We start from the raw sequence: 72,089 nt of genomic DNA, 5'->3' as shown, positions 1-72,089 counted from the left end.
AGAGATGGAATAGTTGCTGGAGAAACCAGAGTGGTTGAGGGTGGTCTTTTTAAGGAGAGGGATATACTGGCACCAATTTTGAACGGGTTGACAGTATCTGAGGAAAGGGAAAAGTTGATGATGTCAGTGAGAATATGGCTGAGGTAGGTTAAGGAGTTAGGCTGAGTGGCTGGAGGAGCAGGTAATGAATCTTGTAGTGTAGAGGATGATGAAAGCAAGAAGGGAAATTAGGTGAGGCTGGAGTAGGCTTGAGGCCTGTAGCTTTGATGGGGAAATAACAGGGCAGAAATAGGTTGGAGCAAATGTAAAGTTTTTTTGAAGAGAAATAAAGCTACTCAAACTTAAAACAAAAATGAGGTGAAAGGAAACTTAGTGAGGGAGGAGTTTTGAGTTATCTTTGTCACTCAGGATGATTCTGGAGTAACAGGAATATTTATCAATAAAAGAAGAGAACCAATGTTGTTTGAGCTAATCAAGCCAGAAATGACAGTGGTAGGGAAACTTCTGGAAACTATAGTTTGGGACAAAAGCAATAATCACTTAGACAAGTGCGGGATAATCAAGGAAAGTCAACATGGATTCATTAAGGGAAAATCATGTCTAACTAACATGCTGGACTTTTTGAGGAGGTAACAGAGAAGATTGATAAGGACAACACTGTTGATATGGTGTATATGGATTTTCAAAAGGTATTTGATGCAGTGCCACTCAACGGACTTGTGTGCAAAGTTCTAGCTCATGGAATAAAAGGGAAAGTAGGCACTTGAATAAGAAATTGGCTGAGTGACAAGGAACAAAGAATGGTGGTTAATGGACGTTTTTCAGATTGGAGGAAGGTTTGTAGTGGAGTTAGGTTTGTAGTGGAGTTCCCCAGGGTCATTATTGGGACCCTTGCTCCTCCTGATATATATTAATGACCTAGATTGTGGTGTTGAGGGCATGATTTCAAAATTTGCAGATAATACGAAGATTGGAAACATTGTCAATTGTGATGAGGATAGTCTTGAGTTTTAAAAGGACATAGTCATATTGGTGGATTGGGCAGACAGGTGGCAGATGAAATTCAATGAAGAGAAGTATGAGGTGATACATTTGGGCCAGAGGAATATGGAGATGCATGATAAAATAAAGCGAGAAACTCTAAAGGAGGTGCAGAAACAGAGGGAACTCAGTATACATAAGTCATTGAAGATGGCAGGGCAGGTTGAGACAGCAGTTAATAAAGCATTTAGTAGTGGTATTAAATATATTATGGCACAGCTGATGGTAAATGCCGAGCTTCCCAAATCCCAAAGGGAAACTTGAAACAGCTGCCAAAATGGTTTTTGCAATTTGTATAGTATGAGGAGAGGTTCTGAAATCAGGAAATGATGTCTCTGACTGCTTGCCATGATTTTATAGTAAAGTAAATATTTATTTAAAAAAATAAAGCAAAAAAAACACAATTATACTTAAACACCAGAATGGCTTCACACAGTAAATGGTACTTTAAAACTGTCCCCAAGATCTTAACTACCCTCAGAGCTAACTTTCCCCTTTTCTGTTCAGCAACTATCCTTATTGATTTTAAAATCTACAGAATTCCAGTAATTGTTACGACACAGTGCCTTTTTTCCTTGGAGTGTCCTCTGAGGCTGACAGCAATTTGTTCTCCCAGTCTGTCTTCTGGGAGGTCTGACCAATTATCCTGCTGTTTTCTGGATGTTCTAAGCAGCTACCCCCTGACATAGGCTCCAGTATTTCCTTATTTGCATTCCTTGCCATTGATCTCTATATTGTCTCTTTAGACATGCTTTATTGCCAGACTTGATTACACTCTTTACTTTAGCTCTTAGGTTTTTTAAAAAAGTAAACCTACCCTATCTTTACCTTATTTACTTACACCTTTTACAACCAGCATATATCCCCCTTTGAACTAAAACAACTCAATTCAAAACTATTCCTGTTTATGCTTTATGTAAAACTCTGATTGATGTTCCTCTTGGTTCATTAACATATCAAAACACTTCTTACTGTTAGCTTTAAAATCTTGCAGTCACTCTAGCTCTTCCTCCATTTACCATATTTAAACCTCCAACAGCCTGCCTCCCAGTACATAAGAAATATGGTAGGATTATTAACAGAAGAAAAATATTACAATTTCTTGACAAGTACAAGAGTAAGGAGGTCATGTTGAACTTGTATAAGGCACTAGTTAGACCTCATCTGGAGTACTGCGTCCAGTTATGAGCATCATACTTGAGGAAGGATGTGAAGGCATTAGAGAGAGTACAGAGGAGATTCATGCGAATGATTTCCGGGATGAAGAACTGTCGCTGTGAGAATAGATTGGAAAGTTGGGACTGTTTTCATTGAAGAAAAGCAGACTGAGAGGAGACTTGATAGAAGTATTCAAGATCCTGAGGGGTTTGGGCAGGATAAATTGTCAGAAACAGTTCCTACTCAAGAGAGCATCAAGAACTAGAGGGCACAGATTCAAAACAATTGGCAAAAGGAGTAAAAGTGATGTGATAAATAATTTTTGCCCAGAGGGTGTTTGGAGTCTGGAACAAACTTCCTGTGAGGGTGGTGGAGGCAGGATTGATTGAGGTATTCAAAAGGAAATTGGATGGCTACTTGAAGAGAATGAATGCGGAAGGTTACAGGGATAAGGCAGAGGTGTGGGACCAGGTAGAATGCTCTTTCAGAGAGCCAGTACAGACTTTATGGGCCAAATGGCCTCCATCTGCAATGTAAAGATTTTGTGATACACCTCCATGTGGGCCTCAGTCAGCTTATTCCGCTAAGAATATGAGGTAACCACCAGGATCTCAACCCAAAGAATTTCAGGCCCCAGAAGTGAGAAATGCACTGGAATCAGGAGACAAAAAGAAGAGAATGAGAAAGAGATGGAGACAGAGAATACAGACCACTATTTTAGTAAGTGCATTAACCTATCTACTTTAATGGTTTAATGACTTTACATGAATATATACATTACCAATATCACACAGTGTAATTTCAACACAAATTGTCCCAGATTTGCACTAAGTGCAGTAGTGGGCAGGAAAAATTACATTTTACCCTCCGGTCACAATGGTGGCTTCTCATGCTGTATCGTCTCAATCCCACAGCTTTGATTATGCATTCCAGGGAAACACACTGTTTTGATGGCAGGTGGGCTCTCATTTGCCTGCCATGCCATCACCTTGCTGCTTCCTCATGCTGGGTAGCATATTAAAGTGCAAATGCGTGTTCACCTCTCTGTGCTTCCAGCCCAGGTCTGCTGCATGGAAGACATGGCTCGAAAGGCAAGAAGCCTGCAGCCCCCAGGTTTAATGACACATCCTTGAGTGCCTTTTGGATGTTGTGAAGGCCTGCTATGATGTCCTCTAACCGCACTCTGGCCACAGGATGGGCAGCAACATCACCGATCCGGCTTGGGAGGTGCTGACAGTGGTGGTCAGGGCCAACCCCCTGCAAAAGAGGACAGCTACTCAGTGCCACTAAAGGATGAATGATCTTCTCCGTTCTACCAGGGTAAGTCACTTTTCTCATCACTCTCAACTCACACACCCACAAATCCATCACACATCCACAGGGACCTCGCTCACTGCCAGTTCAAGGGACATCACCATTCATTCTTTCACAGACACTTTCATTGTCCTCATCCCGTCCAAGGGACCACTCACCACCCATACATGTCAGATACATTTCTCATCTGGACTGGTAGGTGCCCTGCTTATGCTCTCTCCATCTCTATTTATGCAGGATATGCTGGCAGACAACAAGAGGGAGAGGTCGCAGACTGGTGGAGAAATGCCTGAAGTCAAGGTCCTCACAGACTTTGAAAACAGCCATCCAGCTGGCTGGCGACAATCTGGGCTGTTACTGTGCTGATGGCAAGATTGGCAGTGTTGCCGGAGGTCATCGGTAATGGTTGTTGGCTTAGTACAAAGAGGAGAAGAGTCAATTCTCTCAAGTCTAAATTCGCTTTATTCATGTTGTTAGATTATATGTATATAGCTTATTTGTCTAGTTAGGTATAGACATGCAGTTTGAACCAGGTTATACAGTCTTATACCCAAACTAGGATCTAAACGCACACCCACTAGCTTTCTCTGACACTTCCTGAGTGGTCACAGAATATAAAAGCTAATACCCAAAAAGGAGAGCTGACGCTGGCCAGGCGTTCCATTCTCTCTCTCTTGCATCTCTATGTTGCTGACCTAGGTTCTTCCGCTTCTGTGATGGTTGGTCTCCGAAGTTCTCGCTGGCTCCACGCCTGAAATTCTTCATTCGTATTCCGAAATCTTATCTCTCCAAGCTGTGCTGTCTTTCTCTCGTTGGTTTAGGCCTGCTTGCCTTGTCTGTGGCAGCTTCTCATGGTAGCTGTGGACTTAGGTAGCATTACCTCGTTACTCCTTTATTAAATAAGGACTTGTGTCTTATCTCATTCCCCCTTGTTCTTCAAGAAACTCAGCTACTTCAAACCAGTTCCAGCCAGCTCAGGTCAGTGACTGGAATCAGGTTACTTCAGGTCAAAAGTTGCTTTTGCCTGTGTCAGCATTTCGGCTGCAGCCCCTGGCCAACATCTCTCCCCTTTTGATCCAAAGATACTTATCTTAGGATCATTATTCTCTCTTTCTGTGTACCACTCCTGAGGTTGTCATTGTCCCCCAATGGCATGTTAAATCCTTGATATCATATGGTTATACAAAAAATATAAAAGAGAAGTGTATATAAAATACTTTGCATAGTGTCCTTATACTGATAATCGCTTCTTCTGTTTCATTATAGTACTAACATTCAATCGGTACAAAGTTTCAATTTTCCACCTTCTAAATTGATATATGTTGAATATGGCAAGTATTAAAGCATAAATGATCATAACTACAGTAGCATGTGATAAAATCCTGACCCATGGATGTATTTGAACATTAGATCCCCAATTCTAAAACTTATCCCAGAACCTGGGGTCCTGTAGCAGTTCTTCTGGTTTAATAGCATGAGTTCTAATTATTTAAGTATGTTTAGTCCATTGATGAATTATCTCATTGGCTTCCTCCGCTATTTGCATCCAATCTGCAGTCAGGTGCGGAATGGGTGGTAGCTCGGTAGAAACATATTTCCGCAGATCTTGGTCTATATCGGTACATTGGACTGTGAGGTTCTCATTTATTACCATCCCCATTGGCTTAGGCAGAACTTGTCCACCGATAACCAGGTCTAAGGTCACATTGTTAATGGCCACATTGTGTCTTTCTAGACGGCACTGTTTCCATCCTTTGTTATAGTTCATAGTCATGTGGCTAAGTAATACATTTGTCCCTCAAGGGCATATTGTAAATAGGACTGGGTGGTAACAGGCAGAATGGACAATGAACAATTTTCATAAGTACTGACAATTGATGATGATCCAGCCAATCTTTCTAAAACACCTGCTATATCCTCCCCAATCAATATATCTCTGTTATGAGTCGCTACCCCAGTCAATATTCACATAGGTGTGGTCCCAGCGGAACATAATTTTACCTCAACCATTGCTCCCCGATGGTCGCTCAATAAATGGACCCACAAATTGACAAATGATTTTTTTTCCTTTGGGATTACCGACAATGTCACCTCTAGAACTTTGTTGCATGAAAACTGTACTCCCGTTCCCTCTGGTATACCCAAAGTCTTTCCCTCACACGTTAAACCATCCATTCCTGTATAAAGCAAATTTAAGTCCTCTCTTTTCCCTTTGTTGGTTCGGACTGTCTTATTCTGCAGTGCAAAATTGTTCCTGGTCTCGGGATATCCCTCCTCTGTAGACACTGCTTCAGGCACGTTCATTCGTTGTGACGGCTCTGAGGCAGGTTCAACTGCAGCTATGACGAAGGTCAATCCGATAGCAGCAAAATGCATTATCCCCTTCATTTTAGGCTGGACCTGTAATAAACAAGTGTAATTTCTATTCTCATTTACAGTTTCTTTTAAGTACTATTTTAAGTCCAGTCTCTCCATATACTGAGCCAGACTGTCCATATCCTGTCCCCAATTTGTTTCAGATTCTAACCGTCCATTTCTTCTAACCCACTTATTCCCCCTCTTTGTTTTATTTTTCTTTCGTTTTTTTTCCCTGGGTTCGCCTTTGCATGTGAATGGACAGTATCAAATTTGTTTTCAATCACCTCCTCTTTGATATGTAGCTGGTCCTGTTCTTGACCTCCCTGACCTTTGGAATTCGGAACATTAGCATCAAGCAGCACATGCCAATGGTGATTATCTTGTTTTTCTCCCACTAACTTCAGCTGATTAATGTGATACTAGCCACTCTTATTTGGTGTCGTTAATATCTTGTATACAGATGGGCTAGCTTTATCTACTATCTCATAGGGGCCAGCAAACTTTGGACTCAAGAATGAGGTGGGCTGGTGTATTCTAATCATTACTCTTTGTCCGGGTCTCAACTCTATCGGGCTAGCTTATGCGTCGAAATAAGCCTTGCTTTGCTGTTTCTTCTTTTCCTGTCGGTGAGCTGCTATGTAATTTGCTTATTTTACTGTTTCTACTAGCTGTTGTACCCATTTTTCTGATATAATGTGGTCTACCTCGGGTTCAGACAAATCCAAACCTACCAACCCCTCCATTCCCCTTGTGTCCCTTCCTGTCATGAGTCTATAAGGAGTGTAGCCTGTTGATGAAGCCACGGTATTCCTGATTATCATTAGCACGTAGGGCAGAATGGCCTGCCAGGTTGTCTTGTGCTGCTGCACCATTTTGGCTATCATGTTTTTCAATATCTGATTCTTTCTTTCCACAATTCCACTAGACTGTGGTCTATAGGGTATGTGGAATCTCTGTCTGACCCCAAAAAGGGTCATAACATCTTGCATTACTTGGGCTGTAAAATGTGTTCCCTGATCTGATTCTATGCTTCAGGGTAAACCCCAATGGGTAAACACCTTTTCTAATAGAATTTTCGCAGTAATTTTGGATGTGTTTGTTCTGTTTGGAAAAGCTTCCACCCATTTAGTGAAGGTATCCACTATTACTAGAATATACTTGTATCCTCCTGGAGCGGGGGGAAGGGGTCCTACATAGTCTATCTGTAAATTAGTCCAAGGCCCTTCTACTAGTTTAGTATGTCGGAGGGCCCCTTGCTTAAAATTTCTATCGGGATTGTGTTGTGCACAGATCAAACAATTCTTGACATAGTGTTCCACGTCACCTTTCATTCCAGGCCACCAGCACACCTCCTTTATCTGAGCCAGGGTGCTCTCCGTCCCTTTATGTCCCCATAAGTCATGGTACCAGTGGATAAATTTGGTTCCATTCCCCCCCCGGCACCACAAATTTTCCCTCACATAAAACCACTCTGTCTTGAATATAGACCCCCTCGTGCCTGTTGTATGTGTCTGACTCTGCTCCTTTTATTAGTTTTTTCAATTCTCCGTCTTTCTTTTGCTCCTCCGTTAAATCCATTACTTTGACCTGCTTCTCTCTCTGGCCCCCGATTTCCCCAATCGGTGGCTGCCATTCCTGTCCACTTACAGCATCTAGTTTGGCTAGTTCATCAGCTTTCCTGTTCACTTTGGGAGATAGTTTTGAATGAGCTTTCACTTTTGTGACCCCAAATCCTTTCCCCTGTGCTCCTTCAAAGATGTACCGTAATTGCGGGGCCGAAGGAAGGGGCCTTCCATCTGCTGAGACAAATCCTCTCGATTCCCATAGGGGCAAATGTTCTGTGAGGCTATTACAGACATACATGCTATCAGAATATATGACTGATCTAGGCGGAAAGTACTCTGGGTGGCCAACCACATATGCGACGGCTGCTAGTTCTGCTGCCTGTGCACTCATGGTTTTAGGTAATTTCAAAGCCGCACTATATCTTTCCTGTCTGTGTTCATCCTCCATTATATCCCACAGCCAGTTCTCCTTTCCCCATCCTGTACTGATGAAGAGCCATCCACAAAAATTTTAAAATCAGGTTCTTCCTTTCCTGTTTCCTTTGTTTTTCTGCTTTCAGACCCTGTCTTACTCCCTCTCTTTCCCTTTGATACAAATAGGCCCTTGGGGTCATTTGCTATCATCAATTGACACTCATGTTTTTCTCCCTGATAAACTAAGTTGTTTGCTAACAAATTAGTGGTTTTTACCCCCTTTATGGTTATATTTCTCCCTTGCAGCAACAATGTCCATCTAACGATTCTATTTTGGCTAACTGCACCATCTTTAATCCTTCCGTCTAACAGTAGCTGTACAGGGGTGTGTTCTGTTAATATTGTAAGTGGGTTTAGTCCCACTATATAGGTAAAATGCTGCACTGCGTAAAAGACAGCTAGCAAGTGTTTTTTGCATACCGTATACCCCTGCTCTACTGGCGAGAGCATACGTGAGCTACTGGTCATAATTTCCCACGTGTCTCCTGTAATCGAACTGCTGAAAGGGTGGTGGCTGTGGTAGCCACCTCCAATGAAAATGGCTCAGATGGATTTGGGGTCTTCAGAGCAGGCGCAGCAGCTAGTGCTTGCTTTACAGCAGTCATGGCCTGGGTGTGTTCTGTTTTCCACTCCCAGGCCTCATTCTTTTTTAATAATTCCATCAGCAAGGCCTCTTTTGTGGCGAATCCATCAATGTGGTCCCTGCAATTTCCCACCAAGCCTAAGAAGGACATTAACCCTTTTTCATCCTGCGGAACAGGGAGTCTGCCAACCGTCTCTATCCTTCGCTTGTCAATATCCCTCTTCCCCGGTGTCAGAATCATTCCCAAGTAAGTAACTTTTTGTTTCATGATCTGCGCTTTTTTAGGGTTAATCTTATAGTCATATAACAATTGCAGTAATTCACTTAGCAGTTGATAATGTTGCTTTTTGGTTTTAGTTTGTAGGAGTATGTCGTCTACATACTGCACTAGACATTCTGGCCTCGAGAATCCTTTTAACCCTTCCCTCAGCCGATGGTGAAATATGGACGGGGAATTGTGAAATCCCTGCGGCAGGGTGGTCCATGTATATTGCTGTCCTTGAAAAGTAAACACAAATTTATATTGATATTCTTTCTCCAGTGGAATAGACCAAAAACTGTTACTTATGTCCAAAACTGTAAGCCATTGCGCATCCTCATTTTGTTGAACCACTGTCTCTGGGCTTGTTGCTACAGTAGGGGCTATTAACGGGGTGATTTTATTTAGTTCTCTGTAGTCTATCGTTAGTTGCCAGCTACTGTCAGGTTTCCTCACTGGCCAAATAGGTGCGATGTTCGTAGAAGCTATTGGTCTTAATATCCCTTGCTGCTGCAGACTCTGTATCACCTTCCCTATCTCTTCTTCTGCTTGTTTTGGGAAACTGTACTGCTTTTGTGGTTTGGGGTCTCAACCTTGTATACACACACTCCCGGTCATTTCCTCACAATCATGTTTATGTTGGAGGAATGCTATTGAGTTTTGTATGATAATTTGTTGTACTTCACGGTCGGCACTCATTTCTCCTAGTTCTATCCACATTTCCATGATCATGCATATCCTATCCTGATATTCCCTCACTTGGGCGAGTGTGTAATTTATACTGCCTATGCCCAAAGGCATTTGCCAAATCATACAATTAACGGAGTCAAAGTAGAGTCCCGCTCTGGCTATATAGTCACTCCCTAATATATGTTTTTGGTCTCTGGGTAATTTGATAAGGACCACTGAATGCTCTTTCAATATGTCTCCCACACTGACTTCCAACAGTACACTCACATATCCCACTTGTGAATGCCCTGTGAATCCGCTTTGAATAATTTTATTTTGAATTTTCCAATCTACGTCATTGATCTGAGTGGTGGTAATGGTGGTTTGGGATTCCCCTGTGCCCCAAAGGAATGTAATAGGGTGGCCTCCAACCCTACCATTCACTTGGGGTCTCCCCGTGTCATCCCACCGCGTGTCACACATCCATAACGGAGAGGCCTGAAACCGTCATTGCAGTTCGGGGTACAACCCGGAACTCAGTGGTATTTCTATTATATCACACTGAGGACTTGGTCTATTCGGCCCTTCCACGGGTAGGCTCTGGTTTCCTACCCGACCTGTATTCTCTCGTCATGGGTTCAGGCAGCCCCTTGTGAAGTGTCCCTCTTGGCCAGTTATAGCATTTGGACCCCTCGACCTGAGTTCTCCCCGTTCCTGAGAAGTTTCCTCTTCCTCTACCCCTACATCTTCCCACTGTCTGATAAGCTGGAGGGGGTTCCCTCTGAGTAGGTCCCCTGCCTTCATTTCTCCAGGTTGTCACCTGATCTTTAACAGGCATTGCTCTGTCCCTGGATGCCTTGGGTAGTTTTGGTGTTTCTTTTCCCATAATCTAACCATCTTCCTAATTATCCAGGGCTCTGTATGTGTGTCATCAATGGGATCAAACTGATCTAATGCTTTCCTCAACTCCTCAGTGCCATGCGGCACTAGTGTTCTCAGCCATCGGTTCCTAATCTCCGGCTGTAAATTATCCCTATCTAGGCCTGTGCCGTAGACCCCTTGAAACACCGCCCGAATGTGAGCTGAAAATGCAGTGGAGTGTTCACCTTTTCTTTGATAGCATTTCATCAGCACCTCCACTGGGTCCCCTCTGTTATTGCCCTGGACAGATAATATCTGGTCCTTTAAGGCCTCATTTGTGCCTCTACCAAGTTTTTGTTCCTCCAGTAGGGTGGAGTGTATATGTGGGTGTAGGCACATTAGAATTAATTTTCTTTCCTCAGCATCGTCTAAGCCGTGTAACCCTCTCTGTTGACTGACCGCTAGGAACAACTCTCTAGGATCATCCCCGGGCGCACACGTCCCAATATCTTTCACAATATCCCTCAATTCGTGTACCCCAAGTGGGGTGGAATATGTAATATTCGGGCCAGCTTGCCCCTGGCCATCTTCCCTTGCTTGTGCCCTAGTGGTTACAAGGGGGGCCATTGGGGCAGACGGTTTTTCTGGCTCTGGAATATATGCCGGTGGTGGATCCTCTGGTGGAGGTTCCCCGTCACCGTTGCTGTATCTATCCACCCCGTCTGCTAAATCATCCCAATCTATATCTCCTTGACCGTTTTCTCCACCTCTTCTGGGTGCAAAAGCATACAGCATGCCCCTCTGTGCAGCAAGGTGATCTTGCAGCCTCACTATCAGTTTCTGTGATCACTGGTACTACTCCTCTTTTCCTGAGCTGCTCTGTGAATCACATTCATAGCAGTTTTTAAATCACTACATTGTTGTTTCCATCCCTCCACCTCAGCTTTAGCTGCTTGGGCTTCTCCCTCTCTCTTACTCTTTTCATTAGCCAATTTTTCACACTGTAACTGATATTGGTTCGTGTGCATCAAATCCGCACTTCTCTGTCCCTTTAAATCAGTTACCTTCTCACTAAAGCGGGCTATCTCCTCACGGAGTTTTTTATTCTCTTCCTCTAGTCTGTCTGTCTCCCTCCTAGCCTGCTGTCAGCATTCTATCTATTCCTCAAATAAACATCCAATCACCCGGATTTCTATACCTTTTTGAATTTCTTATCTGACATCTTTGTTTGCACAATTCTCCAAAGGACCTCCCCAGCGGGTTTTCCCTTTTTGCCAATGTGACCCACATACTCCCCGTATTGTGGCCACTTCCCTATTACGTATTTTTGGAGGAGTCCCTTCCAGTCAAAACAATCCAAGTCCCCAGGACTTGGAGATTCTCTTTGATTCGTCATCTTATGTTAACAGCTATGAATTAACCCAAACTCCTGTTCTCTGTGTACTTTGCCAACTCCCGCTGACTCAACGGGAGATTTATTCTCGAGCCCACCCAGGGATGCCAAATATGTTGCCGGAGGTCATCGGTAATGGTTGTTGGCTTAGTATAAAGAGGAGAAGAGTCAATTCTCTCTTAACTCTAAATTCGCTTTATTCACGTTGTTAGATCATATACGTCTGGTTAGATATAGACATGCAGTTTGAACCAGGTTATACAGTCTTATACCCAAACTAGGATCTAAACGCACACCCACTAGCTTTCTCTGACACTCCCTGTCACAGAATATAAATGCTAATACCCGAAAAAGAGAGCTGACGCTGGCCAGGCATTCCATTCTCTCTCTCTTGCGTCTCTACGAACCTAGTTGCTGACCTAGGTTCTTCCGCTTCTGTGATGGTTGGTCTCCAGAGTTCTCGCTGGCTCCACGCCTGAAATTCTTCATTCTTATTCCGAAATCTTATTTCTCTAAGCTGTGCTGTCTCTCTCCTGTTGGTTTAGGCCTGCTTGCCTTGTCTGTGGCATCTTCTCATTGGCTTTGTCCCAAGGACTTAGGTAGCATTATCTCGTTACTCATTTCCTAAATAAGGACTTGTGTCTTATCTCATCCCCTTTGTTCTTCAAGAAACTCAGCTACTTCAAACCAGTTCCAGCCAGCTCAGGTCAGTGACTGGAATCAGGTTACTTCAGGACAGAAGTTGCTTTTGCCTATGTCAGCAGTTCAGCTACAGCCCCTGGCCAACATCTGTGCTCTATCAAGTGAGGATCCAGCAATGCAACATCCATCAGGCAACCATGCTGTGAGTGATGTGTCCTGATTCAAAGGACACTGCCATGCATTAATTATCCTTGCTTTCGCAGGCACATGTGGGAAACAGCTGACGGAGTCCACAACCCAGGTCCTCCAATCAAGCCCCGAAGAAACCTCTGAAGAAGAATCTGAAGGCAACCTATGTACCAATGACATAAGTGAAACTAGGAGAGAGGTTCTGCAAAGTCAGTATGAGGGGCTAGGTACCAAATTAAGAAGCAGAACCTCAAAGGTAATAATCTCTGGATTATTATCTGAACCACAAGCAAATTGGCATAGGGCAAATAAGATCAGAGAGAGGATTGCGTCACTCAAAGGCTGGTCCGGGAGAAGTGGGTTCTGGTTTGTGGGGCACTGGCATCAGTACTGGGGAAAGTGGGGGCTGTACCGTTGGGATGGTTTACAGCTGAATCATGCTGGGAAAAGTGTTCTTGCAAATCGCATAACTAGGGAAGTAGAGACAGCTTTAACTAAACAAGAGGGGTGATGGATCAGGTTTGGGTAGAGGTAGCAATTCAAGGTGTACGGTCAAGACAGGAGAGCAAAATGGTAATATGAGAAATAAGGATCAGAGAATGGCAGGAAGGGACAGAGAGAAAAAACCTAAGAATACATCAACAGTCAAGACTAGATGTTACCAAGGTAACAAAAAGACAAAACTGAAGGCTCTCTATCTGATTGCATGTAGCGTTCATCACAAAATAAATGAATTGATGGCCCATATTGAAGTAAATAAATATGAACAGATAGCAATTACGGACAGGTGGCTGCAGGATGACAAAGAGTGGGTCCTTAATATTGAGGGGTACATGACATTCAAGAAGAATAGGAAGCTAGGTAAAGGTGCAGGGGTAGCACTGTTAATCAAACAAGGCATTGGTGCAATAGTTAGAGATGACCTTGGTTCAGGAGATCAGGATGTTGAATTGGTTTGGGTGGAGATGATGAATAGTAGGGGGAAAGGTCATTAATGGTCTTCAGGCCCCTTACAGTAGCCACAGTGTAGGACAAAGTATTCAGAGAAAATATTGTGCACTTGTGATAAAGGGACGGCAATATTGATGTGTGATTTTAATCTACACATAAACTGGAAAAATCAGATTGGCAGTAATAGCCTGGATGAGGAGTTCTTAGAATGCTTTCAAGATAGTTCCTTAGAGTAGCATGTTCTGGAACCAACCAGAGAGCAGGTTATATTAGACTTGGTGTTGTTTAACGTGACAGGATTAATTAATGCCCTCAGAGTAAAGGCACCCTTACGTAGCAGCGACCACAATATGATTGAATTTTACATCCAGTTTGAAAGGGTAAAGAGTGAGTCTAAGACTAGTATCTTAAACTTAAATAAGGGCAACTATGTGGGGATGAAAGTTGAGCTAGTTGATCTACTGGGAAACTAGGCTAGAGGATAAATCAATAGAGAAGCAGTGGCAGACTTTAAGGGGATATTTCAGAGTATTCAGAATGAGTACATTCCTACAATGATGAAACATTCTAAGGGAAGGACCCACCATCCATGGTTAACTAATGATGTTAAGGAAAGTATCAAACTTAAGGAAAAAGCATACAACTCTGCAAGGTTTGTTGGCAGGACAGATGATTGGACAGAATATAAAGAGCAGCAGAGAATGACTAAAAGGTTAATCAGGAAAAAGAACTTAAGGTATGAGAGGACGCTAGCTAGAATTGTAAAAAAGGATAGCAAGTGTTTCTGCAGGTATTTAAAAAGGAAAAGAGTAAAGTGAGTGTTGGTCCTCTAGAGAGTGACAGTGGGAAGTTAATAGTAGAAAATAAGGAAATGGTGGAAGAAATATACAAATAATTTGCTTCTGTGTTCACTATAGAGATTACAAAAAACATTCCAGTAATTGTTGCAAATCTGGAGGTGAACGGGAGAAAGGAACTTGGTGAAATTGAAATCACTAGCAAGTACTGAGAAAATTGATGGAGCTGCAGGCTGGCAAGTCTCCGGGACCCAATGGATTACAACCTCCGGTCTCAAAAGAGGTGGCTAATGAGGTCATTGATGCGCTGATGTTAATCTTCCAAAATTCATTAGATTCTGAAAAGGTTTGATCAGATTGGAAAGTAGTAAATATAACCCCTTTATTCAAGAAAGGAGGGAGGCAGAAAACAGGAAACCATAGGCAAACTATAGGCCAGTTAGCTTGACGTCTGTCATGGGAAAATTATTAGGATCGATTGTTAAGGAGGTTATAGCTGGGCACTTAAAAGAGGTCAAGGCAACAGGGAAGAGTCAGTATGGTTTTGTGAAAGGAAAACCATGTTTTGCCAATTTATTTGAATTTTTTGAAGGAGTACCATGCGCAGTGGAAAAAGGGGAGCCTGTGGTGGTACTGTACTTGGATTTCCAGAAGGCATTTGATAAGGTGTCACATCAAAGATTATTATGGAAAATGAAAGTGCATGGTATAGTGGGTAACATATTAACATGGATAGAAGATGGGCTGGCTGGCAGAAAGCAGACAGTATACATAAATGGATCCTTCTCGGATTGGCAGGATGTGATGAGTGGCATCCCAAAGGGTCTGTACTGGCCTCAAATTTTTACGATTTACATCAATGACTTAGATGAGGGGAGTGAAGGCATGGGCAGCTAAATTTGCAGATAATACAAAGATAGGTAGGAAAGTATGTTGTGAAGAGAACATGAGGAGTTTGCAGATGGATTGAATGAGTGAGCAAAGATCTGGCAAATGGAGTTTAATGTGGGAAAATGTGAAGTTGTTCACTTTGGCAGGAATGGAGAATGGCTGCATAATTCTGAGGTGGAGAGGGATCTAGGTGTTCTAGTACATGAGTCACAAAAAGTTAGTATGCAGGTACAGCAAGTAATTAAGAAGGCTAATGGAATGATCCTTTATATCGGGAAGGATTAAACATAAAAGTAAGGATGTTATGCTTCAGTTATACAGGGCGTTGGTGGGACCGCACCTCAAATACTGTGAACACTTTTGGTTTCCTTATTTAAGGAAGGATGTAAATGCATTGGAGGTGGTTCAAAGGGGGTTTACAAGATTGATACCTGGAATGAGTAGGTTGTCTTATGAGGAAAGGTTGGATAGACTGGGCTTGTTTCCACAGGAGTTTAGAAGAGTGAGGGATGATTTGATTGAAGTATACAAGATCCTGAATGGCCTTGACAAGGTGGATGTGGAAAGGATGTTTCCTCTTGTGGGTCAGTCCAGAACTAGGGGGCATTGATTTAAAATTAGGGGTCGCCCTTTTAGGACAGAGATAAGGAGAATTTTTTCCTCTCAGAGGGTTGTGCGACTTTGGAATTCTCTGCCTCAGAAGGTGGTGGAGGCAGTGTCATTGAGTATTTTTAAGGCAGAGGTAGAGAGATTCTTGTTAGGCAAGGGAATCAAAGGTTATCAAGGTTAGATGGGAATGTGAAATCGAAACACAAAAAGATCAGACATGATCTTATTGAATGGCGGAGCATGCTTGAGGGGCCGAATGGTCTACTGTTCCTATTTCTTTTATTCTTATATTAACTTAACTGAAAACCCATCACAGCGCTCACCCACACCCTCTACCAGCGCAGAGACCCACACCTTGATGGGATCTAGCTTTAGAGTAGCCTCGGGATCACATTCTGGTGAGCACATCGCACTTCCTGATCCAGGGCAGGTGGCAGCAAAGACTTCCCAGGTGTCCGGCACTCAGGGGGACTGGTGGAGAGCAGAAATTTGCTGAGTCCGAGTCAGGTGACGAGCCTCTGGACTCAGTCATGTCACAGTTGCTGGATCTGCAAAGGCAATCTTGGGAACATCAGGAAGGGATGCCCACTGCACTCCTCAGATTGGAGGGATCTGCCCATTTTCAGGCTGAGGTGATAGCGCTGACATACCAACGCAGCACGGTCAACACTGTTGGGATGGCAGCCACCATGGCGACCTTGGTCCAGGACTGCACTGCTGCACAGGCTGAACTATATCACTGATGCCATATTTAGCGTCCAATAGTGGGATGTGAAGGATGTGGGACAGCTCGATCTCACTCCAGCTTCCCCTTCTCCTCAAGGAGTTAGCCTTGGGCCCTTGGACACCCATAGGGAGGAGGATCAGCAGGTGCACACTTCAAGGCCATCCACTCAGGTGACTTGGGGAGACTCCAGCCCATCAGAATCTCCTCTTCCTGAGATCCCAGCAGCTCCAGCTCCACAGGCCAAGGAGGGTGCCACAACCACACAGCAGGACACTGAAGGCAGGCCGGGATCCTCCATGTCTTGGCCCTCCAGAGGATGCCTGCCAAGGTCATCACAGACAAGGCATCGCAGGCTGCCTCTACCTCCACTGTAGATATCCGGGGAACACCAAAACGTAGCAGCAAGGTTTGGAAAGGTAAAAAGATGTAGTTACACACTCACTTGTACATAATGTTTGCTATTGTAAATAAACTCGCAAGAATGTCTCCCTGCCTATGGCTCCTTGTTCTGATGAGCAGTGTTCATGTCACTCAGATGTGAAACTTCTCTGCACAAGGTAAAGGCAGGTGCCTCAGTCCAGGGCCTCTTCCCTATGCTTTGTGCAGCCTTCAGACCAAAGTGATGGACCTGCCTCACACTCACTGGACACATTACTGGTGCCTGCACCTCGATGGTACTTGTCATTGCTGCCAGAATGTCGTGGGCAGGTGTCATAGAGTTCTATCATTCTGTCCGTGTGCTCTCAACACCTTTAAGGTGGGGTTGGCCCCCACCTCTTCAGCATCTGTGACCAGATGTAATGTGAGGATCTATGGTGTCTCCTCACTGCATGTCATCATCATCCTCCACAAATGTAGCAGTTATGAAGGCCTCCTGAGTGCTCCTGCTTTGTCTGGCCAGTGCAAGGGCCTCACTGTCGTCATCATCACCTTCGACATCCTCCTTATCAGAGGAGACCTTCAGCTCCTCCATCTCCTGCTCAGCAGCTCCTCGCCCCATTGCAATTCCAGGTTGTGAAGGGCATAGCAGGCAACGATGAAGTGTTGCACCTCTGTGGACCGTATTGTAGGGCTCCACCAGGCTGGTCCAGGCATTGGAACCTCATTTTCAGCATCCTGATGGTTTTCTTCACCAAGTTGCAAGTTATACATTCACTCTGCTGCAGTCTGAGGCCGCCACACGGGCATCATCAGCCATGTCCTCTGCGGTTAGCCCTTGCCCCCGAGGAGCCTCTGTGGAGTCCGGAAGATGTCAGGGATCTGTGACTGACTGAGAATGTAGGAGTCATGGACACTTCCTGGGAACTATGCGCAGACCTGCAGGATGTGTTTGTGGTGAACCAGCTGAACATTCAATGAATGGAAGCCCTTGCGGTTGATATAGTTGACTGCTTGTTGTGACGGAGATCTGAGCGCCACATGAATGCAGTCGATGGCACACTGAACCTTGTGGGAAACCTGAAACCTGGACAAATCCCAGCACTTTTCCATCTTGGATTTCCTGGTCTTGGACGAAATGCACAAAGTTGTGTGCCCTTGCAAAGTTGGTGTCCGTGACCTCATGGATGGATTTGAGTGTGGAGGCTTGTGATATCCCACAGAGATCATCTGTGGAGCCCTGAAAGGAGCCACTGGTGTAAACACTAAGCGCCGCAGTCACTTTCACAGCCACGTGTAGTGGATACCCTCCATGTACCCATGGCTCCAAATCCTGCAGCAGCTGGCAGAAATGACCAATCAGTTCCCTAGACATGTGCAGTCTTCGGCAACTCTGGTTCTCAGTCATCTACAGGAATGATAGGTTCTGGGTCTAACTAGCACTGACTAGCACTGACCAGCGACAGCTCACTGTGGTTCTTTGGTGGTGTGTGTGGGAGCTGCAGCCGCCCTTCTTCCTGAGGATACTGCTCCTCCCTCTACGCAGCCAGGCACCTCCATCACTCTCTTCTCCATTGTTTTCATTCTCTGTAAGCTACAAGGCATACAACTAGTTCACCAGGATCCTTTCTCCTGGTATTCTCCTATTTCAGGATGAAAGAGAGTCGTGTGGGTTAGCTTGGGTGTCCTAAAAACCTCTCTTATGAATTCTTAATGCATCCCGGATTGTGCTGGCCACCACTTGGATGGCCAGAGTTTAGTGCACAGCCTGGCTGCCCAAAACTCCACCGTACTCTGCCCCGCTCCATCTGACCGACTGGTGGCAGCTTTGCCACTGGACTGCATGCTGTGCTCTCAGCTCAGGCACAGGCATTCTCCTAATCCACACTGCAAGGCTACAGTGTTAGCTTGAACCATGCGGGAGGCTGACCCAAACCGGGATGGTGATATTGCAAAGGGCTGTGAGCGCCTCCACCAATGACTACTCCATGGCCAGCTTTAGCAAGGAGATTGTACAATGTGCCGAGTTGTCCAACTCTTCTGCGGTTCACTAAAATGCAACATTAATTTGCAGCCTGTGCCTGAGACGTGAAATGCTCTGGAGCACTTGGTGGCACTTTCATGCTTCTGCATTGCTTGAGTGAGCAGATAAGCTAGAGGCCCATCTCCACACATGTCAATGTAGCTGCGTCTGAACTGTCTCAGCTGCAGAGGAATGGCCACTTTCTACACAGTTTCCCTAATGCGTGGCTGTTTCCCTCCCCCACGCCCCACATGTGCTTCAACCGCTGGGCAGCCCTTGCTCCCTCCCCAAGTCACTTCAACCACAGGGCAGCCCTTGGCAGCGCCCCCCCGAAAGTTGCCTTAACCGCAGGGCTGCCCTTGCCCCCTCCCCCAAAGTCATCTCAACTGCAGGGCAGCCTTTGACCTCCTCTCCAACCTTGAAATCCCACAGGTGACCCTCCTGAGTGCTGTACAACCTTACTGTGCACTCACCTCCGAGATCCCTTCGAAGTGCAGCCCACCAAGTGTGCACCTTATATATGCTGTTGTGAAACACATCTGGGTGTAATCACGCCGATGTGCTCGGATGATTCCAGCAGGCTAGCCTTACAATGATATGCAGATGTATTACATTGAGGTTCCCGACGTCCAATGGCAGGAAACACGGCCCGCCATTGACGGGCTGAGCGGACAATAGCAAACTCGTTTCACAATGTCACCAGAGGGGACAGAAATTTCTGTCCTTTGTCCTTCTGTCAATATGTCTTTCTTTTTCTCTGTGACAAATTTTCGTTTCTTGTTTAAATATTTGGCTTTTGTTGTTGACCATGAGCACTTTACCACTTCTTCTCTATAATTCTTGCTAAAAGTGCCTTCCCTTTCCTCTTTGAATAACTTCCCATTGTGCTTTTTTTTCCACCATTCTGCTGTTTGTGTGTATTTTGTATTCAGAGGTTTCATTTCTCTGGCCATGCACTGGTTAATTCAGGTACATAAAATACGTAACTGTGCTGGTGTAACGTTTTAACAGGTTAAACACTGTTGTAAAATATTGCACAGTTGAATTTTATGCAAATACCATAACAGTACACTCCAAAAGGAAGTTAAATCCAATCGTGTCTTCTTATGAATTGGTTTGCTGAGGTAGGTTAAGGGATTAATCAACGTCTTCCTGGCTATTCCACATATTTGTTAGCTGAATGTCAATTCATGTTCAGCACTTTTTAAAAATACTTGACAATAGTTACAACAATTATTATACCTTACAATATTACCATGTGTCCTACATATATTCTGAAATGTCAAATCTCATTTAAATAGATACTGATAATAGGCACACTCAAATTGCATCCAATATCAAAGATAAAATATTCAGCAGAGTTGTATTACACAATCATGAGTTTGAAAGCTAATGGTGCTACCTAAAAAAGTTGAAACGTTTATTGCAGAGATGACATTAAAATTATTTTTGCACAGAGATGAAAAAACAGGAATAACTTACATTTTTATGGCTCCTGGTTATCTCTTTAGGGACCCTAAAGCATTTCACATCCATATCTTTGGGGCACTTATTGTTGTTTTGTTACTTATTGAGTTTCTTTTGCCCTTACTCCAGTTATTCTGGTTTCCTCATCTTAATTAAAATCATAGGTACCATCTGGTAGCCTCATGAGTATCTTCATTGGCTCTGGTATCTAGTTATTTATGAACCAAAAGACGATCATTAGATTTCTTTAGCTCTTAGATCTATGTGGCGCTTACACAATCTTCTGTGACATATTTAGAAGTGACAAAGAAACACAATCAACAGGCCTTATTTTAAACAATACCAACCCCTAGAAATGAAGAAAAGTTAGCATTTACACAGTATCTTCTCACCTCAGGATGTGCCAATATGCTCTAGAACCAATTAAGTACTTTTGAAATGTAATCATTGTTGTAATGTAGGAAATGTGGTAGCCAATTTGCTCAAAGTAAGCTCCCACAAACAGCATTGAATAAATAAACAGATAAATCTGATGAGGGATAAATATTGATCAGGATATCAGGCTCAGCCACAAGAGAGCTAACAATAAACCACAACTGTCTGCTGGAAAGGATGGATGAAGAAAATAATAAAGCGATTTGCAATCTGATTTAGTCTCTTCATGGCAGATTCTGTATGTTTTGAACAGTCCAAACTAATTAAATGTCTCAGAACATAGCTGTTTGGATTTGGATAACTATCAGCTAAGTTCAAAATAATCTTCTTGGTTATTAGTGCAGACAACAGAAGGACTCACATAGTATTTGCGTTTCAATGTATGTCATTGGTTTCTACCCTAAATGTTACTGTTTGAAGATCAAACTGATTTATTGTTGCAACATTTGAATTGATTTAAGCTGGGCCATAATCCTTAATGCTGCGAATTTTTAATGTCTTATGAATTGTGACTGAATTAAGGAAGTACTATTAAACTAAAGTTCATCAAAATACTTCATATTGCTATGTTGGCAATCACAGCAATCTATCTGCACACAACAAGACCCCAGAAGTAACCAACGAATGATAAAATAGTTCACCCTTTTCAGGATGTTGTTTGAGGGAGGAATATTGACCAGGCCACCAGGAAACCAATAGAATCTTTTAGCATCCAACTGAACAGAGAGACAAAGGGTGGAATCATCTCAGATTTGCACTAAGTGCGGTAGCGGGCAGGTAAAATCATGTTTTGCCTGCTGACTGCAAAGGCGGCTTTTCATGCTGTATTGCCCCAAACCCACCACATTAATTATGCAATCCCAGGAAACACCCTGTTTCCATGACAGATAGACTGCCATTTACCAGCACCTCGCCGCTTCATCATGCCAGGCACCACATTAAAAGTACAGCCGCGCTCAGTGCTTCTATCCCAGGATTGCAGCAAAGAAGACATGGCCCTGAAGGGGACGAAGACCGCACCTTTTGGATGCCGTGGAGTTCCGCTGTGATGTCCTCTTCCCCCCCCCGCTGCCACCCCGGCCGCAAGAGGGGCAGCTACATTACCACTCCGGCTCGGTAGGTGATGGCAGTGGTGATCAGTGCCAGTGTTGCATAGAAAATATTGGCAATCCAATACAGATAGAGGATGAATGATCTCATCCATGCAGCCAGGGTATGGTAATCACCTCATCACACTAAACTCACATACTCAAGCCCATCACATATTCACTGGCATCGTGCTCACTGCCAGCTCAAGGGACATCACCACCCATTCTCACACACATACTCTCACATGTCCATCTGACCTCTGCAGACTCCCTCCTCAGCCCTCACCATCTTGGGGCCATTTGCACAGATCAAGGTGTGCCCCCCCACACACACCCCGGGCTACCCTTCTTCCCCAGTACAGCCCTCATCCTGCAGCCTCTTCCTTTGCCTGAGGCCACTTTTCTCCCTTTGCCAAGCAAGCCCTAGCCCTGCAGCTGTTGAAAAGCTACATCTGGCTGATCTGGTAGGTAGAGACCTGCTCGTAAGCCCCTAAAAGTGATATGATGCTGTCTGTGAAGCCTGGCACTGATGTCTGCGAGTGCTGACCGAGGCAAGGCAGGCAATTAAATCTTGAAGTTCCAGGTGATGTACAGCCCGCCAAGTGTACGCCTTATATATGCTTTTGTTAAACATGTCGGTGTATTTTCCCGCCAACGTGGGCAGACGATCCAGTGAGGGGGGATGATGAGTCTGGTGGGCTGGCCTTATAGTGATATGCTGATGTATTACAATGAGGTTCCAAATGTTCAATGGCAGGGAGTATGGCCTGTCATTAGTGGGAAGAGCAGACAGTCACAAACTGGTTTCACGATGTTGTGAAACTGATTTTTGGCCTTCTTGCCATATTGTCCGCTCATGCCACCGAACACGCCCAATAACGGTGGGCACAAAAAGTCCCAGCCAAAGTGCCAATTTAACATTTTATCTAAAGCACAGCATATCCAACAATGCAGCATTATTCGAGAGCCCTGTATTAATTGTAAGTAAAATCTTTCATACTGTTATGGGGATCATGTGGCTGCACAGATGAATCAGCCCTAAGCATGAGTAATCTTTGGGGTGGAGATTTTCTAGCCTTGGTCTTGGTTCAAGCATGTAGCTTCATCAGAAACCCTGGAAATAAAGTTTACTGTTTCTTGCAAGAAACCTGTCCAGTACCCCAAGTTTATTACAATTAGCAACAAGGATAAAAAGCTCCAAAGTTGCACTTCACCTCTTGGATGTGAGGATTTCGATTTTTAAGGAAAGAAAGGAAAGCTGACTCACCAGTCATGCCACTCTTTGCCAGAATTGACCTATGTGACTCATCCATCAAGGACTGGAGTCAGAACATAGACCGCCTAGGTTTCTACTTTGTGGCAAATGAAATAATGACGGAGGAGAAACAGAAAACAATCCTTGTAAGTGTCTGCGGAAGCAAGACGTATAACTAATCTATAGTCTGACGGCTCCGAAAGCGCCAAATTCCAGATCCTTTACCGAGCTTGTAGACCTCGTGAAGGCACATTTTCAGCCTAAACCATCGATGGTCATGCAAAGATTCAAGTCCAACCCAAGAGTGAGAGCCCCCAGTGAGTCGATTGCAACATACATCGCAAAGTTAAAACAATTAATGGAGCACTGTGACTTCGGTCATACTCTAAATGACATGATGATCATTTGGTTTGTGGAGTACACAACGACACCATTCAGCACTGTTTACTTGCAGAAGTTAATATAGACCTGAAGCATGCCATGGAGATAGCACTAGCAATGGAGAGAGCTGAGAGGGACTCACAGGCTTTGCAGAGTGTGCAACGTGGCACCATTCTTCAGTTAGATCAGGAACCTACTGCCAGGCGTGACGTGAAAGCCAGGGAGACAACAGCAAAGCAGGAAGTGGTCCCTACTGCTCGAAACTCAAAAGGAAATACTGGAAGCAGTTCAGTAATTCAGAAATTAAAGTATTACTAATGGGAGGATAATCATGTACTGGAAACCTGCAGATTTAAAGAGGCAGAATGTCACTGCTGTCACAAAAAAGGGTTTCTTATTAAACAGTACAGGGCAAGATCAAGACAGCCATTCAGACAGCAGGCCAAGTTGAATGAAGTGCACAATGTAAATGAACCAGAAGCTGCTGATACTGCTAACTATTCTCTATACAATCTAAAGTCCAGGAAAACTGAACCAATCATCGTTACCCTTCAAGTAAATGGAAAGCCTCTGATCATGGAGGTTGACACAGGAGCATCGACCACAGTGGTGGGAGAACATATATTTAAATACCTCATAGAAGGTACCCAGCCATTGAGTTTGGAGCAAACCACAGCTCGGCTAAAAACATATCCTGGAGGAGCAGTGCAGGTGAAAGACATCACCTCTATACCTGTATCCTACAGGCAGCAGACAGTCCAGCTGCCAGTAATTGTTGTAACAGGTAAAGGGCCTAGCTTTCTGGGTCATGACTTGTTGAAAGAAATTAAACTCAACTGGTCATAAAGTTTTCAAGTCAGAACAGGAGGAATTCTTGAGTTGTTAAAAAAGTATGACAGAGTATTCCAAGATGAGTTGGGAAAACTAAAAGGTCTGCAAGCTAAAATATATGTGGATTCTGAAGCAGCACCCTGATTCTTTAAGGCCAGACCTGTGCCTTACGCCCTAAAGGAGAAGGTGGCTGCAGAATTCTGCTGCTTGGGGAAGTTAGGAATAATCCTGCCAGCCCAATTTTCAGAATGGGCAGCACCCATTGACCCTGTGATGAAACAAAATCAAACCATTCATCATCTGCAGAGGTTACAAATTAACTGTGAACAAGGCTGCTAAATTAAACAAATATCCAATTCCAAGGATTGAAGATCTGTACTTTAAACTTGCACTAAACTGGACATGAGCCATGCATGTCAACAGCTAGAACTGGACAACACATCTAGAAGATAAGTGTAGTAACCTGAGATGTAATGTACCTTTAAGACAAATATTGTAATGTAAGGTCACATGATCTTATCGTCCAATAGCAGAGTAGCACGGGCTACCTCTATGTGAGAGAGTCCTGAGTTAGTCACTGATGAGTGAAGACAGAGTTTTTTGTTGTGAGCACACTAGTATAGTTGTAGAGTTAGTTTGTAAATAAACAGCATGTGTTTATTCTCTGGATGTTCTCTGTCTCTATACTGACTTGGTCACTCTGAACAAAGCATGCAACCTGGATCTTTTAGCCCCAGCAAACCAAGGGTACTGGACCCAACACCAACTGGATCCATGTCACCATAAACACACACAACAGTCTGTACCAAAAACACGGCGACCCTTTGGTGTGTCATCTACCTGTACGATTTTCCAAAGAACCATGGAAAGCCTACTACAAGGACTTCCTTGAGTTATAGTGTACCTGGATGACATCCTGATCACAGGATCAACTGAAACTGAACGTTTGGCCAGTCTAGAAGAGGTTCTGAAGAGATTTTTGGAAGCTGGCATACTTCTGAAAAAAAGGGAAGTGCACTTTCCAAGCAACTGAATTCACTTATTTGTTTTGCTTTATTTTATTCGTTCATGGGATGTGGGTAGGTGTCGCTGGCTAGGCCAGCATTTATTGCCCATCCCATCAAGTGGATGCCCCAGGGCTGCATCCATTAGAGGAGAAAGCCAGGGCGATCAAGGAAGCACTTGCTCCTACCAACGTGACGGAGCTCAAGTCTTTTTGGGCATGGTAAATTATTAGTCACTTCTTGCCTAATCTATCTACAGTATTAGCTCCTTTATTCTCATTATTGAAGAAGGACCACAGGAGGCCCTGGAAGGCACAGCAAGAGGAAACCTTCTTATAAGTCAAGAAGCTTTTACACACGTCAAGTCTGCTAGTGCACTATGACCCGTCAAAGGAATTAATACTCACTTGTGATACATCTCCCTACGGAGTGGGAGCAGTATTGTCACACAAGATGGAGGATGGAGCGGAAAGGCCAATAGGATATGTCTCCAGAAAATCTCTGTAGCCGAGAAAGGTTACTCATAAATTGAAAAAGAAGGCTTATCTGTCATATTTGGAATAAAGAAGTTCCATCAATATTTACATGGTCGACACTTCACCATAGTGTCAGATCACAAGCACTTTTGGGTTTGATTAATGAAGACAAGGCAATCCCACCGATAGCCTCTGCTAGAATTCAAAGGTGGGCTTCAATTTTGTCAGCATATGAGTACACTTTTATACACTCTACAGGTATGCATATAGCAAATGCAGACGCCCTCAGTCGGCTTCCTTTGCCGGGTAGCATTACACATACTCCAGTACCTCAAGAAGTTGTACTTGTGTTGAACTTCCTGGACTCCTCACCGGTCTGTGTGAAGCATAAAAAGAATTGGACAAACCAGGACCCCAATTTTATCAAGAGTCCAAGAACAGGCGTTGCAAGGATGGTCAAATGCACAAGTCTCTGAAGAACTAAAACCATTTAATGCTTGTAAATCTGAACTGTGTTGTCAAAAAGGGAAGAAAGAGTTGTCATCCCTTCGCAAGGAAGAGAATTACTGTTGACCGATCTTCATAGTGTGCATCGAGGCATTTTGAAAATTAAGGTACTCGCACAAAGTTATATCTAGGGTAGAATTTTCCTCCTGTTGGGGGGGGTTGTGTGGGGGCAGACATGGACCCGATCAGTGCCCCCGATTGGGTCCGTGCCATCATTTTTCGTGGGCGGGTCAATTAAGGCCTGCCCAGCGTATGTGTGCCCAGAAGCGCTATGCGCTTCCCGTGCAGGCGGTGGAGTGGTGGGGGGTGGGGCGGTGGGGGGGCGGGGTGGGTGTGGTGTCGAAGGGGGTAGGGGGAGAGTTCCCTGAGTCGGGACCTGCGCTCTTTCCCACCCGTGGATGAGGTTCCATGATAAATGCAAAGGCCACCTGGGCTCTTTGCCTGCCCGACAACATTAAGGTTGGACAGGCAGCTTTCTCAATAGGCTTAATTAGTTCATTAATGGCCTTAACAGGCCATTGACAGTTTGGCGGGTGCACAGCCGAATCAGCTGTGCACCCGCCGAACTGAAAATCTAAGTGACGTGCGGTGACGTTGGGATGCACGACCAATGTCACCTCACATCATTTTACGCCTTGGTGAGCCGGCCCCGCCCCACTTGCCGAGCCAAAGGTTCAACCCCTGGTGGCCAGATATAGACAGTGATATAGACAAAATGGCGAAACACTGTCTCCAGTGTCAGCAACAGCAGAAGTTGCCCGTTTCAGTTCCACTGCATCCGTGGGGGTGGCCTGGTTGACCCTGAGTTAGACTACATATAGGCTATATAGGTCTATTTCCAGGTATCATGCTTTTAGTGATCATCAACACGCATTCAAAGTGGATGGATATGTATGAAGTGAGATACCTACATCGTATTGAAAAGCTGCACCAATGTTTTATTGTACATGGCCTACCAGAAGTCATTGTTTTGGATAATGGTACTGCTTTCAGTAGTAAAGAATTCCAGAGATTCATGAACCTAAATGGGATTAAACATGTCAAAATGGCACCGTATCATCCCTCATCCAATGGGTAAGCAGAAAGAGCAGTACAAACCTTTATAACAGGCATGAAGAAACTATCCAAAGGAACGTTAGAAACACGATTTTCAAGATTTCTTTTCAACTATTGCACAATTCCTCGTGCAACTACTAGCTTCACACTGTCTGAATTGCTAATGAAATGCTGCCTTCATACAAGATTGAGCCTAATATTGCCTAACTTAGAGGGGAAGATGGAGAAGAACCAGAGTAATCAGAAAGTGAATCATGATGTTTCTAATCAAGATTGGAAATTTACATTGGGAGAGGTAGTTTTTGTGCAAAACTCTGCAGCTGGACCAAGATGGGTTCTTGGTACAATTGTCTCTGAAACAGGGCCTCTGTCATATCAAGTGGAAGTGGAAAATAGGATTGTTAGGAAACACGTGAATCATCTAAGAAGTAGTGAGACACTCCAACAGCCAGTTACTCCACCTAAAAGTGAAGTTGAACCTTTGATCTCTGAGGTGCTAGATTGACAAAGATTAGACATACTTGCTGTCTCTGTTGAAGAAAATAATTCTGAACTGCCATTGTCTAAGGTTGTCCCAGGTGCTGCAGTTCCTGGTCAAGTCGATCCAATAGAAGAATCTCAAGTTGTAGAGTTGCGTCGTTCTACCCAAATCAGAAAACTACCTCATAGGTTAAATCTATAATTGCATGAACTGCATATATTTTTATAAGATATGGGATAAGATATTTTGAAATAAGAGAGATAAAACAAAATTAAAGTGGTAGGAATGTAGTAATTGTAAGTAAAACCTTTCATACTGTTATAGGGATCATGTGACTTTACAGATGAATCAGCCCTAAGCATGGGTAATCTTAGGGGTCGAGTTTTTCTAGCCTTAGTCTTGGTACAAGCATGTAGCTTCATCAGGAGCTCTGTAAATAAAGTTTACTGTTTCTTACAAGAAACCTGTCCAGTACCCCAAGTTTATTACAGCCCCAAAAGTATGGGTCTGCTGTATTCTTGCTATGTTCATGTGCCTCACTATATGCTACATTCTTGAGGTCATGAACTGGTGTCAGCAATCACTTGGATAACCATGTCTTTCTTTGGAGCCAAACTGTCATTAAACATTTTCCTTTACAGATTGTTGGTACACAAGATTGTTTTAGAATAAAAGCAACTAAGCCATATTATTCTTCACCAGTGGTTATAGGCCACCAACACATTAAAGGTTTGTTTGGTTGCTAGATAAAAATATGAATAGGAAACCATGAGCATATTTCAGAGTCTCCAAACCAAGTTACTGAGTACTTGTGTTTTCCCAATGTACTCTCTCCCCATAAAGAAAAACTTGCATTTCTTTAGCACCTTTCACAAATTCAGGATAACCCTACGCGCTTTATAACCAATGAAGTGTTTCTGAAATATAGTCACTGTTGTAATGTAGGAAATGTGGTAGCCAATTTGCACACAGCAAGCTCACAGAAACAGCAATGTGATAATGACGAGATAATTTTTTTTTCAGTGATGTTGGTTGCAGGATAAATATTGATCAGGGTACCAGGGCTAATTGCATTGCTTTTCTTCAAAATAGTGCCATGGAATCTTTTACATCCACCTTAGAAAGTCATCAAGTATGTACAGAGGTACTGCTGGAATTTAACCCATTAAAACTGTGCATCTTATCAGCAAAGAGCAATAATAAGCTTCCTGCTATTTATGAAGGCATTCACTTACAGGGTTATCTGGAGACAAGGAAGAAGAATTCCAGCGTATGGTGACAGTTCTATCTCATAGTGTCAGCCATTAGTGTATATTTCTTGCTTTTTCAGCGGTGTGAGCAAAGATAACGGCATATCATGAGCAAGACCAAATCCAAGGCCTTAATGCATGATTAGGTTGGGCTTCCTACAGTGTAAAGATTAAACATCCCACATCCCCAAATTTTATTGCAATTGCATTGAAAAGCTCATTAAATTTGAAGAAAATTGAAAATGCAATTGGTGCTAATCATGCTTATCTGAAATTGGTCTAATAGCATTGGTGGAGTAAAGATTTTGAAATTTAGAAAAGTAGAATTTAACATCAAATGTATCCACCTTAACTGAAGATTTAGTGAAAGGTTTATAGCCTAGTGTTACTTGTGTTCATTCCATGATAGAAAATGTGAGCAAGTAGTAACAGTGTTGAAAATTCCTTTATCAGCTGAAGCACCATTTATAGCTAAGCAATAAATGGACTGTAAGATTACAAGCAGTCTAAGAATTAGTTAGTAATAAACTGAAATCTAGGCAATTACAAGTACAGTGTCTCAAAACCAGCAACCTCAGGAACGACCCCGTGCTGGTTTTCGGATCTTGCCAGTTTTTGGGTTGGGTGGTTCAGGTTGGTTCAAGGGTCACTTGGACCACTCGGAGCATTGGAGAAGACAAGCACGTGAAGCTGATAACTGGTTGGTATGCCAATGTGCCAGTGCAGCACCTAGCTGAATAAGTCGTTAAGTTATTTTTCACTTTTAATAATAATAAAAATTCATGCATGACAGCTTAAAAAGATGTCAGATTTTCAGACATAGCTGGTTTTCGGTTAAAAGATTTGAGACACATGTACCTGTTTCTCTTGCAAAGTTTCTTGGGGTGAAATTGATCTTTTGCATGAGCATAAAATGGATGATAGAAAATTCTACATGCTGTCCAATTTGTTTTCATTGAAGTTAAGGTCAATTTCAACACACACCTGACCCAGCACACCACCCCTCCCAGCCCTCCTCCTCCCATACATCACACCTCTGTAAAATGCCTTAGGACATTTTCTATACAAATACAACATAATTTCAACGGTGTTGGTGGCTCTGTCAACTGATCCTGACAACTGTTTTTTCTCCTTTCATAGGGGGTCCTTGATTATTTGTGTCCTCCCTTGAGAAAGAACTTCAACCAAGGAGAAAACAGGTACTTATTTTGGACTAGGTGCTAAGTGAGTGGATTACTTTAGCCAATGTATGAACATACATGCTGTGCAGATAACCACATTCAGAATACCATATAAATGTATAAAAGTAGAAGATTAGTTGCAGGAACTTATAGTCCAAATTTTCCAGCTGGGTGTTGTGTGGGCACAACATGGCAAGAAGACCAAAAATCGGTTTCATGCTGCCATGAAACCAGTTTGCGATCATCCGCTTCACCCGTTGATGGCAGGCTGTGTTTCCCGCTGCTGCACTTTGGGAATGTTATTTTAATACATTTGCATTTAATTATAAGCCCTGCTTGCTGGAATCATCCCCCCATCCTGGACCATCTGGGCGCTCACGCTGACGTGTTTCACAACTGTACATAAACGATGTGCACCTGGCAAGCTGCACTTCGCTCAGGACTTTGAGGTTTGTTTGCCCACGTGATTTTGGGCACACTTGTGGTGATCAGTACCAGCCTTCTCAGGCAGCATCCCCTCACTTTTAGGGGTGCTCACGGGCAGGTCTCTACCTACCTGACCAGCCATAAGGTGGGGGTAGCTTTCAATGGCTGCAGGGCTAGAGCTTGCTTGGGGAAGGGGGAGAATTGGCCTCAGGCAAGGGAAGAGGCTGTAGGCCGAAGGCTGTACTGGGGAAGGGGGTTATCCCAGGGGGGCACATGTTGATCTGTGCAATTGGCGTCAAGATGGTGAGGGTTGAGGAGGCAGCCTCCAGAGGAGATGAGGCCAGATGGAAATGTGAGGGTGTGTGTAAGAGAGTGAGTGGTGATGTCTCTTGAGCTGGCCGTGAGTGAGATGCCGGTGAATGTGTGAGTTTAGAGTGACAAGATGGTTGCCTTACCCTTGCGGGACTGATAAGATCATTCATCCATTTTCTGCACTGGATGGCCGACCTATTGTGTGCAGCATTGGCACTGGCCATTTCTGCTACCACCTCTCAAGCTGGAGTGGTGAGGCTTATAGGCCTCCAGTGGCCAGAGCGGGGGTAGAGGAAATCGCAGCGGGCCTCCACGGCGTCCAGAAAATGTCTCAGGGATGTGTCACTGAATCAGCACTCTTCTTGGCTTTTGAGGCCATGTCTTTATTGCAGCAATCCTGGACTGCAACCATTGAGAAGTGTGCATGTGGATGCAGTTTAAAAGTGGCGCCCTGTGTGACAAAGCGGTGAGGTAATGGTGTGGCAGGAAAATCGGAGGCTGAGTAAGGGTGCTTCCTGTGGCTGCATAATTAATGAGGCGGGCATAGGGGGATATGGTGCAAAAACCCGCCATTTCGGCCAGCAGGTAAAACGTTCTTCCTGCCTGCTACCGCACTGTGCAAATCTGGACAATTCCACCGATAATCTTTAACTCCTGAGTGTTAATCACATTTAAAATTCTAATATGTGATGTTACTATGAAAATATTTAATCTTACAAGCTGCATTTCCAGCATTGGCATTAAGTGACTTACTTAATCAACTACATAATCTATGGGTTTCATTTTAATCTAATTCTGCTAGCATTTAAGATTGAGATAAAATGATTCCAATTACTGCTGACAGTATTTGTCACCTTCATTGATTCATTTTAATATTTAACACAATGCTTGCATAGTGAATACTAATGAGGGCTATCTGTGAATTATTGGATGCTAAGTGTATATCAACCAGTTATGCAGAAGAATAATAAGGTGAATTTTACACTCCCACCCCAGGACCCCCACCGGTGTATTTGAGGGCGGATGGGTATGTAAAATAATAGGAGTGGCCAGCCCACCGCCTTCCTCCCATAATATGGTGGGCAGATAAGGCATCAGCTAGCCTGCCCTTAGGCCTATTAAGGCACTTGAGTTGCTTAGGCACATTCCAACATTTGGTCTGTCCTGTTCCCCATTTTATCACAGACCCTCCCTTCTGTTCTGTTCCTCCCCTTGTGCTAAAACTTCTCAAGAGTCGAACTTTTCCCAGCCTTGATGTAAGGTCACCGGCCTGAAACGTTCACTCTTAACGTACTGCCAGAGCTGCTGATTTATCCCCAGGCATTTTTCAGATTTCCAACTCCCGCAGTCTGTTGCTTTTGTGTTTAATTGTATGAATGGTAGCAGCCATTATACTGCCGCATGGCAAAGAGTTTATCTCTTCATTTCTCCTCCCCACCCCCAGCCAGACACAGGCGGATTCACTTGGACTGCCCTATATACCTGGGAGGGGTGGGGGGGAGCAGTTTTCAAGTCACAAATAGTTGGTAGCTGATTGGTGAAGGATTTTACCCAGATGGAGTGTGGTTTCAAGCGTCAGGGCAGGAGGCTCCCCCCGCCCCACCCATTGGTTGCCTCTATTGCCCCTGGGATGGGTAGGCTGCTGACGGAGATTGTTTTCAATTTTCTCTTCAACTGAAAAGGTGATTTAACTGTATGACACAGTGAGAGTGAGTATCTCTGAAGATCGACGGTGCGAGTCTCTGCGTGTCTTTAAACTGTGTGAGTCCTTTCTTGCTTCTCGGCCTTTTGGCTAAGATCAAGTATAGTCCTGAAGCGATGGCTATAACCAGTCAAGCCCCATACCATAGGGTATATAACACCATTCGGGTGACGGTGAAGGACAGCAAAGGAGGAGCACCCATGGATCGGGCCTTCTTCATTGAGCGGATCCTGTTGAAGGCATGTGGATTTGAAGTGGAGGAGATCTACTCCCTGCAAGACTTCCCCAGTGCTGGATTTTTCAATGTGATTTTCAAGCGTTTGGCAGCTTGTGTCAAGTTCCTGAAGGTGTTTGAGGAGAAGAGAGACCAGCCGGAGATGAAGATCCTGATGGTGGAGCCGCTCTTTGCTCTGCCATTGCAACGGGACCGTGTGGTGACGGTGCATCTCTACAACCCCTACGTCCCTGCTCCGTCATATTCACCTTCCTCGCCAGGTATGTCGACAAGGTTGGGAGCTGCACCAAGGTTAGAGATGCCTTCGGGTTTTGGACATGCAAACGCCAGGTCAAGATCATGCTCAAGAACGATGGTAAGGGAGCCATCTTCCACCCTCCTTCCAGCTTCTCTATCAGGGGAAATCATGGCTACCTTGTCTACGCTGGGCAGCCCAAACTTTGTCGCTCATGCGGCAAGTCTGGTCATGTGGCGGCCAACTGCAGCGCCGCCCTCTGCAAGAATTGCAAACAGGAAGGGCACCAGACAAAGGACTGCAAACAGACCAAGTGCTGCAACCTATGTGGCGAGGCAGGCCACCTCTACAGGACCTGCTCCAAACGCTGCCTCACTTATGCACAGGCAACCAAAGACAATGAGGAGGAAGCAGAGGAAATGCTTCTTGTCACTACTACCAAAGACCCTTGCAACCTTCCGACCATCAAGGCCCCCAGGGAGAACAACGGGACAAAGGAGGATACAGAGAGGGAGACAAGGTGGAGGAAAAGATTGAGGCAGCAGACAGCCAATCAACAGCACTGCCCCCTGAACCTCCCACTCCTCAGGAGAGCGAATCAATGCAGGAGGAAGCAGTGGAAAATCAGCAGAGTGAGTGGCAGCTGGTAAAGAGAGCCAAAAGGAAGAACGGGCTAAGAAGGGACCAAGCCACTTCCCAGACAAGTGGCAAGAGGCGTCTCCCATCAGACACGGATGACAAGGGCAGCTGCTCTTCGGACGAAGAAGTGCCAGGGCGGCACCTACAGAAGAAACGGCAAAGCTCTAGGGAGTTGGAGGACGAGGCATCCAAGCTCCAGAACATTGGAGACAATGAGGAGACCAGCGCACCCCAATTTTGCCCACAACCCAAAGAGGCCAGCGCATCCCAGCCCCAGGAATCTGGGAGCAGTGAAGTGCTCAGCGCACCCCAGCTCCGGGAAGCCGGGAGCAGCAACGGCTCAGAGGGGGAGAGAATCGGAGAGACTTCTCTAACAGAGGACATTTCAAATCCTGTTCTTTGCACGAACCCCCAGATGCCACCTGAGCGGAACATCTCCTATGAGGCGGTTCAGGACAGTTTCCTCAGCCCATCCAAAGTGAGGCAATTTGTGAACACTATGGGTAATGAACACTATGGGTGAACATATGAGCAGACCAAAGTTCTGGAACCCTCGAAGACAACAGGTTTGGTAAGAGACTTAATGCTTTAAAATGGGTGTAAAGATTGTATCCATAAATGTGTGTAGCATTAAATCTACTACGCGACATGTTGCAGCCTTGGACTACCTTGCCAAAGTCAAAGCTGACTTGTTGTTTCTGCAGGAGTGTGCGATACCGCACCTCAGCTCCTACAGGCAATGGTCACGATGGTGGTCCCATGGGCCATCTATCTGGTCGGGAGGAAATGACTCTCGTTCCTCTGGCCTGAGTATTCTGCTGCGGGGAGGCAACTTCACCGTCTCCCAGGTTAAGGAGGTAGCGGGCGGGCAGATGTAATGTACAAGAATGCTCCACTCCGGTTAATTAATGTGTACGCCCCGCCACGGCACAAAACAGCGAGGGGCTGGCAGTCTTTCAGCAGCTTCCACTGCTGCTGGCAACTCCAGGCCGGTCATTCTAAGCGGTGACTTCAACTGCATCATCGATGTGGCTGGACGATCTGGCAGGGCCGACAGCAGATTGGACGCTACGTCCAGATCCCTGATGGAAACAGTTAAGGATGCCAAGCTGCATGATGTCTTCAGCAACCCTGCAGACAGAGCGCAGCGTAGATACACCTGGTCATGGCCAGACGGGTTCATCCGTTCCAGGACAGACTTCCTGTTTGTGTCCCATGCTTTCACAGTCAGATCCACTGACGTCAAGCCGGTGTTCTTCTCTGACCACTGCCTCCTACTGGCTGACTGTCACTTAGAGGAAGACCAGAGGGTGGGCAGGGGATCATGGAAGCTAAACGTGCAACTGCTGACCCCAGAGAACATTGAGGAGCTCAAGAGGGACTACAAAGGTTGGAGAACCATGAAACCCCTCTTTGAGTCCCTGACACACTGGTGAGAAGCGATCAAGGGAAACATCAAGAGGCTTTTCATCCTCAAAGGCGCCCAGAAAGCTAGAAAGGAACAGAGGGGAATGTCCTGACTCCAGAAAAACATGCAGAACCTGCTGCGGCTGCAGTCAATGGGGGTCGATGTCAAGGAGGAACTCCAAGCGGTGAAGAGCCAGCAAGCCTCGCTCTTTGCCCCGGAGGCCTCCAAGATCATCTTCCGGTCCAGAGTCCGCTCTGTGGAACAGGATGAGACGTGCTCATGTTTCTTCTTCCAAAAGGTACACAGAGAGATCTCTGTGATCAGCAGCCTGAAGGAAGAAGATGGCTCAGTAAAGTCATCAACATTTTGAGGATCAGCAAATCCTTTTATGCCGGATTGTATGACGTGAAGCCCACAGACTGCACGGCCTCCCAGTCCTTCCTGTCCTCTATCATGGAGGTCTTAGACGACAGTACACGGAAGAGCCTGGACAAACCACTAACTCCTAACGAACTGACTAAGGCCCTTGAGTCCTTCGAGAAGAGTAAAACTCCCAAAAGCGACGGCTTGCTGGCGGAGTTGTATTCGGCTCTGTGGGGCTGGATCGGCCCAGACCTGCTAGAAGTATATGAGAGTATGTTTCTGGCCGGCAGCATGTCAGAATCCACGAGAAAAGGCATCATCACCCTCATTTACAAGCACAAGGGGGAAAGGGAGGAAATTAGAAACGATCCCAAGCAGTGGAGGCACTCAGGTCAAAGCCTCCCTGTACATGGACGATGTCGCTGTCTTCTGCTCAGATCCGCTGTCGGTGCGCAGACTGATCCACATCTGCGACCAGTTTGAACTGGCCTTGGGAGCCAAGGTAAATTGTGGGAAGAGCGAGGCCATGTTCTTTGGGAACTGGACTGACTGATTTTTTGTCCCCTTCACTGTCAGGGCTGACAGCCTGAAGGTGCTGGGGATATGGTTTGGAGGGACCGGGGCATGCGTTAGAAACTGGAAGGAGCAAGTGTCTATGGTGAAAAGAAAACTGGGCATGTGGGAGCGACACTCCCTCTCCATTGCGGGTAAGAACCTAGTCATCAGGTGTGAGGCACTCTCGCTGTTGCTGTACATGGTGCAGGTCTAGCCCATTCCAGACTCCTGCGCGATGACAATCACCTAAGCCATCTTTTGCTTTATCTGGATGTCGAAAATAGATCGTGTCTGCAGGGATGTGATGTACAAGCCTCTAGATAAAGGAGGAAAAAACATGCCTAACATCACCCTCATACTGATGGCCACCTTTGTGCGCGGCTGCATCAAGCTGTAGACCTCGGTACGCAAACACCAAGTGTCACCATGTGCTGAGGTTCTACCTGTCCCCGGTGTTGCGAAGGATGGGTCTGGCCATGCTGCTGCGGAACGCTCCAAGTAGTTGGACCATGCCATACCACCTGTCCCTCGTGGAAAAATTTATGCAGAGAAACACCTTTGACCACAAGTCCATCAGGCAGTGGTCGGCACGTAACGTCTTAGAGGCCCTGCAGGAAAAGGAGAGGGTGGATCCTGTGAGATGGTTCCCCGAGCAGACTGTCAAAGTCATTTGGCAGAATGCCTCATCACCAGAACTTTCCAACAAGCACCAAGATGTATCTTGGCTGGTGGTGAGAAAGGCCCTCCCCATCAGATCCTTCCAACACGCCAGGAGCCTCACCCCCTCCACACATTGCCCTCAAGGTGGCTGTGGTTGTTCACCTCCTTGTGGATTGTGCCTTTGCAAAGAAGGTCTGGAGAGAGATACAGTGGTTTCTGTCGAGGTTCATCCCGAGCAGTTCTGTGACACAGGACTCTGTGCTCTACGGGCTGCTCCCAGGGACACACACCGAGACAAACATCAACTGCAGCTGGAGGATCATCACCTCGGTGAAAGATGCTCTTTGGTCTGCCTGAAACTTGTTGATCTTCCAGTGCAAAGAGTTGTCCCCGATCGAGTGTTGCAGACTGGCACATTCCAAGGTCCAGGACTACATGCTGAGGGATGCACTAAGGCTTTGGGCAGCCGCCGCAAAGGCGCAATGGGGAAAGGTCGCTGTCTAAGACCTTTCTGCCACAGTGCACCGAGGGGCTGGGAATTGTACAGAACCCTCGGACTGGACGGCTCACAATGAATGTATGCTTTGATTACTAATTGTATTATAATTGTATTGAAGCACCTCAGAGTGCAACATGATGTAAGCTAAACAATGTAACTTCATCTGAATAGGAACAGATGGAAACGTGTTTGTACTCGAAAGAGTTACATCTTTGTATCGGCCTAAATAGCCAAGTGGTTATTGTACTGGGTTTGTAACCCCAAGATCAAGAGTTCAAATCTCACAATGGCAAACTATGAAACAATGTAACTTTATCTGAATAGGAACAGATAGAAATGTGTTTGTACTTGAAAGTGTTACAGGGACACTGCTTGGCCTAAATAGCCAAGTGGTTATGGTACTGGGCTTGTAACCCCAAGATCATGATATAAGCTAACAACTTCAATACCATTGACCATATTGTAATATTCATTGATTGTATTGATGCACCTTGTGATACATGTATAAAAGTTGAATCTGATTGTACTTTTGTGATGGTGATTTTGAAATGTTTTGGAATGTTCTTCCAGATATTTTATGAATAAAGTATATTTTTCCAAACAAAACAAAACGCGCTTGAGTTGACAATTAAAGGCCGTTTAAGGGCCTCTTTCTGCTACAGTCACCATAATACAATGGTTGGGGGAAGGCAGAAGGAAAGTGGCTAGACACAACTTTCCCAACCTTCCCCTTTCCGTAAGAGGCGGGAAGGAAGTGAGGTACCCCCTTTGGGGGGGTCCCCTGTGCCCATTCGGGGCACACCCCCAAGATCATAGCCCCCTTTGTGCCCCCACCCCCACCAGCATCTCAATCCTGGCCCCCCCAACCCCCATCTTCCCCTCATGGTCCCTCCCTAACCAAAGACCCTGAACCACTCAGCTGCCAACCAATCAGATTAGCAGTCTCCTCTACATTGGGGAGACTAAACGCAGACTGGGTGACCACTTTGCGGAACACCTTTGCTCAGTCAGCAAGCATAACCCAAACCTTCCTGTCTCTTTGTCATTTCAACACATCACCTTTCTCTCATGCCCACATGTCTGTCCTTGGCCTGCTGCAATGTTCCAGTGAGGCTCAACACAAACTCGAGGAACAGCACCTCATCTTCCAATTAGGCACTTTACAGCCTTCCAGACTTAACATTTAGTTCAACAATTTCAGACCATGAACTCTCTTTTCTATCTTTACTCCATTGTAAATCCAATTTTTTATACAATTTTTAAAATATACTTTTTCTTCTAATTTATTATTTTTTCCCCCAAACCATCCTTCCCCCTCAATCGGGCTTTCTGTCACCTGTTCTTATATTTTGCCTTCACAGAGCGCTGACCTTTGTTCTGCTATTAACACATTCTGCTATCTTACCTTTATGTTACTATCAGCACCTTTAGGGTGGAATCATCCCAGATTTGCACTAAGTGCGGTAGCAGGTGGGGAAAAAGGACATGTTACCCGCTGCAATGGCAGATTTTCGAACTGTATGATCCCAGACTTGCCTCATAAATCATGCATTCCCAGTAAACATGCCGTTTTGCTGGCTGGTGGCTTCCGATTCACCTGCCACACTATCACCACACTGCTTCCTCATGCCGGGAGCCTTATTTAAATTGCAGCTGCATGTACACCACTCAATGTTTCCAGCCCAGGACTGCTGCACAGAAGTCATGGTCCCGAAAGGCAAGGTGGTGGCAGCGGTGGTCAGGGGTGAAATGCTCTGGAGCATTTGGTGGCACCTTCAGGGCTCTGTGTTTCTTGAGTGGGCAGATAAGCTAGAGGCCCAACTCCATGCACATCAATGTGGCTGCACTTGAACTGTCTCAGCTATGGAGGAATGGTCACGTTATACAAGGTTTCCCTAATGTGTGGCTGCTTCCCTGCCTCCAGAAACCACCTTCTATCACCATATGTGCTCTGCAGTACGATCAGACCTGGCTGTCTTGCCTCCCCCACTCCCTAACTCACCTTACATCGTGCTGCCTTGCCCCCAAACTCACCCCAGATGCAGTACAGCCCTTGGCCCCCCTCAACTCACCTTACAGCGTGATGCCTTGGGCGCCCCCCCAACTCACCTCAGACGTAGTACAGCCGTTGCCCCCCCTCAACTTGCCTTACAGCACGTTGCCTTGCCCCCTCAACTCGCTTCAGACACAGTACAACCCTTGCCCCTCTCTACTTGCCTTACAGCATGCTTCCTTACCCCCCCCCCGCCCCAACTTGCCCCAACGGCAGTGCAGCCCTTGACCTGGCACTGCACCGTCAGCCAGCCGGGAAGAAGTCACTTGCCTATGCCCTCATCTGACTGCACGGCGCCTCAACCTCAAAGTTGAATGGGTGATCCTCACGAGCACTGTGCAATGTTAGTGAACACTTACCTACAAGCTGCCCTAAATGTGCAGCTTGAAAGGTGTACACCTTATAAATGCTGTTGTGAAACATGTCGGCGTGATTGCATGCTGACGTGCCCAGATGACCCAGCATGGGGTGATGGTTCAATGATTCTGGCAAGCAGGGCTTAAATGATATGCAGATGTATTAAAGTGAAGTTCCCAATATCCAACGGTGGGAAAGGCCATTGACGGGCGGAGTGTACGATCGCAAACTGGTTTCGCTGTGAAACCGATTTTTGGCCTTCCTGCCATATTGTTCGCTCACGCCTGCCATGATGCCCGATGCCAACAGGGACGGAAAATTCTGCCCTTAGTCTTTAACACTACCATTAACACTCCCTTTGTCCTGTGTCCATGACATCTTTGTCAAATTTCTACTTAGCTCCCACCTATCCCTGACCTTTTATTTTGCTCCACCTGCTCTACCCCGTCTTGAACAGTATAAAATCCATCACATTTCTATTTCTCTTTAGCTCTGAAGAAGAGCCATATGAACTTGAAACATTAACCCTGTTTCTGTTTCCACAGATGATGCCAGACCTGCTGAGCTTTTCCAGCATTTTCTGTTTTTATTTCAGATTAGCCGGCAGCTCTCACCAGTGGGTCTTCCTGTTCCTGAGGGTTGGAAATCCCAATCTCACTTTGTTAAGGCCACAGCACCAACCCCCCCACCCCCCCATGCCAAAATCGGTGTATTATCACTGTGGGGCAGCCCTTTTTAAGTTTGGTGAGCTGCCAACCGAGTTATTTAATGGGGGGATGAGCAATGAGCTATTCAACTACCCCCACTGCCCAGCCCCATGTAAATTTCGCTCCTGTATAAACTTACCAACCAGATGTGAATACCCTATATTCTAATGCACCTCTCACTACTAGCTATAATAAAGATAGTCAGCCATTGCACAACTACAAAAACACAACAAAATATTAAACTCAAATTGCAGAATGATGCTTTGCAAAAGGTGGCGAGAATTGCATAATACAATTTCCAAAATACTGAAAATCTGAATTAAACAGCTCAATAAACAGGAAATGAGGAGCTCAGCCACTTTTAGTTGCAATCCAGGATCTGTGCCAGAAAAATTTATACTTAAATGAGAGTTACATATAATATACAGCTCAGAAACAAGCCATTCAGCCCAACTAGTCTGTATTGATGTTTATACTACTTCTGAGTCACCTCCAATTTCATCTACCTCATTTTTTAACATGTCTTTCTATTCCTTTTTTGTTACCTAGTTTCCTTCTGAAAGCACCTGAGCTTTTTGCCTCAAACATTTCCTGGAGTATTGAGTCCCACAATTTAACCAAATTCTGAGTATAGGCATTTTTCTTTATTTTCCTATTAGATTTATAAAGTCCAATAAGATAATAATATATTTTGAATTGATGGCCCCTAGTTTTGGATTCTCTGTGAGTGGAAACATCAGCTCGAATCTTCCAATGAAGCAGCAGTAACTGTGGGATTGCTGCTCTGATATCCTGGCTTCTTCAGAAATGTGGAGCAGTCTTCCATTGAACTGCTTTCTCATAGGGCTCGATTGTTGTGGGGAAGAGAAGCTGCTTCAGCACTAGCTGGTAAGTGTTCACAAACACACTGAAAAGCTTTGAGACATATAAAGTGCTTTTCAATGTGTTAGTGAATGAGTGTATGAGTAAATGTGTGAATGTGTAGGTGTGTAAGGTAATAGGGTGGGTGAGGTAAATGGTTAGGATGGTAGCGGGGTAGGGTGGCAGGTGGTAGGTGCAGCTGGGTCAGGTGGCAAGTGGGTAGGATGGGAGCTGGGTTGTGTGGCAGCTGTGTATGGTGGTAGGTGGTAGGATGGAAACTGGGTAGGGTGGCAGGTGGGTGAGTTGGCAGGTGCAGGAGGTGGGTAGGTGGGCTGGTGGTAGTTGGATCGGTTTGGGAGGGGTTGTCATGTTGCAGGCTAGTAAGGTTGGGCCGGGGTAGTTGGGGGTCAGGGGGGTTGTCGGGAGGTTGGGGTTGGTCAGGTTAGGTCAGGAGGGAGCTGGGGAGGGTGGTCAGGTGAGGATGGGCGCTGGGCGCTTGCCAGGTTGGGTCAGGGGTGTCGGTAGGGCCGGGGATGTAGTGGAGTGATGGGGCTAGTCAGGTCAAATTGAGGGAGTCAGGGAATCAGGGTGTAGCCAAGTGGTCTGTGGGTGAGAAGGGGTTTCATTGGGTAGTCAGGGAGTCAGGGGGTTGTCAGGGGGTTGAGGGAGGATTCAAAGGGGTCAGATGTGTTGTTACCCAGGAGTTAGACTAGGATTTTTCTGTCTAGCATTTCCTGGGTAACTATCCACGTAAGTTGGAACTGTCTGAAGTCTTTGACTCTAACTCAAAGTTGGAGACTTTTCTGGAGGGTTCCAGCAAGCAGGGATATTGCCTAACAGGAGTTCAAACTTCCCATGCAATTCCCACGGAGTCAGTGCATCTGGACTTCTGCCTGTTCCTGAAGCACATCTTGGTGGGTATGTCCAGTCTCTGATTATCCAGAGACCAGAAGGTCTGGGCCATCTACTTTATCCAACCCTGTTCAACCCATTTATTACTTTAAAGACTTCTCTCAGCTCTTTACTTGTTGCAACAAAAATGTCAGCAACCTGTTCAATCTTTCTTGATAGCTGTAATCTCTTGATTCTGATGCCTTCCTTGTAAACCTTGTTTGTACTTTCTCCAGAGCTTCTGGGTTTTTTTATATATAGAGACCAGGGCTTGCACAGTACTCTAATGTAATCTGACTAGGACCGTATACAAGTTTAACATAACTTCACTACTTTGAATTCTATGCTCCTTGATATAAGGCCCAGTGCTTTGTTATCATCTTTGATTACTTTGCTGATCTGTGATGCTGCTTCTAATGATTTGTTCTCCCTATGTCCCTTGATTCTTTAACTTTTCTACCCCATTCAGTTCATTATTTATGCCACAAAAAGCAGCCGAGTAGATTCTTTCTCAGTGAATTGAGTTCCATTAAGAAGGAAACATAGAAACATAGAAAATAGGAGCAAGAGTAGATCATTCGGTCCTTCGAGCCTGCTCCACCATTCAATATGGTCATGGCTGACCCTCAATCTTACCACTGTGCTTCTGCTCTCAACCCATACCTCTTGCTGTCTTTAAAATCCAGAAATATATCTATTTCCTTCTTAAATATATTCAGCAACTTGGCCTCCAAAGTCTTCTGTGGTACAGAATTCCATAGGTTCACCACCCTCTTCTCAGTGGTTTACCCTGTATCCTGAGACTCTAACCCCTTGTTTTAGACACCCCAACCAGAGGAAATATCATCCCTGCATCCATTCTGTCCATCCCTGTCAGAATTTTATATGTTTCAATGTGATCCCCTCTCATTCTTCTAAACTCCAGTAAATATAAGCCTATTTGGCCTAGTCAGCCCAATCTCTTCTCAAATGACAATCCTGTCATCCCAGGAAGCAGTGAGATCAGAACATAGGAACATGAGAAATAGCAATAGACTATTCAGCACCTCAGTATACTTCATTATTTAATTAGATCATGGCTGATCCTGATCACACAGGTCTTTCACACTAGCATCTGGAGGCAATATCTACATTTGGTACCGCCATAAGATTTCTTGGGAGGACATTCCTTAGCGCTTCACAGCCAATGAATTTATTTTGAAATGTGGTCACTGATGTAATGATGGAAACACAGCAGTCACATTTGTGCACAACAAGGTCCCAAAAGTAGCATTGAGATAAATGACCAAAAGTCCTGTTTTAGTAATGTTGATTAATGGATAAAATTGCACAGGACACCAGGAAAAGCCCCTGCTCTTATTCAAATAGCACCATGGGATATTTTACATCCAACTGTGAGGATAGGCAGAGCCTGAGTTTAACAGCTCACCTGAATGACAGAAAGCCCATCCAACAGCACAGCACCCCTTCAGTAATTTACAGATGTATCAGCCTAGATTTATATACTTAGGTCTTTGGAGTTGGTCTTGAATCCATTCCCTTTTGCGATTACCACCACTGAGCCCAAGGCTTGACCAGTAGTACCTAGTACAAAGGAAGGTGGTTGTGGTCTTTGGAGGTAAATCATCTCAGCCCCAGGACAGTCCTAGACTCGACCATCTTCAGCTGCTTCATTAATGACCTTCCCTCCATCATAAGACCAGGATTGAGGATGTTCAGTGATGATTTTACAGTGTCTGCTTCCAAACACAACTTCTCAGGTACTGAAGCAGTCCGTGCCCATATGCAGCAAGGCCTGGACAGCAGTCAGATCTGGTCTAATAACTGGCAATTAGCTATCGCATCAAACAAATGCCAGGCAATCATCTCCAATAAGAGAGAATCTAATCATCTCCCCTTGATGTACGTTACCATTGCTGCATGCCCCCCTGCCATCAACATCCTGGGGATCATCATTGAGTGGGAAATTAATTGGACCAGCCATAGAAATACTGTGGCTACAAGAGCAAGTAAGGGGCTGAATATTCTGTGCTGAGTAACTCACCTCCTTTCCACCATAAGGGACAAGTCAGAAGTGTCATGGAATATTCTCTGCTTGTCTAGATGAGGGCAGCTCCAAAAACACTCAAAAAGTTTAACACCATCCAAGACAAAGCAAGGCAATTTGATTGGCACCCTATCTACCATAAACATTCACTCTCTCCAGCAAATGTATACCATAGCAAAAGTGTATCAGCTACAATATGCACTGCAGCAATTCACTGAAGCTTCTTCAGCAGCATTTCCCAAATTCATGATTGTTACTGCCTAGAAAAACAAGCACAGCAGGCTCATGGGAACACCACTATCCACAAGTTCCACTCCAAGTATCACGCCATCCTGACTCGGAAATGTATCACTGTTTCTTCACTGTCGCTGGGTCAAAATCCTGGAGCTTCTTTCCTAACTGTACTGTGGGACTACTCACATCACATGGACTCCAAAAACACTTTGTAACTTATGTGGTCATGTTAAATGTTGCTGTTGCTCCCTGATGAACGCAGGTACTGACGCAAATTTAAATGCTCACTTTTTAAAGAGCTTCCAATGCTATGTAACAGTGCCTAAGTTTCTCATGACTGGCCTTTAACAAGGACTTAAAAAAACAAACTCCAAAAGTACTTTGGTGCAATTGTTTGCCTGACAAGAGCTGAGAAGTCAGCGTGGATGACTGAGTGTGCTTTGAAAATCCAATTATTAAAATCATTGGCTGGAAATTAGGAGTACTGCGAATTGGCCACATTGAACTCTTCACCTGGCAAAATTCTGTGCCAGTTGTGCAACTCAATTTCTCACCTAAAATGGCTTCTTCCAATCTTTTGCCAAGATTCCTTAATGTACATCAGAGTTTAGGAATCCTTGGAGAGGCATTAAAAATGAAAATAGTCCATTAGTACTTTCCTTAAAAAGTTATAACACTTTTTACTCAATATATTTTATCGCTTAGTTTGCAAGGCTGGGAACATTGGACCCAGTGTTCTGTTCTGGCTTGGTTACTTAATGTGTCCTCAAGAACAGAAACTGTGACCTAAATGTATACCTGTTATTGTTATGTCAAAATTTTTTTAAAAATTCGATCTCAGCAGCCTATTGTGCATGGAGCTGAATAATCTGTCATCCTTATTCGTAGTAGCAAAAAAAAAAAATTAATTAACTAATCAATATCTATGTCAAATGGCCAGGTCATGAAGCTTTTTGTATAACAGCATTTTAGATTGCCTGCAAATTTCCTCTAAGGCATGTTGTTTGATGATTTACTCCAGGGTCTGTGCAGTCACATGATGGGGATCATGCAACAATCTGTAAGATTTCTACACAGAGCCTGAATATTTTAAACAAGTGTAATAAGAAACCCATTTTTCTTTTAAGAAATCGTAGGCAGGATTTTTCAGATGGCAGGGTTTCCCACCCCGTGACCTGAAGAGTTGGCGGAGAATGCATCCCCATGAATCACTGCAGCCCCATAGCTATTTAATGCTCCTAGGAGCATTAATTGTCTAGGTACAGGACTTTCACGCGTCACTTGGGCGGAAGACCTACCTCAGAAAGCTGTCGACCAACCTAATTGGCTGGCTGTTCTGTGCCCCAGCAATGCCAGCAGCAGCAGTGTCCAGGACTGGCACTGCAAGCAGCCCCCAGATTTTAAGTTCACGAGTCCAGGACGAGGTACCTGCAGGAGGTCTCATGGCACGGAGGGGATATGAGGCCTGGGGGCTGAGGATCTTGATGGAGAGGCCGGAGGTTAGGGAGCACCTACTGGGGGAAGACCTTGGAAGGTTGGGCCTAATATGGAAATAAGGTCCTGAGGGAGGCATCAACCCTTTCCCAAACAAGCCCTGAGCAGTGTAACATGCCAGGCTTCTCCTCTGCCTCTGAACTCCTCCCGCCAACCTCAAAATTGGTGTTGCTTAAATAAATGAAGCAATGCTTTTTTGGTGAGTTGGCAGTTTCAATAACACCGCATCTAAATAAGAAAGAAAGATATGCATTTATATAGCGCCTGGCATGACCTCAGGGCATCTCAAACGTGTAACAGCCAATGAAGTGCTTTTGAAGTGTAGTCACTGGTGAAATGTCCCGATGTCACTGCATGTCATTTAGATTGTCAGTTTGGCGGGCGGCACCCACTGAACTGTCAAAGGCCTGTTAAAAACTAATTAAAACAATTAAATGAGCTGCCCATCCAACTTTAAGGTGGCAGGCAGGCAAGGAGCCCAGGCAACCTTTGCATATTTCATGGAATCTCATCTATGGACAGGATGAGGTTTCATGAAGTGTTTAAAAAATCAGTAAAATTTTTTCCAAAATTTCATTATCATGTCCCAGCTTATAAAGGTTTAAAAATCCTTTATTTAAAAGCTTCACACTGAAACAAATCTCCCTGAGGCACAGATCTCTGCGCTCTTTTGCGCGCATGTACAAAAGAGCACAGGGAACCACTCAGGGAATTCCTTCCCCCCACTTGCACAGGGACCGCACAGCGCTCCCAAGCGAGCATCTCAATGGGTGAGCCTTAATTGGCCCGCCCATGTAAAATGGCGGCACGGACCCGATTCGGGGCGCCGAACGGGTTCGTACCCGCCCCCTCCTGCCTCCGCACAATCCCCCCGACAGGGGGAAATTTCTGGCGCATGAGTAATGGGAAGACAATCTGGTTTTCTAGTGACATTGCTTGCGGAATAATTATTGTCCAAGACATGCCCCCAAGTTAATCTTTGAAATTGTACTATGGGAGCTTTTACACAAACAGGGTCTTGGTTTATTTTAACATTTCAATCAAAAGGCATCATAGCACTTTCTCTACTGCACTGGGGCAACCTAGAAATTCTGCTCAAGTCTCTGAAGTGGGACTTGAAACCACAACCTTCTGACTCAGAGGCAGTAGTCCTACCAACTGAGCCATAGATGACACTATTGTGCTAAACTTGTCAGAATTTTAAGTTATGATTTTCATATTAAGAAAAAAATTAATTTATTTTGACATAATTTATTAATAATTTCTTAAGTTAGTTCTTAAACGTTTTGGGGTGAAAATTTCTGAAAGTCACTGGAGGGGCTTTGTACACAACAAGTGGCATATTGGAAAATGGGGTGTGCACTGTCTCAGCACATTTTATCTGACCAGTTTAAATAATAAGCAGTGTCAAGTTTTGGCATGTCACTGAGCCAGATTGTGTGAAGAAGATGGATATCAACAGAATTACAGGCTTGGATTTTCTTTTGGTATGTGCTGATATTTTCCACTCAGGTGTAAACAGTTTATATTTACCAAAATAAGGATGGATAAATGATGGTACGATTTTAATATTTAGTGCTAATTGACATATTAGCTGTATTAACATTGCTTAAAGAAGCACAAACCAAATTTATACAGCACCTTTAATATATAGAGTATCCCAAGGGGCTACATAGGTTGGCATGAGGAAACTAATGCCAAGCCAGGAAGGGGAGGTTAAGAGAAGTGGCCAGATGCTCTGGTTGAAGGGCTGGGTTTTGAGAAGGAGGAGTGGGAGATAGAGATGTAGAGGTAGAGAAATCTAGAAACTAGGTTGCTGAAGACCCTGCAGCCAATAGTGGAGTGAATGGATACACAAAAGAAACCCAGAATATTTTGGATGTATGATCGGGAATGTTTGCAGAGATAGGGTGAGGGAGTCTGCAGTAGGATCTAAAGATAATGGTTAGGGTGTTAAGTTTATTACACTGGGGGATGGGGAGGCATGTGTATGTCACCTGGAAAAGATATGAAGTGTGAGGAGAACATAGTACAGGACGTGGGGGGGGGGTGGGCAGAATTTTCCTGCCCGTTGGTATTGGGCATCATGGCAGGCATGAACAGACAATATAGCGGGAAGGCCAAAAATCGATTTCACGCCGTAGTGAAACTAGTTTGCGATACTCCGCTCCATCCATCAATGGCGGGTCACCTTTCCCGACGCCAGACATCGAGGCCTTCAATTAAATGCACCTGGGTATCATTGTAAGCTCTACTTGCCGGAGTCATTCCCCACATCAAATTTATCACCCACACAGCGGGAAAACACACTGGTGCAGAACATGTATAGACAAGTGTGATGTGCAGAAGTTGGGACTTACTGTCAGGACCTTGCTCACATTGTGGACATCCGAGGAACAGAAGATGTTGGAGCCCAACAGCAAATGGACCCTGGAGGAACATGTGCATTGCATGCAGGGTGGATCCTTGTGGACATGGCTCCGTCATGAAGCAGTTCACAGAAGGTGGAAAGTCACCATTGAGGGTCTGCTTCAGGATACCAGTGTCTTGGCCATGGTCTGCTACGGATAATCGTTGAGAGGGTGGAGAGATAGGTCCAGCTGTGAGTGGGAGAGGAAACTGTACCAGGGAGGGTTGGAGAGAAAGGTCTAGGCTTGACTGGGAGAGGAAGTTCTAACAGGACGAGGAAGGTGGGGGGTGGGGGTTGGGTGAAGGGTGGAGGGTAATAGTGAGGTTAGGAGAGGAGGGACAATGGTGTCAGAGGGTGCTGAGGCTGGGACTGAGGAGATGGAGTACGGGGAGAGGTGGGTGTGTAATGGGGGAGAATTTGGCAACTGGGAAGGTAGGTGTAAGGGGGGAGGAAGGTATGGAGCTCGGACAGAGAATGTGCTTCAGGTGGAGGAAGGAGCTCGAAGTGGGGTAGGATTCCAGGGTGATGAAGGAGTCTGTGTGGAGAAAAGCATTAGCGGGGGAAGCTGTCCAGGAGGAGGAAGGAGTCCAGGGGGATGAAGGAGTCTGCGGGGAAGAAGTAAGGGTGGAGGAAGTGGGGGGGATGTCCATGTAAATATGCAAGGGAGGGGTCTGTGGAATTGATGGCTGCCTCCTAGGGAGTGAAATGAGGGTGGCATGGTAGGAGGGAATGGTGAGAATGAGAGAGGGCAGAGTGAGTTGGTAGGTTGGGAGAGTGAGGATGCAATGGTAGCGTTAGAAGGGACAGCGAGAGTGGTTGGTGGGAACTTGGAGGCAAACATGGACCCAGGGGGTGGGAAGGAGGAGGTCAGGGAGGTCTTTGTGGATGGGGGTGGGATTCTCAGGAACATAGGGAACATACACGTTCACCTGGACATCACATAAAGAAAAGGGTTCTGGCTGGTAGGTGAGGGTGGGGAGGTGGAAGGTGATGCTGGGGGTCAACAGTGATGGGGGAAAGGACATGGGCGACTGGGGGTTGGGAAAGGACAGGGGGGCTAAAGACACACTTCACCAGTACCATCTTGCCAAATTAGAAGTGAAAGGAGCCTTGTGTTGGATGGCAATAGGTGCTGCATGGGAGTGCAGTCAGTCGGTGGGTGGAGGTGCAGGTCAGCTCAGATAGACAACTAAAAGAGAAACCCAGCAGGCAGCATTGAAAATGCTCAGAACATTGGGATGAGTGTGATGGAGGAAGGATCCGCTTACATGGGAGGGTGCATGCATGCGGCTCCATGAGGCCCTGCCCCATACACGTCCCTGCAGAATCACTCATGGGCCAGCAGTATGCAGCTGAACTGCTAGTGCGGGTTTGGGATGGTTGGAAGCAGGGGGAGGACTCGTGAAGCCTGTAACTCAAGCTGAAAGACACCATTACACATTATTCAATGGAAGTGAATATATTTTCAGATTATAACGTGGCAAAATGTGTTCACCTGTGCAACTACTTGTGATCAGATATTCTTAACTTTTCTAGGCCTCCCATCTTCTCCTAGGTACTGATATTTGCAGCAGGGGCGGAGACAGCCTGTGCAATGGTTGGCCCTGTTGCCTCTGATGACTTCAGCACAGGTCCTCTGGAGAGTCAAGGCCTTGAAGCTTGCTTTGGCTGTCCTCCTGTGGGCCAGCTACTCCCTCTATGGTGACAGAGGATGAGGCTGAGGGGGTCACAGACAAATGGGACTTGGAGAGAGAGGACAGCCTTTGAGATTCCTCAGTGGATGACCCCAGGGTGTCCAGCTGCCTCTCTGCCTTTCTTCGGGTGCTTGAGAGCCCCGGCCTGACTCCTTGAGGGGAAGGAGCACCTGGAGGGATGTCAAGGTGCCCCTTTTCCTTCTCACGTTGCCACTGCAGTAATTCACCCATGGTTCCCACGATGAAGTGCAAGTTTGCGTGCATCTCCGTGTTCTGCTGGACCAGAGTCCCTATGGCATTTGCCATCTTTCCCATAGAGACCTCCATATGCGCACATGTGGGCACCACTTCATCAGACAGCAGGCGCACGCACTCCTCTGTTTTGCGTGTAACTCTGTTCATGGCTTCCAACAGCTCTGTGTAATGTTCCCCTACCTTCTGCTGACTCTCCATGATGAGTTGGAAGGCCAAAACCAAAGGCTCCTCATCTGGCTTGGATATCACAAATGCCTCTTCACCAGCAGTCTTCTGAGTGCTGGGGAGCTCAGCTGAACCTGCTTCCTCCTGCTGTGGACACAAGTCCATGCGGTGACCACCAGATTGTGAACCTGAGTCTGTTCTAGATCTAGGTCCCACCGAGGTGCAGTGTCTCTGCACTGATATAGGGTGTGGGTAAGCACTGTGACAGGTCTGCTAGGCTGCTTATTTCCAGCTCTTCAATGGAGGAGATGTCCTCTTGGCTGGAGGTGAGGATGTGGATGGAGCCGAGGGACTGGCTGGCTGAGGGCGTCAGTCATTTGGCAGAGCTCCATGTGAACCAAAGTAGAGATAATTAGTGCATGGCAGCAGAGTCAAAATCAGGAGAGAGAGCAATCACAGATGCGTTGAGAGAGGGATGATATGGCGTAGGATCCTCACATGGGTGTTCACTGCCGAGCTCACTGTTGTCACAGGCACACTCCTCAAAGTGAGTGAGGGGCCTAATGTGGGCCACTCCACCCCCAGTTTGCGACCTCTCCCTGCTCCTGTGAGCCAGCTTCTCCTGCATGAAAATAGATGGAGAGAGTGTGAGCAGGGCACATGGCTCTGCACGGAATGTTTGTGTGGTGAGCGGAGCCATGGATGGATTAGGATGAGAGGATATGAGCCTGATGGAGATATGAGGGTGTGCGTGAGAGTTGGTGGTGTTGTCCCTTGACGTGTGAGAGTCCTGTAGATGTGTGATAGGTTTGTGAGTGTGTGGGTTGAGAATGTTGAGAAGAGTGAGTTCCCCACGCAGAATGGATGAGACCATTCATCTTCTTTCAGCACTGAGTGGCTGCTCTCTTTTGCAGGGCATTGGCGCTGACCACCGCTGCCACCGCCTCCCATGCATGATTGGTATCCTTGCTTGCTGGTCTTTGCCCAGAGCAGGGGTTGAGGCCATCACGGCAGGCCTCCACCACATCCAAAAGGCATTCCGGGGATGCATCACTGAATCGGGGGAACTGCAGTCTTCTTGCCTTTTGGGGCAATGTCTTCTGTGCAGCAGTCCTGGGCTGGAAGCACTGAGAAGTGTGTGCGTGGCTGCACTTTAAATAGGGTGCTTGATGTGACGAAGCGGTGAGATGACAGCATGGCAGCCAAATTGGAGGCTGTCTGCCAACGAAATGGCATGTTTCCTGGGAAATCATGATTAATGAGGCAGGATTAGGATGAGATGGTGCGAAAACCCGCCATTGCGGCCAGTGGGTAAAACTTCCTTTCTCCTGCCTGCACTTAGTGCAAATCTGGGATGATTCTGCCCAGAGTGTGCATGGCAAAGTTTTGTAGAAATTAAAGTTTTTGGAAGTTGGAGGTATGGAAGGCCAACAGTGAGAGCATTGGACTCACTACAAGTGATGATGGTATCTATAAGGGCTTCAGTGACAGAGAAGCTGAGGAATGGAGCCTGGCAAGGTTAAGCAAGTTCAAAATGTAGTCTATGAAAGTTAATGAAAAGTGAGAGGAAAGACAGCCTTTTTAAATGTTATGACATTGAAAAACTCACTCAGTTACTTAGCCCAGGAGAAAGGAAATATTTAACTGTGCGTCAGATCAGGAGTTAGTGAGCTAAATAAATAGATTGTGAAATATTGTTATAGTAATGAATAGTACAGACGAGTTTCTTTTCCAAAGGAAGCAAACTACATTTACCCACTGATGATCATAGTTGAAACTTGTGTAATATTGTGCCTTCTGACACAAGGCTTCAATGATGTACAGTAACCTTACTGGTATGGATAGCAACCAGTGATCATAGGCTCACAGTCTCACCAAGACAAGGTGTGAAACTGAATTTTAAAAAGTTTAGTCATTTGTGTGTTGGCATCAGAAAAATGAAGACTATGAAACTTGTAACAAATTGCTGTAAAAAGCCAAATCATTCGACAATTTTTTTTTAGGAATTCCTCCCCAGTCTGGCCCAGTTGGTCCAAAACTATGTTATTAATGCTTAATGCTGCCAGGCACTTAGGAATGGGCAACATGCATTGACTTGCCGGTGTTCCTCATATCTCAAAAACAAGGTTGTTAATGCAGCTGTTCACAATATAGTGCCAGACTTCTGTAAAGCATCCTATGGATGCATGGAAGTTATCACTGGCTATAAATTCAGTGCAGTGTTGACTATCCCTTCCTCTGACGGGGCAAATCTTCAACTTCACTCTCTGGGCACTGGATAATATGGCACAACTTGTTGATTGCATCGTAATGAAACAGAAAATGCTGGAAATGCACAGTAGGTCTGGCAGCATGTGTAGAGAGGGAAACAGTTAATGTTTTAGGTTAATGACCTTTCATCAGAACTGGAAAAAGTTAGAGATGGAACCGGTTATGAGCAAGTTCAGATGCAGGGAAAGGGGGAGGGGAAAGAACAAAAGGGGAGGTCTGTAATAGGATGGAAGGCAGAAGAGATTAAATGACAAAAGGGATGATGGTGCAAGATAAAAGGGGATAGTAATGGCACAAGTGAAAAAACAAAACAAAACAAAAATTTCAGGAAAAACTCAGCAGGCCTGACAGCAGCTGTGGAGAGAAAGACAGAGTTAACGTTTTGAGTCCATATGACTCTTCTTCAGAGCGAATAAACAAAAGATGGGTCTAGAGGAGGTATGAATAGGGAAAGCAGAATTATTAAGAGGAGGATAGTGTAGAACTCCAAAAGGACATAGACAGGTTGGTGGAATGGGTGGACAATTGACAGATGAAATTTAATGCAGAGAAGTGTGAAGTGATTCGTTTTAGCAGGAAGAACGCTGAGAGACAAAATAAAACAAAGGATGCAATTCTAAAGAAACAGAAGGACCTGGGTGCATATTTCCAAAAATAATTAAGGAGGCAGGACAGATTAAGAGCATGATTAATAAAGCATACAGCATCCTGGCTTTATCAAGAGGGACATAGAGTACAAAAGCAAGGAAGTTATGTTAATCCTGTATAAAACATTGGTTAGGCCTCAACTAGAGTATTGTGTCCATGTTCTGGGCATCACACTTTAGGAAGGATGTGAAGGCATTAGAAAGGGTGCAGAAAAGATTCACAAGGACGGTTCCAAGGGTGAGGAACTTCAGTTACATAGATAGAATGGAGAAGTTGAGATTGTTTTCCTTGGAGAAGAGAGGGTTGAGAGGAGATTCGATAGAGGTATTCAAAATCGTGAAAGGTTTGAACAGAATAGAGAGGCAGAAACTATTCCCATTGAGAACAAGAGGGTGCTGATTAAAGGTAATTGGCAAAAGAAAATGGCGACATGAGGAAAAACATTTTTACCCAGCAAATGGCTAGGATCTGGAATACACTGTGTTATGACCAGGTGAGGAGGAAGTTGGCTCCCCTTCTATTCAGCCCCCTCAGTTTGTCGCAACAAAGGTTTTAAAATTTCTTTTCCCCATAAATGCCTTTTCTGATTCAAATGTAGTTATTTGTTAATAGGGAGCCAATCAAAGCAGGTTTTCTTGAGTTAAAGAAAGAGTAAATTTATTATTTACTAAACCCGAGGTAAAATAATAAGGATGTGACCACACACACACATACACACACACACAAACACACACACGCAGCTATCAGAAGTAGGAAAGTTAGAGTCCAATAGAAAGTTAAAAGAATATATGATTAAGTCCTTTGCTTGTCTTTGAGGCATAGATTGCATTAATTTGAAGTTAACTGGTTTTCTGTAGAATTCTGGGGTTGACTTGGTTCAGGTCTGCATTTTGTAGAAGACACTTTTTAGCTTTAGAGAGAGAGAGAGAGATCTTTTCTGCTCTCTTCCAGCAGTATTTTCAGATGACAGTGATGTTTCTTTTTCCTCCTTCTCCTTCTGATTCTGCTTGGCAGAACCAGTTTTTAACTCCTGTCTGTATATTCCCAGAAAGGAATTTGATTGGCTAGCAGCTCTCCAGTCCCTGCAGTGACTAGAGCTGCAGTGGACTGAAAAGGAGCTTCAAGACGATGCCTGAGCCAAAGTCCTGGGGCTGGAGGACAAGGTAATTTTAAGGGGTCCTAGGGCATGGAAGGTAGGAAAGTCCTGGGAAGGCACAAAGGGGGCAATCTGGGTGTTGGGGGAGAAGCAGGGTAGGGGAGGGAGGTCCAGTGGCCACTGAATCTTAAGGGGGGAGGGGTGCCCACAATCAGAAGGGGGATTCTTATGGAGACACCCATCCTCCCACTTGAGATCTAAGCCCATACTTTCTAGGGCTTCCCCAATGCCAGGTAAATCCTCCTGCCAGCCTAAAAATTGAGCCTGAGTGGAAAACAGCCCTTAAGTGACCAAGTACCTCAACTAGGGCAAGGGTGGACCTGAGGCCTTGCCCACTCCAGTATAAAATCGCTGTGAGGTCAGGGCAGGCGGGAATCCAGAAGGAATCCCATTGCTTCAATTTCACACTCACCCCACCTATAAACGTGTCAGCAGGTGAGCATGAAATTCAGGCCCAGATGACTTGTGGCAGCCATTATTTGAACAATGTCTTGTTTTTGTTATAAACAGGCCTTCTTTAAAGAGTTCAATATGTCTGTGGTTAGCTGGTGAAGTTGTTGGTAGATCTCACTCAGTCACAATTTCCTGTTGTGATGACTACTGACTGAGAGTAAGGTGGAGGCCGGGTCGAGTGAGACTTTCAAACTGAGTTGGATCATTATTTGAAAAGGAAAATTTGCAGGGCTACAGGGAAAAAGGCAGAGGGCGGCAGTAGGTGAACTGCTCCTTCAAAGGGCCAGTTCAGACACAACAGGCCAAATTGCCTCCTCTGTGCTATAACCATTCTATGATTCTATGATCAACAGCTGCTGTCTGAAAAAATGGTGGTGGAGGCTATTATCTGAAACTGTTGAGCTCAATGCTAAGCCTGAAAGGCTGTATGGTGCCTATTTCAAAAGATGAGATGCTGTCTCTGGAGCTTATACTGAGATTCATTGGAACACAGTGTGAGTCCTCAGCTTCGTATTTTCAGCATTTTCTGTTTTTATTTCGGATTTCCAGCATGCACGGTATTTTGCCTCGGTGATTACATCCTTACTTAGCTTTGTGAAGTTCAAGTAGCTATGTTACGTCCAACTGCTGTGCCAGCTGGTTACCTAAGTACTGTTTCTACTGCAGTTTCTGTCATCTGCTCCTCTGCAATATAATAGCCTACAATTGACACCACACCAATGCCCTGCAGTTAAGAACATAGCAGTGTGGTAACCACAGTTCCGCAGCTTGACTTGGCGTGTGGAAACAGGTCCAACTAGAAGTAAATATTTATTTCATCTGTGCAATTCTTCCCATGATTCTCTCCCATTATCCTGCAAGAGTCTTCCAGCTATTAAAATTAATCTTCCTCCCCATTCTCTGCTTTTGGTGCCTTTTGGTGCTTTAGCCATCGGGAGGAAGGTGCATGATAATAAGAACAAAACTTTTAAAAAGAACAAGGAGTAAATTTGCATTAACATTTCTCACCACTTTATACACTCCTTTTTCTAATACTTTTGGATAGATTTTATGAAATAATTTCATAAAACAGGTGGACATATGGAAATTGAAGCAAGGAGGTCAGTGTGCTTCATAAGATTTTCCATCCATTTATTTACTGTATGAAGAACTCTACTGGGAGCTGAAATTCAGAAAATCTATCCATTCACTTCCTCAGGAATATCCCATTTCCATCAAACCAAAACATGAGGCTTATGATTGAGTGTTTCTATTCACTCTTTTGAAAACTTCACATTTTGTTTGATGTAGTAGTCAGCAACTTCATAATGATCAGCTTTGTTTGAATGCTTGCTAATAAGGCTGACACAAACAAATTGGCAGCTACTAGATGCATTCACCAAAGTGATCTCATCCCTAAATAATATGAGTAGAAATACAAGTTAGAACAGATCTAAGGGCTAACTGAACAAAAGCCATTATAGAACTATAAGTTCATTAATCGCTTCAGCTTATCTTTTCCTCATAACTTTCCCCTTTACACTTTAGAACTTGTTGCTCTTCTTTCCCCATTAATGCATTTTCCATCTGGTGGCCAAAATTGTACACAGTAGGCTGAATCTTGTGGATGCAACAGGGACTCGGCTGCTGGCTGGAGCGCCAGTGAGACCACTGCATCACCTCTTTTTGACAAGGCCCACCATATCTTGTGCCATTCAGGCACCTAACAGGCCCGGGAAGGCCTTCCTTGATTCAAGGGCCGAAGTTCTATCTGCCATGAACTGCCGGTCAGTCAGAGGCCGGCAGATCTTCTATGCTTAACAGTGCCACTGGAGAGGAGTGGCTACTGGTGGTACTACACCCACCCAAAGCCTTGGATCGAGGAGGGGCCCAGGAACAGGTGAGTGATGGCGGGGGATGGATGGTGGAGAGGTGTTGCAGGTCAGGGGCTGCAGCGAAGGGTGTTGAAGGCGTTCGATAGCAAGAGCAGGGTTTCAGCTAGCCCTGCCAGCAGCACTCCCCCCCACCCCACCCCCCCACCCCCCCACACCCCCCCCGATTCACGATGGTGGGTCCCTCAATCAGGCACTGAATGGCTTTAAACAAGGGATTCCCCCCACCACCCCCGGACCCTGTAAGCAAATACACCAAGGTTTGCTAATTGTGATCCCCTCATGGTAAGTCCCTACCTGCCGCTGTACCAGTAATGGCGGGATGAGGCCCTTTAAGCTTACTATTAATTGCCCACTTAAGGGTCTCAATTGGTGGCAGAACGGGAAGGCGTCCATGGGCCTTCCCACCATGGACTTAATCAAGGGATCCACCTGTCACTCTCCCGCTCAATTAAATGCCCGTACCACCAAACTTGCCATGGGGGTGGGCACACAATTCCAACCAGTGTGCCAAATGTGGTCCAATCTGTGATTACAAAGCCTCATCATAACCTCTGTAGGTTAAAACTCTGCAGTTCTGGCTATGTATCCCAAAATTCTATTTGTAGGAGGAACCTCCCACCAGCTCAATTTAAAAGGATCATGAGCTACTTAGAGGCTAGTTGTTAGCTGATTTTCTCTGCCTGTTGCTTTGTTTTATAAGTGTTTGATGCTTTGGATATTTACCTCAAGTGGCACAAATCTATAGGGAAAGGTGTAGCAGGTGCTGAAGGAGCCTTTGCTGAATTCAAATATTCCACACAAACGAGTTACTCTCAGACATTGGTGTACCAGTAGCCATTCACTTAGACTACACCGTGACTTTGTGAATGATCAGAGGTCATGCAGAGCTGGACAAGCTTCTGGGAGAGGGAGGAGGAGATGAAAAAGGACTCTTAGCAGGAGACCATATCTACCCATGGTGTTCAGGAAGTAATGCTCCTCCCTGAAGCTCAGTAAGGAATAATGTGTGAGACTGCTGGTCTTCAATAAGGGTGCTTTCACTGAAATCTGTCACCTACTGCAGCTACAACTGCAACCTCAGTGTAGGGCAAGGATTGAATTTTCTGTGGCTTAGAGGGTGGCCGTGGCAATGAACTTTTATGTAAAACAAAAACAAAAATAAAAATACCTGGAAGAACTCAGCAGGTCTGATAGCATGTATGGAGAGGAACACAGTTAATATTTCGAGTCTGTATGACTCTTCAACAGAACTAAGGAAAAATAGGAGAAGTGAAATATAAGCTGGTTTAAGGAGGGTTGGGACAGGTAGAGCTGGATAGAGCGCCAGTGATAGGTGGAAATTTCCAGAAGATGTCATAGACAAAAGGACAAAGAGGTGTTGACGGTGGTGATAGTAGCTAAGAAATGTGCTAAGCTGTGACATTAAGGGTTGAAAGCCGGACAAGCAAGGTACAGATAGCCCTAGTGGGGGTGGGGTGGGGGGAAGGGATCAAAATAGGCTAAAAGGTAGAGATAAAACAATGGATGGAAATACATTTAAAATAATGGAAATAGGTGGGAAAAGAAAAATCTATATAAATTATTGGAAAAAAGGGGGATCAGAAAGGGGGTGGGGATGGAGGAGAGAGTTCATGATCTAAAGTTGTTGAACTCAATATTCAGTCCGGAAGACTGTAAAGTGCCTAGTTGGAAGATCAGGTGCTGTTCCTCCAGTTTGCGTTGAGCTTCACTGGAACATTGCAGCAGGCCAAGGACGGACATGTGGGCATGAGAGCAGGGTGGAGTGTTGAAATGGCAAATGACAGGGAGGTCTGGATCATGCTTGCGGACAGACCGAAGGTGTTCTGCAAAGTGGTCACCCAGTCTGTGTTTGGTCTCTCCAATGTAGAGGAAACCGCATTGGGAGCAGCGAATGCAGTAGACTAAATTGAGGGAAGTGCAAGTGAAATGCTGCTTCACTTGAAAGGAGTGTTTGGGCCCTTGGACGGTGAGGAGGGGAGAAGTAAAGAGGTAGGTGTTGCATCTTCTGTGGTTGCATGGGAAAGTGCTGTGGGAGGGGGTTGAGGTGTAAGGGTGATGGAGGAGTGGACCAGGGTGTCCTGGAGGGAACGATCCCTGCGGAATGCCGCCAGGGGTGTGAAGGGAAGATGTGTTTGGTTGTGGAATCATGCTGGAGTTGGCGGAAATGGCGGAGGATGATCCTTTGAATGCGGAGGCTGGTGGGGTGATAAGTGAGGACAAAGGGGACCCTACCATGGTTCTGGGAGGGAGAGGAAGGCGTGAGGGCAGATGCGCGGGAGATGGGCCGGACACAGCTGAGGGTTGGAAAACCTCGGTTAAGGAAGAAGGAAGACATGTCAGAGGAACTGTTTTTGAAAGTGGCATCATCAGAACAGATGCGACGGAGGCAAAGGAACTGAGAGAATGGGATGGAGTCCTTACAGGAAGCGGGGTGTGAGGAGCTGTAGTCAAGATAGCTGTGGGAGTTGGTAGGCTTGTAATGAATATTGGTGGACAGTCAATCACCAGAAATTGAGACAGAGAGGTCAGGAAGGGAAGGGAAGTGTCAGAGATGAACCTTGTGAAAATGATGGAGGGGTGGAAATTGGAAGCAAAATTAATAAATTTTTTCCAGGTCCAGACGAGAGCATGAAGCAGCACCAAAGCAGTCATCGATATACCAGAGAAAGAGTTGTGGGAGGGGGCCAGAGTAGGACTGGAACAAGGAATGTTCCACGTACCCCATAAAGAGACAGGCATAACTGGGGCCCATGTGGGTACCCATAGCCACACCTTTTATTTGGAGAAAGTGAGAGGAGTTTAAGGAGAAATTGTTCAGTGAGAGAACAAATTCAGCCACATGGAGGAGCGTAGTGGTAGATGGGGATTGTTTGGGCCTCTGTTCAAGGAAGAAGCGGAGAGCCATCAGACCATCCCAGTGAGAGATGGAGGTGTAGATAGATTGGACGTCCGTGGTGAAGAGGAGACGACTGGGGCCAGGAACTGGAAATTGTTGATATGATGTCGGGTATCAGAGGAATCGCAGATGTAGGTGGGAAGGGACTGGACAAGGAGAGAGAGAATGGAGTCAAGATAGTAAGAAATGAGTTCCGTGAGGCAGGAACAGGCTGACACGAACGATCTACTGGGACAGTCCTGTTTGTGGATTTTGGGTAGGAGGTAGAAACTGAGGTTGGGAGACTATGAGGTTGGAGGCTGTGGAAGGAAGATCTCCAGAGGAGATAAGGTCAGTAACAGTCCTGGAAACAATGGCTTGATGTTCATTGGTGGGGTCATGGTCCAGAGGGAGGTAGGAGGAATTGTCTGCGAGTTGACGCTCAGCCTCTGCGAGGTAGCGGTCAGTGCGCCAGACAACAACAGCACCACCCTTGTCAGGGGTTTGATTACAATGTCAGGGTTGGACCTGAGAGAACGGAGTGCAGCAAGTTCAGAGAAAGACAGGTTAGAGTGGGTGGGAGGAGCAAAGAAATTGAGACGACTGATGTCACACCGACAGTTCTCAATGAAAAGATCAAGAGAAGGTAAGAATCCAGAGGGAGGGGTCCAGGTTAAGGGAGAATATTGGAGTAGGGAAAAAGGATCCGTTGAATGGGGAGAGGAGTCCTGCCCAAAAAAGTGAGCATAGAGATGAAGGCAGCGGAAGAAGAGTTCGGCATCGTGCCGAGCCCAAAATTCATTGAGATGAGGATGTAAGGGTATGAAATTGAATCCTTTGCTGAGCACTGAACATTCAGCATTAGAGAGAGGAAGGTCACCGGGTATGGTGAATACACGGCCAGGGCTGGGATTGGAAGATGGGATGGGGACAGAGGGACAGGCAGGGTTGGAGGGTCCTGGATGGGCGTTGGTGTCGATGAGTTGTATGAGCTTGTGTTCCTTTGCACCTGAACTTTTATGTGTTCAGCTCCTTTTGGGCTGAAGCTGGAGATATTTGCAATGCCTTGCAGTTTGTCGTCCACTGTTACATAAGGAAGGTCACTGAGTCTCTACTCAATAAGTTAACTACATTTAATTAGTAATACAAAAATACAATCAATAGACATGGAAAACAATTGCTATAAAAAGAGCTACAATAGATTTTGATGAATATACAACTATATGAAAAACAGTGTGATGCCAGAGAGAATCAGGCAGAGTGAGCACATGGTTCCACCAGGGTTGCAAGCTTCCCATGATAAAGAGTTAGGAAATCTCTTTAAGTCAGTTAAATGATTCCTCATGATTCAGGCTTCAGCATGTTGTCCAAATGCAAGTTTATTATTCAGACACAAGTAGTGTAATAACTGTTAAGTTTATACAATAGATTCATACAACCTGGTTTCCTGCAGACCCAAAGTGATCAAATTTGGCTTCTGTAGATGTTGGACTTCTGACTGTACTGTGAGTTCTCTGAGTTAAAAAAAAATGCTGTATCCTGATCTCTTTGTACCCTTTCTTTGTAAGCTGTATTACATAAAGCCCAGAATGTATATTGAAGTGAGTTCCTCAACATCCAGACTTAACTTAATGGCCATCTTAATGGATTAAATGTTAACCAGTTAATATTACAAAAGGTGCTGCACAATCTAGACAATGTCAGATAATTAGGTGACACTGCTTGGGTGCTTCCATTGTTTTGGCCAATAGCCTATACTCGCACATGTCTGCTATTGTTTCTACTCCCATTGTTCTGATTAATCTCCATGTTAACACAAATCCAAATGCTTTCTTTTCCCTTTTGTTCTTCCTACCTCCCCCCACCCCTTCTACCGAATTAAAAACTCACACATTTCTGCCTTTCTTCCATTCTGATGAAAGATCATTGACCCGAAACGTTAGCTCTATTTCTCTCCACAGATGCTGCCTAGCCTGCTGAGTATTTCCAGCAATTTTGTTTTTATTCCAAATTCTGATTAACTTTGATGGGCCCACCAATTTCACCACCAATTTCCTCCATTGACACAAACATAAATTGTTTACCCTTGGCAATGGACATTTGCTGCTGCACAGCATCACACACAGTGTACACATGAGGCCAGCCATGCTGCACATTGCAAGGCTAGGCTGTATGCTTTAAAGGAGCATCTCACTGGCCTTATCGTAGCATCATTAAAACTCTTATGGTACTGGATCCAGCTTCTCTGGTGCTGTCTTGACTCTTGGCAGATCTGGGAGTCTGTCTGGGCCCTAGCGGGGAACAGGACATTCCTGTGAGCTCTACCCCTAGTGCAGGAGGATCTCTAGGTCGTGTGTGGGGAACCGACAAGAAGCTCCTTCCTGGGACTCCAGGCTGCTCTGAGCGCGGCCATCCTGGAATAAAGTAAGAGGAGGCTCATGACTCAGCCTGTTTATGTTTGATACCTATCCTTGCCATGAAGTTCATGAGGTGTAAAGCTCCTGAGGAGACAGGTTGCCCTGTAGGTAGCATGGGAAGGAAAGGTATGGCTGGCAAAGGTATGGGTGGCCCAATCATAGGGTAGCTAGTGAAAGGGTGCAAATCATGTCCCAGGTCATGAATATTGAAAGGGCACAAGGAGCATGGAGGAGATTTTGTGGCTTCCTTGTGGTGCCTCTGGGGGTAGACCAGAAGTGGATGCTCAGTTTGCTGCATCCTCTGAGGGCGAAATGTTTCAAGATGGTTGCTGTTGATGTGAGAGGGTCTGAATTGGAGTGAGGGCTGTAGCAGGTGAAGTGTGATGCTGTGGTGACTTACAGAGCTTTGTGAGTTGCTGTATGATGTTTGCTCAAAAGTCAGAGACTAATAGGGGAAGTTGGCATAAAACAATGAACAAGTGAAGAGAATACAGTCAATGGACCAGCTCACATTGGGCTACAATGTATCAGCCAGCAAACAAATACAAAGGACTTACACTCCAAGGTCACAGGTCACCTCCAGCAGTGTGTCAGAGTGAGATCCGAGCTGATCTGTTTAGTACCCTTTCACGGGCAGAGGACAGGAGGAACCAACATCTGCCCAGGTCATGTTCTGACCCAGAATGCAAGCCCAAACTCAATCACAGCTCGCAATCTGCACCCAGAACCCACCTCCTGCCAAAATTGGCTAAAATGGCAGGCGACGTCAGACAGCATTCATGAGTGCAGTTTACAAGTCACAAAGTGGCCTGACTCGTATTTTGTGACCCAAAGATAAAAATTCAGCTGTTGTGTTTTTATCATTGCTGTCTTCTTGCTGTTCCTCCATGCCCTGCCCGGGTTGCAGTTCTTGATTACTTGAAAGGTGAAAGACACAATTGGTATGGTTGTGGTGTGTGGGGTGTTGGGGAAGGGAGGTGGTGGGTGGAAGTATGAGGTCCATGCTAACATCATCTGAATGAAGTTTGTAAGAGAGTGTAGAATGAAGGGGAAATGGGATGTGAGGAGGATTAGGTATGAGGATCTTCAATGGTTTCAGTCAATTGAAATTAAAGCCACGGCTTCAGCAATGGCTGTCCCAATAATGACCAGTGCTGTCTCCTCCATTAGGATCAAGCCACCCCTGTCCCTCTCCAGTTTAACTCCTGCTGCCTCCAGATATGCACTACCTTGTTCTGCTAAAGGGGGTGAAATGTGTCAGTGAGTGTGGTGCATTTTAGCTGTTGTGCCCTCCAGAGTTGAATAGCTGTTAGTGTGTGTAACATGTGAGATGTAGATATGTGGCTTGCAGCAGTGATAAGTTGTTGGCATGTGAGGGTGATACTTGAAGTATACGAATGTGAGGTATGAGTCTTGATTGTTAGAGATTGTCAGGAGGTAAGTGATGAGGGTGTGGTGAATTGAGCGCTGCCTAGGCTAGTGGTGCAGTTCATGTGATTTAAAGATGATCTAGACCACTCATATGAGGTCATTGAACTTGTAACATTGAATCCAGATCCATGGACTTGACTTCTGGCATTGACCCCCATGCTTATCTGCTCGCACTGCCTTTTCAGCGTGTGTCGTAAGAGCTTCCTGGCCCCTGATGTCCAGGACATCTCTCCTCTTTTCCACCTTCTCCAGTTAAGGCTTCCAGTGTAGCATCCAAAAACCTTGGACACCACGTTCTGCCAAGTTGTGCCATTCTTCAATGTTTCCCAGAACAGAACCACTTCCAACATGACCACCAGCATCTACTCCAGCCACAATACACCTCCCTTTTAAGAGGTGTGAGCTCACTTTAAGCAGAGTAGGCTAGGTATAAGTGGGGCTACCCTTCATGAACTTGGCCCCCTGTTGATGTATTCAGCCAATCAACAGTGTGGTTAGCACTGGTTGGATGCTAAAATCATTTAAGTGAGCAGGCAGCACGAAGCTGGCATGCTGTCTATATCCGTAATCAGTGGCCAAGAGGTAATCACATATCACGATGTCTGTGACCTCTTTTGGTGCTATTGAATTTAGTTCCCCTTCTCTTTACCTCTTGTACCTAACCTTGTACTTCTCCCAGGTGCTCAACCTGACTAGCAGAAGTGTATGAGATGGCCAGTTGCTGAACTCTGCTAAGCGTTGTTTGAGACTGAGGTGACTCTTATCTCATAGTCATAGGATCATAAAATGATACAGTACTGAAGGAGGCTATCTGGCCCATTCCATCTGTGCCAGTTCTTTGGTAGAACTAATCAACTATTCTCGCTCCTCCTCTCTTTGCCCATAGCGCTGAAACTTGGGGCAGAATCTTCCGGTCGGCGTGCGGGGGTGGGACCGACACCCCAATGTGTAAAATGAAGTGCGATGATGTTGGGTATGCGTCCCGATGTCACCGCATGCCATCATGATATTTTGGAGGGTGGGCACGCTATGAGTTCCGAGGCACGCCCATCATTAATTAACGGGCCACTTAAGGCCCTTACACAGTGATTTTTCTCAGCTTGTGCGATTTTCAGTACATCACATGGGTGCAATGGGCAGGCGGGTAGGCCACATTTTTAAAACCACATCCACGGGCGGGATAAGAGGGGTAAGTGGGCTCGTGAATGCGAGTTGTTAGTCATTTACTTTAGAAACTTACTGCTACTTGCTTGTGTGAACAGGAGAACTTCAAAACTCTTCAGAGCTGCTTTTACAGGAATAACAGGCTTCAGGTCAGGACTCTGGTGGGAACATTCTTGGGGCCTTTCAGGTATCAGATAGCCTTCTCTGGAGGCACCTTCTCTGAGGAGGAAGAGAGGGCTGGAAGGGGGAGGAGGCCAGGAGTCCATATTCAGTTTCCAGGGAAGCCACCATTGGGAGGGGAGGCGCAGGCTAAGGGGCTAAGGGCCAGCAAAAAGTATAAGATAGAAGGGGCTGCAGAAGACACTACTATCCTGCTGCCTGGGTTTACAGGTGGTGAAGCAGCTACCTCAATATATCTGAGGTGCAGTGCCAAAAGTGGCTCCATCTCTCAAGATGTCAGATGATCATCCCTGAGATCAGATCCAACTGTGTGGGTGAGCGCCCCATGCCAGTGGTGCTGAAGGTCACGGCTGCCCTCAACCTCTATGCCTCTCACTCTTTCCAAGGGTCAGTGGGTGATCTTTGCGGAGTCTCCAATCAGCTGTCCACAGCTGTGTCAAGCTGGTGACAGACACTCTGTTCAGGTGTGCATTGACTTTCATTCACTACCGCACAGACGAAGCCAGCGAGGTAGAGCGAACCAGAGGCTTTGTCGCGATTGCTGGGTTCCCCTGCCTCTAGGGTGCTATAGACTGTCCACACATGGCCATCAAGGCGCCAGCAGGTGAGCCCACTGCCTACGTCAACAGGAAGGGCTTCCACTCCATGAACATGCAGATAGTGTGTGACCATAGGATGCAGATTCTGCAAGTTTGTGCAAGGTACCCTGGCAGCTCCCATGATGCTTACATCTTGAGACATTCCAGATGCCAAAGCTCTCCAGTGCTCCAGCCTGGCTGGATGGATGGCTGCTGGGTACAAGGGCTATCCCCTCAAAAGATGGCTCATGCCGCCTCTCCGCCATCCAAGAACAGAGGCCAAGCAGTGGTGTAATAGGAGCCACGCCTCCACAAGAACCATGGTACAGAGAGCCATCAGTCTTCTCAAGATGCGCTTCTGATGTCTGGAACATTCAGGGGCGCACTCCAATACCCCCCAGATTGTGTGTTGCTGATAGTGGTTGCATGTTGCGCTCTCCACAATCTGGCGCTGGAAAGGGGGGGCAGCCGTGGAGGAAGAAGATGTAGATGCAGATGCTCCGGCTGCACGCTATGAGTCCAGTATTGAGTCCAAGTACGAGCACACACAGGAGAATGCTGAGGGGATAAACGCTGATCTGGGCAACCTTTAGGGAGGCAGGGACACCAAGGAGACTTTGATCCAATGATTCTTCAGCTAGCCTACCACAGATGGACCTCCAACACATGCCAGGGCTGCAGGCTCCATATTCAATACCTGAGATCAACATTTGCCTGGTCAGGAGCATTAACTATGTGACTTGTCAATAAAGCTCAATGGCAAACAAGTCACTCATAGCATCATGTGTTCCCGTCCACCTGCAGAACTAATGAAGCACCCAGAGGCTTGTTGAGAAGTAAAACATTTAATGATTTCATACAATGAAACAGAAATGAAAGTGCATTAAAAAGTGTTGACTTGCACACCTAATGAAAAGCAACTAATACGGGGGCAAAAGCAGACCACCAATGATAGGCCATGGTGTGCCTAAGATGATGTACATTTACATTTGTGGGTGCTACGTCTAGGTGCTCCCCCCTCGCTGGCAGTGGCATTGGGGACAGCCTGCTCACTCTACTGTCCTGTTAGTCTTGATGACCTTGGTGATCGTCCTTTGGCCCGTGAAGCCATTGCTGGCCCCACCTGGGAGGGAGCGGCCAATGCCATGGCTGGCATGTCCCCAGTCGCCACAGTCTCATCAGTTGCCATGGTCATTGGCAGAGGGGCGGAGGAGCTGCTGCCCTCATTTGGAGCAACCTGAAAGAAGCCCACAGAGACAACAGGCAGCTTGTACACCAATGTGAGGTTGCTTCAGAACTTCCTGTTCACCCTTGATGGAAGGACACCTAGCTGGGATACTGGGTGCCAATCCATCTCACACACTGACACTGTCCACCTGAGATCAATGCCGCTGTGAGGGCTTGCAGGTCCGAGCCATCCCCAGGAAGCCCTGATTGTTCTCCTGGAGGAGCCTCTCCATGAGAGTCGCCACTCTCTCCATGGAGGAGGCATTGCGCTCGGCCATGAGGATCATTGCATTGCTCATGGTTCGCATGGACTCCTCCATCACAGAGACCATGGCACGCATTCCGTCATGGAACTGCGCCAGATCCTCCCACGTGCCCTGCTGGACTTCCAGCATCTGCTGCCTCAGGGATGACTCCAGAGGCACATCATCAGCCACCATGTGAGCATGTTCCTGGTCCCCAGCAGTCCTCCAACTGCCGGCGCCCTGGACACTCTGTCTCCACCTGCACCTCAAGCGAGTGTGAAGCGCCCTCACCACTGTGCATCGGGCCACTAGCCGATAATCTTATTCCCACCGAGGTGCTGGTATCTGCGCTGGTGCCTGCCTGGCTGAGATGGTGTGACACTTGTGTGCGTATATCTTCAGGGCCCTCAGGGGTCAGTGGCGGTCCCTCAGCCTCCTGAGTTTGGGCATGCTCTGGAGAGGCTGAAAGGAAGAACAAGGACATTTGATTAGTTGAAGTCATTGCACTGTTAATGTGCATTCCTGGCACCTCGTTCAGGATGTGCTCCTCCTTCCATTATCAATAGTCAACCCATGTTGGAAGCTGAAATCAATATACAGTCAACCGTGGAATGTTTGCACTGACAGACATTGTGACCTCAGTGCACGGCACTCTTACCTCCCACTGGCACCCCAACCTCACCATGGCCGGTTGACCTGGGTGCATGGCACCTCTCCAGTTCGAAAGTCTCCTGCTCGTATCTGGTCAGTATGAGTAGGTGGGCCTGCCCTCAGCCAGTCCACATCCATTCAGCATTATTGTGTGCAGTCTTCTCCTGAAAGGAGAGAGGAGCATTGATTAGTTCACCCTGTACGTGGATTGCCATTGCAGCCTTGCCATCCCCATCTGAGTGAAACATTGCAGGGCTCATCCGATTCGTGACACTGGAGTTGCCATACACCCACTCCAAGCAGCCAGGGCTGACCCCTTTATCCAGATGCTGCCTCCATCACATTTGCCACTCACACTGTAAGACCTTCCAAAGCAAGGAACACTACCACCTCGAAGGACAAGGGCAGCAGATGGATTGCTGCCCCGCCACCTGGAAGTTCCCCTCCAAGTCTTTCAGCACCATTGGCGACTCCTCAGATACTGAAGCAGTCCATGTCCAAATGCAGCAAGACCTGGACAATATCCAGGCTGGGGCTGACAAGTGGCAAGTAACATTCACGCCACACAAGTGCCAGGCAATGACCATCTCCAACAAGAGAGAATCCAACCATCATTTGCTTTAGTGGCTAAAAGCCAGTGTCCAGTGGCGTACCACAGGGATCTGTGCTCGGTCACCTATTATTTGTCATTTATATAAACAACATAGATGACTATGTGGGGAGTAGGATTAGTAAGTTTGTGGATGACACAACGATTGGCCAGGTGGTCTTGGGCTACAGGAAGATATAGACGGGATGGTCAAATGGGCAGATAATTGGCAGATGGAATTTAACCCTGAAAAGCGTGAGGTGATACACTTTGGGAAGAGTAATTTGACAAGGAAGTATTCAATGAACGGCATGACACTAGGAAGTTCTGAGGAACAAAGGGACCTTGGCGTGTGTGTACATAGATCTCTGAAGGCAGAGGGGCATGTTAGTGAGGTGGTGAAAAAGACATATGGGACACTTGCCTTTATCAATTGAGGCATAGATTACAAAAGTAGGGAGGTCATGTTGGAGTTGTATAGAATCTTGGTGAGGCCACAGCTGGAGTACTGTGTGCTGTTCTGGTCGGCACATTATAGGAAGGATGTGATTTGCTCTGGAGGGGGTGCAGAGGAGATTCACTAAGATGTTGCCTGGGATGAAACATTTAAGTTATGAAGAGAGATCGGATAGACGTGGGTTGTTTTCGATGGAGCAGAGAAGACTGAGGAACGACCTGATTGAGGTGTACAAGATAATGAGGGGCATGGACAGGGTGGATAGGGAGCAGCTGTTCCCCTTAGTTGAAGGTCAGTCACAAGGGGCATAAGTTCAAGGTGAGGGGCAGGAGGTTTAGGGGGGATGTGAGGAAAAATCTTTTTACCCAGAGGGTGGTGACGGTCTGGAATGCACTGCCTGGGAGGGTGGTGGATGCGGGTTGCCTCGCATCCTTTAAAAAGTACCTGGATGAGCACTTGGCACATCATAACATTCAAGGCTATGGGCCAAGTGCTGGTAAATGGGGTTAGGTAGGAGGTCAGGTGTTTCTCATGTGTTGGTGCAGACTTGATGGGCCAAAGGGCCTCTTCTGCACTGTGATTCTGATTCTGTGAAGTCAGTCAGCATCCTGACTTTGAAATTTTTCGGCGTTTCAGCACTGTGCCTAGGTCCAGATCCTGGAGCTCGCCCCCAAGCAGCACTTGGGTGTACCTGCACCACATGCAGTGGATACAGATGGCAGCTCACCACCACACGTTCAGGGGCAACTAGGCATGGGCAATAAACGCTGGCCCACCCAGCGAAGGCCATATGCCGTGAATGAATGAATGCAATAACAAAATTCCAAGTTGGGTGGGGGGAGGAATGGCGCCGGGGGGCCAACCGAACTGCTGTACTAAGTGACCCATGCCAACATGGTACTCACCCTTCCCAAATTCAAGAAGTCATTGAATCAATTGTGGCACTGAACCCAGGTGCGGCTCACCACATTGTGGGAGCTGACTCTTTCTTGCCAACTCATCCCAGGCAAGTTTCGTCATGTGGGGGGACCTCCCCCTCCTGTCCCTTGGCACTATGATGTCGTGCTGTGCTGCCACCTCCTTGAGGAGGGCATTAAGGCACTCATCTGAAAATCTCGGGGCACACTGCCCTGCCGACCTGCCCTCCTGCCTGGCCTGCTCTCCGAGAGTGCTCTAGGACACCCTCCTTTGAAAGGCTACCTGCGCCATTTTTAAACAGCCCGCCGGATCGCCATTGGACCCAGTGGTCAACTCCTGCTGCCACCCGCCCCTTCCAGCTGTTCTCATGAGCCACGATTCACACTGGGCGGGCCTTAATTGGCCTACTTGCGTAAAATGGTGGCGTGGAGCCGATCGCGAGTAGTGATCGGTTCCACGCCCTCCCTGGCCTGGTCCCGACCAGCCAGCCTGCCGTAGGAAAAGTTCTACCTTTGGTTTCCTTCAAGTATTTATCCAATTCCTTTTTTATAGTTATGCTTGGACCTGCTTCTATCGCATTCTAGTTCGTAACAAATCACTATGTAAAAAAAAAAGTTTCCTCATGTAGCCTCTTTTTTTTGTCAATCTGTGAAGTCTGGTTATCAACTCTTCTGACACTGACAATAGTCTATCCTTAATTAGTCAAAATCGTTCATGATTTTGAACACTCCTCACCACTCCTGAAGTCAATTACTAGCCTCCTCATTGTTTGCTGTATTTTTCAGTTTTATATCATTTGCAAATTTTGAAATGATACCCTGTACACCCAAGTTCAGGCTATTGATATTGTTAAGGACTGAGGTGGGAGGAGTGCGCAGTTAATTCTGGCTCCACTTCCCCACAGGTTGTAACAATAGTTCAAATGTTTAATTCATCCACAAAAATGGACAATGGTACCCTTTGATGCTATTATTCCCAGCATAAATAAGACTCTATTCAGGCTTCTTTCAGTAAATGCAAAAAAATATTGATTTATGATAAAACAAACTACTTTTCAAAAACAAGTTAATAAACTGGTTAACATATAAGTTGTAGTTTAGAAGGGTAACCATTTTCCCCTTTTTAAAAAAAACAGATATTTGAACCCCCATACACTCACACACAAACACAAAACAGGACAAAACAAACAGTTCCCTGCAGAGGCTGGAGTTTGGGAAAGTTTCTTTTAAAAGGATAAAAATTCAAAGAGATCTGGACTCTGTTGATCAAACAGAATTCTGGTCACAATAGATCTGGAAGTACTTTCAGGTGGATTTTTTGGTGAAACTGTCCTTGATGACTCTTACTTATCACAGTTTTGTGAACCCTCAAAAAAGAACAGATGATTTATTCCAATGAGATGTTTCTGAGGAAAGTTTAACTCACTCTAGACTGCATATAACACAAATGTTGGGCAGAAAGAGAGAAAGAGAGAGTCTATTCCACGCAGCTTGCTTCTAAGGCACCCACACTCTTGCTCTGTCTGAGAGATTTTTTAAAGACTATGGCTGGAACTTTCTGGTCATGTTGGTGCTGGGCATCATGGCAGACAGGGCAAGAGACAATTTGGCAAGAAGGCCAAAAATTGGTTCCACGCCGGCGTGAAAGCACAGTGGGATCATCCGATGGTGTCTGTCATGGCAGAACACCAATCCCGCTGGAGGCTGGCATAAACCCACTTTGCATCACACGAATGGATGCTTTTGCAGGCACATCTGGGAAACAGCTGACAGAGTCCACAACCCAGAGTCTCCAATCAAGCCCCGAAGAAACCTCTGAAGAGGAATCTGAAGGCACCCTCGTTGAAGACCTATCACAGTGCTGAGCCACACCCTTCACCAGTGCAGAGACACACACCTCAGTGGGACCTAGCTTTAGAGTAGCCTCGGGATCACAATCTGGTGAGCACATCACACATTCTGATCCACAGCAGGCAGTGGCAGGGACTTCCCAGGTCCCCGGCACTCAGAGGAATGCTGGATGCCAGGAATTTGCTGAATTTGAGTCAGATAATGAGCCTTTGGACTTGGTCATGTCTCGGTTGCTGGAGCTGCAAAGGCAAGCTCAGGAACATCAGGAAGGGATGTCCGCTGCACTCCTCAGATTGCAAAACACAATGGAGGAGTCTGTCCGTCTTGCTGAGATGATAGAGCTGGCATGCCGATGCACCTAGGTCAACAATGGTAGGATGATACGACCCTGATCACATAGCACAAGTGAGCTACTCTTGGCCAGACAGGAGTCAGACATTCACAGAGGCTATGTGAAAGATCTGTGGAGTGTCCTCACTGCATGTCATCATCATCCTCCTGCAATCAAGTGATTATTAGGGCCTCCACTACATCTCCATGATAGAAGCATTATCACAGAGGGTATTCGTGCTGCCATAAGCCAGTGTG

This window comes from Carcharodon carcharias, chromosome 3 (genome assembly GCF_017639515.1).
Source record: "Carcharodon carcharias isolate sCarCar2 chromosome 3, sCarCar2.pri, whole genome shotgun sequence".
Lineage (NCBI taxonomy): Eukaryota > Metazoa > Chordata > Chondrichthyes > Lamniformes > Lamnidae > Carcharodon > Carcharodon carcharias.
Note: the sequence above shows the minus strand (reverse complement) of the source record.